The 72,089-nt window shown below is 37.3% G+C and overlaps 1 protein-coding gene across 3 annotated transcripts; it reads left to right on the top strand.

Annotated features, from left to right (window-relative positions):
• Nucleotides 1-30,268: 30,268 nt before the first annotated feature.
• On the top strand, nt 30,269-61,639 carry LOC131061573 (tryptophan synthase beta chain 1). 3 transcript variants are annotated; one of them, XM_057995325.2, is made up of 6 exons: nt 30,270-30,420; nt 30,511-30,910; nt 54,677-55,030; nt 55,378-55,820; nt 55,933-56,027; nt 61,336-61,639. In XM_057995325.2, the coding sequence occupies exons 2-6, from the start codon at nt 30,542-30,544 to the stop codon at nt 61,509-61,511; spliced, it is 1,437 nt and encodes a 478-aa protein (XP_057851308.2). In that variant the 5' UTR covers nt 30,270-30,420; nt 30,511-30,541; the 3' UTR covers nt 61,512-61,639. The 3 variants fall into 3 exon arrangements, with proteins under 3 accessions (XP_057851307.2, XP_057851308.2, XP_057851309.2); XM_057995326.2 differs by having other exon boundaries at nt 30,270-30,425; XM_057995324.2 differs by having other exon boundaries at nt 30,269-30,910.
• The last annotated feature ends 10,450 nt before the right edge of the window (nt 61,640-72,089 follow it).

The raw sequence follows: 72,089 nt of genomic DNA, 5'->3' as shown, positions 1-72,089 counted from the left end.
GTGAAAAGGCAGTTTTGTCATCCGGTTCAGAAGTGACTTTGGGAGTCAAAGAGTATTTTAGTGAGGGCTTTTCTACATTCTTGACAACTATGGGACCTTGGATCTTGGGCCCCATTGTGGATTTCAGATAAAAACTAGCAAAGAGTCCTTAGGGTTTCAGGATTTCAAACAATGGATGCTTTATACTTAGCAGATAATGGCAACTAGATAAGATCGGTAAACAAGCTTAACGATGTGTTGACATTGATGTAAATACCTTGAATTTGCTTTGTAGGAGGTTTGATCGCCTTAGATTCGCTTGCTCTGCTTTCTCGAAAACTTGGTAAGTGAAAATGACCACGAAAATGCTTTTAAGTACACAAAATACCTTATCGGGCTCCGTGTGGGTTAGGTCAAAAACATTAAATGCACTCGATTCCTCTTTAACCGACTTACTCTCCTTTTTCCATTTTGACCGAGTAACCAAACTTCCTTCATTCACCGACTAGACAGGTTTCCTGTATTCACCAACTTGACAGACTTCCTGTAAAGTGCTTCAAAAGACTTTGATAGAATTTCAAACTTACTAATACATCTTAATTATGCAGATTTTGAATTAAGTACATAATAGAATAGGAACTGTTAAGATTTTAACCTTCAAAGAATGCAGTCCCTTCATACCTTTACCGATTAATTTGGAATAGGTGCACCTAACTTGGTAGGTAAGGTGCTTTCTTTATTTGACACAATTTCCTTCTTTTTCCAAATCATCTTTAATTTTTCTTTTATTTCTTCAGTGTCTTTTCTAGGTTGATCTCTGCAATCTCCAACTAAGTGTCCTACTTTGTGACAACGAAAACATGCCATACCAGGATTTCTCCATGATCTTCGGTTGTTCATTCCAAACCTTATAAAACAGTTGGCACTTATATGTCCATATCTTCCACAACATTCACACCATATCCTTGTATTGTAATCCCATGGCACAGCAAAATACTGTCGGTAAGGATCTATGTGAGTTCAGTAACCTCTAGCATTTGCTCAATGTGCATACCACATATAGTTCTTTTGCTTAAACCAACACTTCTCAGTACTATGTCCATATCTATTGCAGTTTTTACAAAACCCTTTGAATTTTGCCTTCTGATAATTGTTAACAGACTTTGTCCTACTTTGATTAGATGTGTGACCATATTTATGGCAATTGTAACAATAACCATTGGACTTAGTGACATTCGGTTGCTTACCTTTTCTGATTTGGCATATGTTGGCAGTGTGACCTTGATTTCTACAGTAGTTGCAAATACGCTTCTTTCTTTTGATGTTATTCTTGTTTCCAGCTTGCTTTGATGATTCTCCTCTCTCGGTAGTATGAATTCCTTTCTCGCTAGAGACTTTTCCTTTGTAACTGAGTCCTGCATCTTTGTTGGGTTGTCTTGTATTCAGTTGCTCATCCAACATCTTTGATGCTTCATAACTCTTCTTCAGTGTTTCTTTGGATTTCTTCAATGTTTCAAGTTCAACGGTTAACTTTGATACTTCAAGTTTCAATGCTTGATTCTCATCATCTTTCATATTTGCTTCATGATGTGCATAACCTAGTTGATCTGATAGGTTTTGTTGAATTCCAGTTAACCTTGTGATTTCATCATTCTTATCAGATACTAAGACTTCAAGTTGTTGTTTCTCTCTATATAGATCTCTTTCTTTATCCTCAGTTGTCCTCAATGCATCAAGATTTTTAGTCATCTGTGTGTTGAAATGTTCATGTTCTCTTTTCATTGCTTTCAGTTGATCAGTCAGTACCTTGTTCTTTTCTTTCAATACTCCAATCATTTCTTCAGTTTCTTCAGATATACTATTCTCAGATGATGTCTCAATTTGTTCCACTAACTCTTGAGAATCCTGCAAATCATCAGATAATCTTCTTCTCACTTTCAGAGATTTTTGCATTTGCCTTTGCATGTCTGCAATCACTTGATTAGCATGATCTAGCTCTTCTTGCAGATACACAATCCTCTGAGATTGTTTATAGCCTTCCATTGATAAGATTTTTCTCTTTAGGTAGTTAAACCCTTTTCCAAGATTCAAGCTCTGATACCAATTGTTAGGCCCAATATGGAAAGCTAATGTATTGTGAGGGGAGGGGTGAATCAGTACTTCAAAACATTTCTTCAACAATAACTTTACTATTATGCATAAACCGAATAGTGCAGTAACATAATATAAAGCTAAATCAAATAGATAACAATCATACATGATTCACTCCATAACAAATATATTTTGTTTACGCAGAAACTCTTGGTTAGAGAGAAAAATTGCGGTGGGGATGGCACCCACAACTTCACTACTACAATAATAAAGAGTGCTCGGTTAGAGCTACATGTTTAGCTATTTCTGATAGCATACCCTGATAGGAGTAACAAGATCTGTTAGATCTACCTTGCTAAAGGATTTTACAACACTTCATCTAAATGCTGCACCTGGTTAGAGGATTTACAATTTATAGACTTGATTAGAGTCTTTTACCCTGTTAAAGGTTTCTCTTACAACTTCAAAATATTACAATAAAATTATTACAAATATCTGCAACATTACATCTGGAATGTTATAGCAGATTCTATGTGCTCAGAATAAGATTACCTTGATTATAGCATACCTCAGTAACCCATATAGTAACTCGGTAAACCCTTTTGTTTACTCTGTTCTTTGACTGTTCTCTGAAAACCTTCTCGGTGACCTCTATGTTTCTATAACAGTCTTCTTACACTCATGCACACACCTCTTTAACTCTTAACTCATGCTGTATAAATAGATCTCTTATGATGGTGATCCAATTCATTGCTTCGATCTTGTAAACACGATTTATTGAATGAATAACCGTGCAAATTATTTCATTGGTTAGATGACATCAAAATCATACACAATCTTTAAGTGCAATTTCCAATATGATAACGGTTAGATGTGCCTTGATCTTGTAACACGTTTTCATATGCATTTCCAAGTTCAATGAATTTGGTAACACGTTCCACTCAGTGCATATCAACTCGGTGTGTCATCTTTGTTGCTCGGTAGACATGAAATGATACTCGGTAGACAGCTCGGTGTATACTGTGTTCTGTGACTGCTTTCTTCTATAACCAACTAGACTGTGCATACCGACTGAATATCTCGGTAATAGATAACCGACTAGAGTATATAGTATAACTTTGACATAAAACTAATGGCAATCTGATAAGTAGTAACATCCATCTCTTCCACGATGCCTTCATCTCCTAAAACTTCTCAACAACAATCCATACCATCTCCTTCAAACAATGAACCTAATGGTGAAACTTCTCATGTTGACCCTCAAGGTCTATCCGCAGTACAAATTCAAGCTAATCCTTTTTTTCATACAAATCCTTTATACGATTTAGATATCTTAGATCCTATGCCATCATACACTCCAATTCCAATCATATCCACTCTAGAAGGCCCCATCCAAAATGCTTCCCCATCATGCAAAAACATGAACACCTTCCAAGAATCCCCCATGCATATCGCAAACACTACCCCTTCCGTAGAAGTGGCTCCATGTCAAGAGGATAATCTGATTAATGAAGAAACAAGTCCTATCATAAATCAAGATCAAGACATCAAAACTCTCCAATCCCATCCAATGGTTAAAAAAGATCCTACCTCCCTAGAATCCCATGATGATCCCCTTATACCTTTCCATTTCTTCCAAGATGACCCCCTTCCATCTCAAGAGCAAAGCATCCTTCCAAATCCTATTCCTAATCTACTTCCTAAGCAAGATCATGATGCCTTGTCTACCTTTTCAAATGTTCCTATTCAAAATGAAGTGTCAAACACCCTTCCTACTCTATCAAATGGTCATCTTCCATGTCAAGATCAAAGTATCCCTTTATTCCCTTGTCATAATTCTTCATGTTTTCCTCAAAATTCCATCATGCCCATAAATCACTCTCATGATCCTATCATTCCTTGCAAGCCACCTCCACCTCAAAATGGACTTGCCCTTGGCATCAAAAGTAAGAAGAAACCCTTTGTTAAAAAGATCTTCCAAAGCATGCATTATCGAAGAAAAGGGTTAGACATTCATGAACCTGGTATATTAGAACCCCCTGATATAAAAGAAAATCTTGATTATCCTGGCTACATTGCTCACTCTCAAGATGTTGGTATCCCTCATAAATCCCACATTTCTCCAATTAAATCCAAATACACGCCTTCCCCTTCACCCCTTCCATCTATTTTAGGTCCCTCTATCCCTCCATCCCTTATGTGAGATCAAAAAAGGCACACATCTTTGAGCACCTTCCATCCATCCAAAATACCTTCATATCTTTCCTATCCATCTACACATTCTTTTGCTTCTCCGACCAATTTGGATGCCAAGCATAAAAGTCACGAGTCAAACAATCCGCATACATTTAAGGATCAACATGTCCCATCTAATCGACATGTAAAAACAAAGCAAAATGTGATCCAAAAAGAAAAAGAGATATACAAAAGGTCACAAAGGCCCATTGAGCAAAAGAAACAAATTTCAAAAACCTTATGGGTTCCTAAGGTGCTTGTAGAAGCAATGCATTCCAAGGGACTACAAAAGAAAGAAATTTCCAAAAGGTCACAAAGGCCCACAAATAAAGAAGAAAAGTCAAAATTTGTATGGCTTCCTAAGTCTTACATTGAAGCAATTTGTTCTAAAGTATCACAAAAAAATGAAAAATCAAGAACCATGTGGATTCCCAAGTTGCTCGTACAGGACTTGCACACTAAAGAAAAATCAAAATTGGTATTCAAGTTTTCTACTCCAACTTCTCCCACATCCACTATTCTAAAACCTCTGTCACCTCCTTCATCTATTTTGGCTCCTTGTGTCCTAAAATCCACATCAACCTTTCCATCAAAATCACAAACTCCAAACTCCACTATTCATCCCTCATTCCATCACCCTTCAAGGTGTGTGCCAATGTTGACCTTGCCAATATTTCCATCTACTCCTACACAAATCTTACAACATCCCATCCATTATCCAACACCTATTTTCTATCCTCTCATCCCTCTTATCCAATCCTTTGCATAGATCGTTCTAACCTTTTTGTCTTATCATCCATTTCATCTCCCTTTACCATCACCCTATCAACATCTTTAAACATACCATCAATAGCCATGGATCATTATAGAAGATCTTTCAGGGGTATTATCTAGAGAACAACTTGATTCCTGATTCATATCTCCTATCAAGTATCCATCATCTTCCAAAAGTTCAAAAAAGTCAAAAAAATGAAAGAAACAAGTCAAAATGAGAAAAAAAGAAATCATAAAAATCATAAAATGTCCTGAAAAAATCATAAAAATTGTACAAATGTCCGAAAAAAACCCTAAAAATCATAAAAAATCTTGCAAAAATCTTAAAAATCATAAAATGTCCTGAAAAAATCATAAAAAAACCTAAAATGTCTTGAAAAAATCAGAAAAATCATAAAATATCTTGAAAAGAGCCTAAAAATAAAACATTCATAAAAAGCCTAAAAATCATAAACATCCAAAAATATGTAATAAACATTGCGAAGACACAAACACTTAAGACAAGCATGCAACTTTGCACTTCAATGAATTCATGACGTGATGATATTATGATTGAGCAAACATAAAAACATCTTATCGACTTATTAAAACCAAACACATTAACTGTGAACAAAAAAATCATTCGACATGAAACATATTGTTTGCTTGTTTGCTTATTTTCTCTTGATTGTTTCTCGTTTTCTTTTTTGGTGACATGTCTTTTAGCTTTTCCAGGATGTCTCTGACTAGAGATTTTATCTCCAAGATGTCATTGACTAGAAAGGTGAGGATGGGGCATGTTCACTTGTTTGTTGCTTGCAGAATGTTCCTTAGGAATATGATGACACGTCCTAGGACATGATCACTTAACATCATTGAGGACATATTGGTCTGATACACACTGAGGTATTCCTTTACTGTCTGATATATTTTCTTTCTCGCAATTGGTATGACTGATTCATTTAGATCTAATTCATATCGAAATGATTTTTAGTCTTTTTGCTATAATAAGCTCGATGATGATACAAGCACTTAAAAAGCACAAGAATTCTCATTACTTTCATATCCTCTTTCTCATCATTCTTCATAATCATCACTTTTCTCTTCTCATCCTCCTTCTCATCTACATTTTTCATCATTTCTTTCACCATCTTCTTCATTCTTCTTATTCCAATGCGATCAATCAAACACTTTATCTAACTGATGCAATGTCTTTGAATCTTTAATCCCTTTATCAACCACCTTGTTTCTTGCAATCTCAATTCCCTCAATCAATCAATCAATCGTTGGATCACCTTATCTTGCGCTAGCATCAATCCCTATCAGCTTAATCAGCTCAATCAACTTAATCAGCTTATCAATTCGTCTATACTGTTCATTTCCATCAATTGTTCAGTTACGCCTCATCAACTATGCATTTCTATCAAATGTACATCTCAATCTAATCACTTGCGCAATATCAATCATCCAATCTTCTCTCGCGATCTATCGAGAGATCAATCTCCATCATTATGTTCGATCAATCTCTCGAGGGGGCATAACCAATCAATCATTGTCCCTACTAGGACACCTTTGGGGCATATATCGGTTGATCATTTTCTTTGAAACAATGCGACAAGTTGCATTGTCTCAAAGAGGGGGAAAATTTAGACACATAAAAATTTCCATTAATTTGTCCTCATTTAATTTCAAATTTCTCTTAACATCGGGCGAGTCCTTATTATTACATTATTATTTATCCATAATTCATTATTCATAATTTCCATCTTTCATTATGCTATTATTAATATATCGTCATTTATCTTTTAAATGTATTAAATAAAACATTATATCATATTCATGCATACACCTTCATGCATTCACGTTATACACATTTCACTATTTATTTAATAAAACCCTTAAATATTCCCTCCTACCACTTACCATTTCCCATTTACCACTCATCTTGCATTATCCCATATTCATCCCACAACACGAACTCGCCCAGAGAAAATATATTTAAACAAGCCCCTCTCTCTTATTTGAGCATCTCATCTTTATGCGCCAAACTTATGTCAGTTTGCATCCCATTATCTTGACATCTTATCCGCTATCTTTGCATTCTCAAATCTCCATTTCCTCATAGCTTTTTGCATAAGTGCTTCCTAAGAGAAAATATATCAAATGTGAAATCTTGAGGAATAGGAGTGCAATGGAGTGAATTTTTGTTGCATGGATGTGTGTTTTAGCTTAGATATTTGCATTTGCATGTGTGTGTTTTGCAGGTACTTCATTGTTGGATGTTGGAAGATTGAATCTTGTATTCAATCCGTTTCCTCCATCTATAGTTAGGAATAGATGCATCGGTTTGAAGCTTGTTCGCATCCCTTCAGTTATGTATATAACGGGATACCAAAACCAATGACAAAAGGGGACAAGAACAACATAATGTTGTAAGGATTGAATATCATTTTGTATCAGATAAGTCTATAGGAATAAGAAGTATCATTTTGTGCAAGCAATCTGTAATGAAGTATTTACAAGTGCAACTTATGTATGCAATTATTTCCTAAAGATTAATATACAAGGTTCACTATCTCTTTTTCAAAATATTGTGTACACTTTTGTGTTGATGAGTTACCTTTGTCCTCTTGATAAATCTATTTATAGATTTTCTATGATGTGAATCACATTAAGTGAAAGAGTAAGCTCTTATTGTTTGTGTAATGCATATTGAACCTTCATAGTTGATGAGGAATTGTCTCTTGAGTTGATAAGATATTTTGTCCACAAAGTGTCATATATATCCCTGGATAGAGGCACTGGTCTGTTATTGATCTTTTAAGGTTTTGATATGTATGCATTCAAGGTCCTTGATAGAGAAACATTCTTCCCAAATCCTATATGAACTGATCTATGCAGATTTTATTTAAGTCCTAAAAGCAATTTCATTTTCAACATACATTCACAATCATTTATTTTCAAAGCATTCGATTAAAACACATAATAAAGCATAGTTGTAGAACAATAATTTGCTAGTTGTGTAAACTTGCTAAAAGGTTTAAGTCCACTATAAACAACCTCTTTTGTGCTTGAGAGGAAGAGGCACACCCACCTAGGTTCAGTGGAGCCTAAAGTGCAGAGGGATTTGGTCTTCGACCATCCCTGTTCGTTGGCCAAAGTTGATTGGACTACTTGAGGATTTGGCAAGTCTTTTGGTTTTCCAATATGTGGTTTTGGGAACCAACAAACCCCAAGCATGGGGATAAGCCTCCCTACCTCCTCCACTAGGGTCTTATTTATAGGTTGTATAAATTCCATGAGGTTCTCTGCCCCCCTCGGAATCTTTCGCTCTCTCAGCCCCCCATGCCGACTCCCCAGCAGCTCACAACCCTTTTTATGGCTTTCCCTAGATTCTTCCAATATCCCCCTGAGGGCTTTTCTATGACCACCATGTCCCTGCCTACTTATGCCTCGGTTGTTTCCTTATCGACGATCTCCCGTAGTTTAACTCTTCCTGCCTCTCCCAGTGCTTCTCGCTCCCTGTCCAAGGGCAAAAGCAAAACCCCCGCTAAACACAAACGCATTGTCTATGATGAAAGTTCTTCCTCTGAGGATACTGAGAATGACAACCCTTCCCCGTATTCGGAGGTTAAAAGGAGATCCTCCATTCTTGCTTCCAAAGGCCATAGAAAGAAGACCCCGGTGATCAAAAATTTGGACTGTGAGGAGGAACCCATTGGGGACAAGAAGGAGGAGGGCCCTAAAACTATGGGGGGCCCTAATGGGGATGTTGTTAAAGTTAATGTGACTAGGAACCCCATGGTCCCAACTACTATTGGCACTACTGACATGAGTATCTTTGAAATGAAAACCTAGGACCTCATTGATGATAAAGATACGACCCCTATGAACACGGACACTGAGGGTCTTATGGGCGTGGAAATCCCTGACAGCAAAGCTCTGGAATTTGGTAATTTGGATATGGATTTAAAAATGGCTGAACAAGTGATTCATTCTATCCCTCTGATGGGTCTGATTAAGGATAATGATAACTCCCTTGTTGGTGGTGTGCCCAAAGAGACTGGAGAAAGTATGGATGACTTGGTTGCTGAGAACCCCCAGGAGGTACCTACTTTCCAACAAATAGAAAAGCTGAGCACGGATGTGTTGGACATCACGCAGAGAATTGAAAACCTTGGCCCTGTTCTTGATCTGTAGACTATCAAGGAGGATGTTAACCAACTCAAGAACAAGATGGAGGCTTGGGAAGCCCAAATGGTGGGCCCAAACAAATTCCATGTGCAGGTCTTACACAGTTCCGCGCTCACCCTCTCTCTGTTGAGGGAACACTATGCAGACACTAAGGAGGACAAAAAGGAGGCTAGGGACCTCTACAAATTCTTTTCTAATGAATGGAACAGTGTTATGGATGCCACAAGGGTGCGCAAGGCACCCCTATAGTTTGTTTTTGTTTTATGTTGTTGTTTCTGATTTCTAAACACTTGGTTCCTTTTTTATGATAGTTGTTGTTAATTGTTGTTATAGTGTTGTTTTTGCGCTATGATTTTTAATAGTTTTGCTATGTAAAGGGTCGGTGCCCTTGTTCTCACTGCTTTATTAATCAAAAACATTTGTTTCATCCGCAATACTTGAGTGCAATTAGTTGCTGCTACAACATACTCATCTTCTGCAATAGATAAAGAAATGCATGACTATTTTTTGTTGATCCATGAAACTAGTTTCTTTCTAAGAAAGAGAGCTCCACCAGAAGTGCTCTTCCTGTCATCAGTATCTCCTGCCCAATCTGAGTCAGTATATGTACATAAATTGAAATCATCATTTTTAGAATACCATAAACCATATTCTGTTGTTCCTTGCAAATACCAGAATATTTTTTTTACTGCACATTCATGATTTTTCTTAGGATTTCTTTGATATCTTGGAACAATACTTACTGCATTCATAATATCTGGTCTAGTCTGAGTTAGATATAACATACCATCAATCATAGACTTATACGTTATTGGATTTACCAGTGTAGAAGTATCCTTGAGAGATAACTTGTCACTTGTCACCATAGGAGTACTTACCGGTTTGGAATTATCCATACCAAACTTCTTCAACAATTCCCTCAGATACTTAATTTGACAAATAAAAATGCCTTTGTCAGTTTGAGTAATCTACAAACCTAAGAAAAATTTCATCTCACCAATCGTGGACATTTCAAATTCATTCTTCATATTGTTAGCAAATTCATGCACAATTTATCTTCTCCTCCAAAAATGATATCATCAACAAATACTTCAATAATCAGAATATCATTATCAGTGATCTTATAATATAAATTACTATCAACACTGCCTTCAGTAAAACCAACCTTCAAAAGATATTTATCCAACCTTGCATACCAAGCTCTAAGAGCTTGTTTCAATCCATATAAAACTTTCTTCAACCTGCAAACCATATCTTTATCATCTGTCAGTGAAAATCCATCAGGTTGATCAATGTATACTTCTTCCTCAAGTTCACCATTCAAAAATGCACATTTAACATCCATTTGATAAACCTTATAGTTCTTATAAGCTGCATAGGCAAGAAATAGTCTAACAGCTTCAATTCTAGCTACAGATGCAAATGTCTCACCATAATCAATTCCTTCCATTTGAGAATATCCTTTACAAACCAATCTAGCCTTATTTCTTACAACTTGACCATCCTCATTCAGTTTATTCCTAAAAACCCATTTAGTTCTAATAACATTCTTATTTTTAGGCCGGGGAATCAAAGTCCAAGTTTCATTCTTCTCTATATGATCTAATTCATCTTCCATTGCCTTTAACCAATGTTTATCCTTATAAGCTTCAATAAAAGTTGTGAACTCACCACCATGATCTGATCTTAGACATTTGATTTTCAATCCAGTTTTTGTTTCAACCTTTGCTTTAAAGATCTTGAATTTCTCAAAGGCTTCAAACTTCTCCTTAAGAAAATTCACCACATCATCCTAGAATAGTCATCAATAATTAGCATGAAATACCTATCACCTTGAAAGCTTATGGTCCTTGCTAGACCACATAAGTCAGTGTGAATCAAATCAAGTACATCATTAGATTTATCATGTATACTCTTAAAAGAAGTTCTAACTTGCTTTCCCAATTAACATTCCTTACATACAGGATTATGAGGTTTCATAATCTTGGGTGTATCTCTAACTGCCTTAGTTGAACCGATCTTAATAATACAATCAAAATTAACATGACACAACCTCTTATGCCATAACCATCTCTCATCAATATGAGAAATCAAACATGTCTTATTACTAGTGTTGAAGTGAAAGATATTACCTCAAGTCTGAATATCTGTTGCAATCTCCAAACCAGTCTTGTTAAATATTTTGCGTTTTCTATCTTTAAACTGAAGTTGGAAACCCTTGTCCACAAATTGACCAACACTCAAAAGATTGTGCTTTAAACCTTATACATAATAGGCATTATCAATGTTATGCTTACCATCCAGAGAAATAATACCTCTACCTTTGATCATACATGCTTTGTCATCTCCAAATCTGACTTGATCACCATTGTATTCTTGCAGGGATAGGAATTTCCCTTTATCTCTAGTCATATGATGTGCACATCCACTATCAATTACCCATTCATCCTTATCTTCAACTTTTTCTACCAAGGCATTTTCTTCATTTTTGATAGCCGGTTCTGGTTCATCTTCCTTTAAAGCATAGAACACATATTCCTTACCATTGTCGGATCCACTAGCAGAGTCTTCTGTCGGTTCATCTCCAGAGTCATCAGTTACTCCTTCCTCATCCACTATGTAGCATTGTTTACTTTTCTTGAATCTATATTTGTTCTGGTTAGGCTTAAATGATTTCTTAACTCTTTCCTCAAACCTTGCATTCCATTCAGGATATCTAGATGCAAAATGACCAATCTTATTACATGCAAAACATTTAAAAGGTGCTTTTCCTTCATACTTACTTCTTGTCAGACCTTTAGGTACTCTTATAGAAAATAAGGCTTCAAGTTACTCAAATTCTTCATCTTCTTTCCTCATGTCTTCCAATTCTTTTGCATATAAGACTTTCCAATCACTTTTGCCGGTAGATGATGATGATGATGCATGAAAAGCTGGTTCAGACTTTACAGCTCTAGAAGATCCAAATTCTTCAAGCTCAAAAGAAGATAATTTCCCAATCAGAATGTCTTTGTTTAACTGAAGAGTTTGTCATTGTTCTCAACTCATTAATTGTAGTTACCTTCATCTTGTAAGCCGGTGGAAGGGCTCTCAAGACTTTGGAAACTATTTCATCTTCACTCAGAAATCCTCCACAACATTTAATTCCCATAACATTCTCGTTTACTCTTTCCATAAACACAATTCTTTCATTATCTTACATCTTAAAGTTTTCATATCTTACCTGGTAACCATCAAGTTTAGTAATTTTGACAGTAGGATCACCTTTATTTAGAGTTTGCAATTTATCCCACATAACCTTTCCTGATGATTTTTCAGTCAATCCCATGATCTGCTGATCAATAAGTGCACACAAGAGGGCTTCTCTAGCTCTGCAATCATTTTCAATATTCTTGTCCAAGTCTGCAGGAGCAGGATTGAAAGATGTCAGATCATAAGGTGTGTATCCTTTCTCAGTGATCTCCTAAATATCCTTGCCAAGACATCTGAGATGAGTCTCCATTCTAATTTTCCATATCCCATAATTTGTTCCATCAAGCTTAGAAATTTCTCTTTTGAAAATAGTTCTCAGCGGATTAGAAGTGTTAGCTGCCATAGGATCTACCTCAAGAGGTTAAGCTTCTGCAAAAGAGGACCAAAGCTTTGATACCAATTGTTAAGATAATCAGTGAAAAACTGAGAGGGGGGGGGGGGGGGGTGAATCAGTTGTTAACAAATTATATCATTTAATCCACTAAATAACCTTTAACCAGATTAAGTACCGGTAAAGTAGAAACAGATACCGATAAACAATACTACTTAACAATTAAATAGATAATCAAATCAAAGCAACCATACCACATAACACCATGATTTGTATGTGGAAAACCCAGAAAGGAAAAAACCATGGTGGGAAGCCTACCCACAGTCAGATGATAATTCTGCAAAAAGTATGTGTTAAAATAAGGGGTTTGCACATGAAGGAAGGCACACTCCCTAGAGCGTACTGCTCATTACAAAAGAGTCTCACTGACTACAGAGAGGCTACAACCATCTCAAGATAAATGGACAACAATCCAATAGAGTGAACTGCTAGAGATAACATCTACTATGCTTGATAACAGTCCTGGTTAAGCTCAATACCAGAGGCCTTTGACATCTTCCTTAATCCCAATTTGATCACCTATGATCGACCAAATCTCCTTCGCATATGATATTGCATTCCAAGACCATGACACTTATTCCATTCCCATACCACAATCTACAATGAGATCTTACATCATTTTATACCAACCCTAAGGCCTAAACCAATTAGGTCGACCACCTAAAAGATATTACAATAAGATCATTACATAAATCCATATTACAATGATATGCCATGTCGGCTTAAGACCAAAACAACAATAACCAATCCATAAAACATCCCGGTAACATGTAGAGAACACATTATCATGATACCGGTCCATAAACTGGATAGGTACCAAACCTATTCTGGGTCCACCATGCCAAAGCAATGTCTTCAAGCAATTGAATCACGATCAAAGAACATCTTCAGCATCCTGAAATCCATCTAGAAGTTGCACCAACACCAATTATGCATCCTGTCAAGATTTCTCAATGAAAGCTCTGTCTGTAAAACCTTAAACCAGTGCCAGTAAGGGTTTACCAGAGTGTATGATAGCATCTGATTACCAAGTCAATACCATATGACCAAGACATGCTCCAGAAGCACATACCACATGTAACCAATCACATTTCATAGATCCAAACATGTCGGAAGTATCCAACAGATAGTCTCTTCTGCCGGTAACACTAGATCGTCTACTGGTAACCAAAACCTGTGTGTTGGTAACCAACCATAACAGCTAGTGTTGACATCAATGACAAAACATCAATGCAACACATAATCAATTCATCCATAATGCCAATAGGTGGAGGGGCTCCAAATCTAGTTGTAATCCACTCAAGGAATTAAACCACTAAATTCTCGGTTGCATCCTTCAAAGCAACAACCTTTGTCCACATTGTGAAATAGTCTGTGGCAGCCAAAATCCACCTGTGGCCTGCACTTAACATTGGATTGATAGGGCCAATGAAATCAATCTCCCATTGTGAAAAGGGTTGATCAGTTGAAATGGGATGAAGAGGAAGGGTAACTAACCCTTGCTTACCTACAAAAAGTGCACATACTGTTTAACCCATTTGTGAGCATCATTGAATATAGAAGGCCAATAATAGCTTGCTCTCATAATTTTCATAGCTATAGTTTTTGCTGAGAAATGGCCACCAGAGGGCTCATTATGGAATTCCTCTAACAACCTACCGGTCTGATCTCCATGGATGCACCTCAGCAAGACACCATCCAGGCTTCTTTTGAATAATATACCATCCACTAAGGCATAGGGTATGGACTGTAATCTAAGATGCCTTCTCTTGGTTCTATCAAAGTGGGGAGGATAGCTACCATCCTTTAAGAAGGCATGCATAACTTCCAACCAACTGGTTTGTGCATCTCCCTGGTTATCAACTTGTTCTTCTTCCTGCAACAAGAGGGAGGTCTCTGACTCTTTCCCAAAAGATGAATTGAACTACTCACAGAGTCCTCTTCCCCTCACTAACCTGGTAATTTTGAGGTCAAGGTCATACTCCATGACCTTAGTGATCCATCCATCTCTCTTCTCACCCATATCCTTGTTGAGAAGGAAATCCTTAATGCTGGCATGTGGGACTAGGAGCTAAACCCTGTTGTTTGAGAGCATGTGTCTGAACTTTTTTAATGCTCTCACAACTGTGATGACTTGTTTTTCCACATAGTTATACCTAAGTTTGTAGTCTTTTAGGCCTTCACTAAAAAAAACTATGGGCTGCTCCAAATCATCCTAGTTTAACTATGTTGGGATAGAAGATATACTTGATTCTCCTCCCAAGGTGTAAAGGATGAAATGCTTCTCATAGTTTGGATTTACTAGGGAAAAAGCCTGAGCAATGGCCTGTTTGATCTGATCAAAGCCCTCATTTCCCTCCTTAGTCCATTTGAAGGGAAAATCCTTCTTTAGCATGGCTATGAGAGGCTTGACCAAGGTTGCAAGTTTTGAGATAAACATTCTAACAAAGCTGATTCTACCTAGAAAGCTCTGAATTCCCTTCTTATGATGTGGAAGTGGAAGAGACACAATGGCTTCCACTCTCTCTAGGTCTATGGCCAGACCATCTTTGGATACAATGTGTCCAAGTAATTTTCCCTGATCAGTGACAAATACACATGTGTTGGGGTTCAAGGACACACCATATTCCCTGCACCTTGTGAAAACTTGCTCAAGATGAGCAAAGTGGTCTATCGCATGCTTGAATTATACATTAATATCATCAAGATATACTAGTATAAAATCTGCTAATACTCCCTTAAAAGCCATATCCATGGCTCTTTAAAAAGCTGCACTTGCATTTGTTAGTCTAAAAGGCATCTTGCAATAGGCATAAGTGCCCCATTTAGTAGTGAATACAGTCTTGTATTGGTCAGGTTCTTGGACTAAGATTTGGTTATACCCCAAGTATCCATCCAAAAATGTAAATCTTTTAGAGCCACTAACCTTGGCTAAAATTTGTTCCATGGAATGAAGGGGATAATGGTCTTCAAGGGAGGCTTTGTTGAGGTCCCTAAAGTCTACACACGGTTTGATTTCCCCATTTTTCTTCCTAACTGGAACAAGATTGGCTACCCAAGAAGAATGCTTAATTGGAAAAATAATGCTAAATTCTATAAGCTTGGATAGTTCTCTCCTCACCAAAGGCTCAATTTTGGGATTCATAGGCCTTTTCTTTTGTCTTACTGGTTTAGCATTAGGATCTAACTCTATGGTATGTTGAGCTAGACTAGGATAAACCCTTTTAGATCCTCATAAGTAAAAGCAAAAATATATTATACTCTTGACAGAGGTTGACAAAAGTATTTTGATCTGATTGGGAACATACCTTCCCCAAATTGAGAGCCTTTCCTTACGCCATGGCTATTGATTTGTAGTCTCCTTTCTTGGTAGCTAGGTTCATTTCTCTCCCTTTCATTTGATCATCACGGTTGAAGATCCCCTCCAAGGTGATCAACCCCTTAGGCAACTTATTAGAACCAAGTTCCTACAGCATGCTCTGCTTCCTATGGGAGAACTCTGCTTCATCTTGCAAGAAGTTTACAATTTGCTGATCAAAATCAAAGACCTACCAATTCACTTAGTTATCAGGCGCTGCATGTCTCACCACAAGTCTGATGTGTTGTTCTTTCTCCTCTGCAATATGAGATGGAACATCATGTTGGCCACCTACTACTGCTAGTCTATCAACATGTTTATTTTGATTTTTAGGGACAATAGAAATATTGAAGGCCTCAAATCCCTCAATTAGGGCCTATTCTCTATGTGTTGCAGGACTTGAGAAGGTTGATCTTGGTGGTATTCTGAGCTCTGACCTGATTTACAACCAACTCACTATCTCCATGCACCTTCAAAGATTTGATCCCTCTCATCTGTGTTGTTTGGAGACCCAAAATTAAAGCTTCGTACTTAGCTACATTGTTAGTGCAAGTAAACTGAAGTTTGAAAGAAAAAAAAATTCTCCCCCTTGGGAAAGATCAACAATACACTGGCCCCCACACCATTTTTGTTCCTTGAACCATCAAAGAACATGTCCCATATCCCCTGCATATCATTATCTTCCTTTGAAAGATTGGGAATGGGGATATCCTCTTCATGTATACAATATGTGCCCAGGTCGGTATCATTGACCTCATCAATGGGGTCAAACTAAAATGCATTTTCCCACTCATCAAGTAGGCAACCAAGAACCTCATCCAACTGAGTTGTAGGCTCTCTTACTAAAATTTCTTCTTTCTCCTCATGGAGAGTGCAATTCATGTTGATAGGGCTTGGGGTATAGGGTTTTGTATGATCATTGGTAATAGGTTCATACCTAATGGTTACTTTGGTACCATATCTTGTCCTAAACAACATGTGAGACCCATCAGAAGATAGGTAGCCACCTATTTTGGCAGTGAATTCCCTAGATAAACAAATGGTAAAATAAGCAGGGAGGTCAATCACTGAGATGTCTTGCAACACACTACAACCCGGGCAGGCATGCAAGGTTAGATTTAAATCTTTAATGACTCCCACTATTGGCATTATACACTTAGATGAGAATAGTTGATGTTGTCATTGATGACAACCAACTGGTAGACATGGTTCACAGGTTATACTGGCAGGAGACTTCACCTACTAGCACCGACAGTTACTACACAGGTTATTCACACTGGCATCCAGTTACACCGGCAACAGATTATACTGGCATCCGAAGCCGACATGGAATTAAGATTGGTTATGTGAAATGTTTTGTAATGTAATATTATATTTGTATAGCCGACATGATGCATTGTAAAGACTCATATATGTATGAGATCTTGTAGGTCATTTCAGAATGTAAGTAATTGGGTAATGAATGTAAGCGGTATATGAGAGCGAATAACTGTATATGCATTTTGATGTAATTATGTTATGAGAGAACAAGCAGCAGAGCAGAGCGAAGCAAGGTTTATGGAAAAGTTATCTAACAGAGCTTAAACGGGTACTGAATCCAACATTGCAGATGCTATTTCGAGCAATACATTGTTATTGGATTTAACCATCCAATTGTGTAGTCAATGGGACTCCATTTTTGTGTTGAGCAGTGAGCTCTAGGGTGTTGGCCTTCCTGCATGTGCAGGCCTCTATTGTACAAGTAATATTTATTCTTGTTGGCCAGTGAGTAAATATTGTGGGTCATAAATCCCACCGAGGTTTTTCCCCTACCGGGTTTCCTTGTTAAAATATCTGTGTTATGGTGTGTATTGATGCTTATTTTTTTGTTTCTCTTTACTGCATTATTATTTGCTTACTGGTATATTAATTTGGGTTATAAAATTGCAAACAAGTTTAAATCTTTCATCTATTGGTTAGACACTGATTCACCCTCCCTCTCAGTGTCTTTGGGAGTGTCCTAGCATCTAACAAAGCTTGAGCTACAAATGGAGCCTGAGCTGCTGCTGCAGAATTAGCACTAGGATCTATGGCTCTCCTTTTTGATCTTGTGTTGTTGGCCACAATATCCCCACTTGTTTGATTCATGCCACAAAAATCATCTTGTTGCCAATTCATGAAAGTTGTATCCCCCGTGGATGATTAGAATAGTCTGCAAATTGTTGCTGCACTCATGTTGTTGGCTCCTCTTGTCCTACTAGGGCATGAGAAAACTCATCATTCTGGCATGAGACCTAATTGTGTGGTTGATTGCATGGGACACACCAATCTTGCTCCTGAGCAAGATTTTTTTGAACTAGCATTATAGCCTTTGAGAAGCTTGCAACTATGGAATTTAAACTATTCAAAGGCCTAGCATTGCTCCATTGGTTCTGCCCTTGAAAATTAGGCCTCTGCTACTGATAATTCTGGTTTTGGGGATGATAAGACCTATTGCTAGCTAGTGGTAACTGTCTCTTGACTGAGACCAAATCATTCCCAAACCCCTGTAGCAGTTGTTGTAATGGATTGATCATTTTCTGCATCGATGTCTCAATGGAGGCCTGCAGTTCCTTAGTTTCATAAGATATGGGAGATGGCATAGGTGTGAGAAGATGGCTTGTGGAAGCCACTGGAATAGGAGCCAAAACAAGTTGTTGGGTAGGAGCCTCTGGAAATAATGGCATTGAAGGCTGAGGAGACAACTTTCCCGCCTGCATTAAGCAATTTTATGCCCTTATGGCAATCTCATAAGCTAATGGGAGATTATTTCCTCCCATAGATTGAATCATAGTTGCAATATCATTGTTAAAGCCTAAAGAAAATATAGAATAGCATAATTTGATGAAGGCTTTACCAATGATGGGATCTTATCCCATGTCTTTTGGAATCTATAATTAAAATCACCCATGAACTCATGGGGTGCTCTTTTATTGTAGTTAGCTGCTCCATAAGTGACAGGTGGTCACTTTTGTCCTCAAAATGTTTGCATAGCTTTTCTCTTAACTCATCTCAATTATGAATGGAGTTAGGAGCTAGCCCTCTATACCATTGGAGGGATTTTCCCTTGAATGAGGAGGCAAGAAGCCTTACTGCAACATTGTCTTCAGTGACATCAAACATAATGCAGATGCTCGACATATCTTATATGTGTTCCTCTAGGGAGGTAGATGTTTCTTTAGTGAAAAATGGTATATAATTCAAGGCTACTACTAGAATGTCATTCTTTTGAGTTAGGAATAAGGGACTCCCACCATTGAAGGTGACAAAGGTATGTTCTCTTGGCACTACCATAGAAAATGGGGGTTTGTTGATATGGATGACAGGGCCTCTAGATTGAGAAGGTCTGATAAAAGGAGGGGTAGATTGAGACCTTAAGGGTGTAGGTGATTCTCCTTGAGTTCCCCTTGTAGGTGACAAAGAAAGCCTACCTCTGGTTCTTCTAGAATTTGAATATGAAAGTTCAAAGTATTGGAAATTACCTCTAGAAGATTCTCTGGTGTGTCTTCTTGGCATGTAAGCGACAACTAGTATCATTGAGAGTTTGAATTTGTTTCCTAGAGTTGCCAAGTGCTTGATTGATTGTCTCCAAAGGCTGAATTACTCAGGAAAATCATTGAATCCTTAGCAAATATGTTGAAATTTCTCCCATCGGGCATGCCAAAAACTATTGTCACAAAAGTTTGCACCCTTAGTGATCAGGCTTGATCACCAGCCTTGTAAAACATGGAAACAACCTCTCAAGTGTGGGACTTGTAGAAGTGAGGTTGAGTCTCTGGAGAAGGTCGTATTCCTTTCCAATTTGATGCAGGTGTTGGACCAACCCAACACAAATAATCTAACTCTATTGATTTTAGAGGGAAAAAGGGGATAAGGATTGCTTGAAAAGGGAAAAGGTTTGCACCTAGATTAAAAGTTTGATCTTCTTGCCTATATTTGCACAGAACATCAATAGAATTGCTCTAATCATGCACAAATTCCTATTCTAGTTTATCCACCTATGTGCGAGTGAAGGTTGGAATCTTATGAAAAGAAGAGAGGAATTGAGTTTAGTTCACAGTCAACATATATAGAGGGATCAACTCAGACACTTACAACTAAGGAAAACAAAGCAGAATACATTTATACAAAGAGGTAAAATATTACATAGGTTGTAAGAATTGAAAGAGGCAAATTAAGAATAATTTATTAATGTAAAGGCAAGGCAACTTTTACAAATCATGAAAATAGGTACTCAACTGAAAAATTAAAAGGAAGAAGATCCATCAGAAAGATACAAAAATTGCCTTTGTAGTTCAGGCACAACTCAAAATTGAACCACTAATGGAAACCCTAACCCTACCTAGGTTAGGTTACAAAAATCTGAGAGGGGAGAAGAAGATCAGATCGAGGATGATCAAATGGCGTGTTGAAATCGGCCTTTGAAGGCATCCTTTGTCTTTGGAAGAGCAAAAATCCCCGCAAATCAAGGAAAACCCTGCATCTGAATGCGTCTCTGTGTACCTGCAGAGCCCAAAAGTCTTTGAACTGCATTGAAGAGGCATGAGTGGCGTCTAAAATCGGCCATAGGCGTCATGTCTGGAGTTATAAAGAGCAAATCCAGTGGCTGGAGTGAGATCAAGTCCAAAATCGGGTGTCGACTGAGAAAAGAACGACCTCGACCATCAGGTCGACAATCACCCTCCTACATAGAGCATTCAAAACTCAATGACCACCACAAAATAAAAAGATTATCATTGATCTGAGAGATTCACATGAAGATGGACACACAAGATCTCTCCATGTAGACACCCAACAAGCCCAATAGAAGATTAAAACATGGTCGTTGGATCGGGCCTTTATGAAGATCCGAGGGCCGCAGATATCTGATGTGGCACCCCAGGTCCATGCTTCCCTAGCTGTGTTTGATCGTTGAGCTGCTTTGAGTTCTTATCCTGCAACATATCTATGGGTCTTGTATGACAAAAATGTGGTATCAACCTGCAAGAGGAGAAAACAATTCAAACACACACATGAAACATTGCATTAGAGGTTAGAAATCCAAACAAAGCAAGTTAAAAAGAATCTAAACTCTTTAATATCGTTCCATGCTCCTCTATCTCCAAGGATCTTCAAGATTCAAGGTGGCTCTCAGCTTGGAAGAGCACTTGATTCTTTAAGATGACAACCTAAAGAACGAGATTAAAATGATTCTAAGATCTAAATGGAATGCAACCAAGATCCTAGTGATGATTTAGATATGAAACTAGATGATGATAGGATGTAAGATATTGATATGAAGCTTGAACTAGTATGAAAATGATACTAAGATGAAGCTAACATGATATATCTAAGATTGGAATGCTATCAAAATGATCTAACATGCTATTCTATCAAAGAGAGATAATATGCTTAATATTATGAGACTATAAGTTTGATGCACAAAGACTTTTTTTTTTTGAAGAAGGAATGGGCTCTATTTATAGGGAAAACAGGGCAATGGATGGTAAAGATTGGATAATCTTAACAAGGGCCAAGATTGAAAGTTGGGAATCCATGTTTGCATTTGGCACCAATGAAATGGTGACAAATGTCAACATAAGATTGGTTGAGAAAAGGGGTTGGAGACATTAAATGCCCGAGAAGACCTCATGGTTATCTAGAGGGTAAGGGTCAAGCTTAAGTTAAGATTACCCATTGGATTAAGAGTTAATCCAAGGATAAACTCTTGTGCAAATGATTAAGAGATAATCATGGTCAAAGCATTAAAGGCTTGATGAGACCCTTGGGTTGGATGAAGGTTAAGTTAGGCAAAAAGTCTCTAACCATGTAAGAGGGTTGAATTAACCATTAATGGTTTGGGAGACTTTGGGGATATTAAGTGGTTGAAGATTTGAAGCCTTTAATGGTTATCAAAGACTTTAAGGGTTTGAGAAGTGACTTCCCTTTGTTTAGGGATGTGACAAAGTTTAGAAGATGGGTTAGGCTAATTAGAAGCGATTAGAAGGGTCTAGAAGAAATTAGGAATAGGATTTAGGATGCAAGTGGGAGATGTAGGAAAGTGCAAGTGGGTGAGAGAAAATAGAATTAATTAAAATAAATTGCTTTATTTTAATTTGGTTGCAACTTGCATTTGTAGGATTTTGCAAGTGGGGGGATTTATAAATAAATTTAGATTTATTTAAATGCAAATGAGATTTTAATTAAATGTAGATTTAATTAAAATGGGAAAGGGGATAAATTGATATCTTTAATTAAATGTAAATTTAATTAAAATGGCTAGAGGGAGGGTATTTAGTTAAATGGCTTAGATAGAAAAAGGGTATATTAATTAAATCTTAATTTAATTAATAGGAAGAATTGAGAATAATTAAATGAATAAAATTCACTTAATTCATTGTGCAACTTTTAGGTGTCTACAGGTCTATTTTTACCCTGCAGGATAAGCCTTTGCTTGTTTCGCCTTTTATTTCTTTTTTATCTCGTGAGAATACCTTTGTCTTCTTTTTACCTTGTGGAATAAAGGTTCTTTGTTTCTTCCTCGCTTTCTTATCCCGCCTTTTTCACTCTCTGCTCAACCTCACGGGATAAGCCTCCTTGAGTTTTCCCCGTTTGCTTATCCCGTGACATCTCCCTTGTCTTTGTTTTCCTCTGTGGGATAAGGGTCTCTTTGATAGTCTGAAAGTTGTCGCTACGTGGGATAAGCCTTTTGGCTTATTTCTCCTATTCTCTTTATCCCACGACCCTTTCTTGTTGACCTTTTCACCTTGCGGGATAAGGGGAAACTGTTAGAACATAATGTTATTAGGGATCAAATCCTTATAATATTTATATATAATGTTCTAATATAAGGTTATAAAATCTTATATATTATATGCTTTATAAGCATATCCCATTTGAAATAATTATAATCTAATAACTATTAGATTATTAATTATTTATGAGTGGGGGCTATTAAAAAGGCGTGACTAGTGAAGCCACCCTTCCCCCTATATTTAAGGAGGTTCTCTCTCATTTGGGAGTGGTGAGAATTTGGAGCTTTATAGTGAGTTGTATCACTATGCATATGAGGTATTATTGGCCATGTGGAAGTATTGGAGGAGTGTCCCCAGGTTTGAGCCTATTTTATGATAGACTATATCTGTAACTGTTTTAATAAAATGATGCTTTTTGGGGTTTTTACCCGAAAGGGTTTTCCCCATGTATATCTTGTGTAATGTGTACATTTATGCATGTATGATTCTCATTACATTTATTTTATGATCTTGTTTATAATGATTAGTATCCTAAGATCCTAATTTCTAACATGGTATCAGAGCAGGTTAGGCTAGTACTAATCATTTTTACAGGTTATACTAGAAGACATATAAAACTTGATGGAAAAATTATTTACGCTAAATCAACACAAGTGCAAGGCCATTTGTGCTATATATTTAGTGTGCCTTCTCTATTGATTTAAAATCAATTTATCAAGGTCAAGTAAGGAAATTCTAGCTATTCCTTTTTATAAGTGTGATATTTTCAATAATATTTCATTTTTTTTAGCATTGGATTGTGAGGGTCAAATATTTGATTATTAAGTGAAGTATAACATATATATTTTTAATAACATCAAATTTCATAATCTTATTAACTCAAAATTAGTCCATTATAAGAGAAGTAAATAGTCACAAAACCCTTTTTAGTGCGAATTGTATAGAAAGTTATGCTTTAGTTACTAGATCAAGTCCTTTAGAAAGTTGGATGTTGTTTCTCTTTAGAGAGATATGCGATATTAGCAATTATATAAAAAAAAAGAAGCTTGATATAAGGCTTAGAAACTTGAGGTGTTTAACCTTAAAATTGAATTCATAAAGTCTTTTATTAAATTTGATGTCTTTATAAAAGTCAAAAACTTGTTTTTCAACTTATCAAAGAAAAATAAAATTCATATCTCTTGAATATAACATTTCAATAAAACACCATTTTACTTGTAATTTGATCATAATTGATAAAAGATAATGACATTTTCTTTTATGAAATAATATGAAAAATATATTACAACATTCAATCAACATTTTAATTTATCCATATATTTAAGTTTGTTAAGTATAAACTTAATCAAACCATTATTTAAATAAGAGTTGTTAAATGAAATCTTCAAAGAAATTGAATCACTTATTGAAGCCTTCATCTATGTTGAATTTCTTATCTTCATGTAATTATTCATACAAGTTTGTGTCCTTATATTACTCAAGGAAATAACACTTATCCTTATAAAATTAAAAAAGGGCTTTCTTTGCAACCAATTGAAGGTAAATGAGTCGCAATCTTTACTAATTCATTTTTGTCAGGTGGCTATCTTCCCAACCGACATCTCCTTTCTCACACTCCCTATATAGGGAAATCAAATTCATTTATTTTGTACCTATCCAGCTATCATCGCAGTCCATGAGATATAATCTACTCGAGGAATTCTTTCAAATAGTTCGCTTACCTTCTGCATGACGTTGAAAAATGTGGATTTAACATTTGCGCTAATGAAGCATTTCCATAAAGATATTTTGTTCAAACCATGTGATTAGATCTCATTGAAGAATTATGTTAAACACTTCAATTGCCCTGCAAATTCAAACCTCTATTTATATCAGCCGACTTCCACTAATTAATGCTCGCCTCTGTCGAAGTCTTATGTCCAAGAAACACCCCGACCATGCTCTCTATGTCCTCCTTCATGCTACCATTTTCCCGAAGGCTATTATTATTTATGGTAAATGATTATCTTTTATAGTTTTATGATAATCCTAGAAGCACCAAGTAACACACACATATACTGGGTAGGAAACTTCATTTATTTGTCAATCTACATGAGTATGGATTTGCACTTTTTTGATAGTACAATGTGTAGTGTTAAAAAATTTTATTGCAGAGATATTCTTATCCATGTACACTTATTTCAAATTTTGTGCTCATCCATGCTCTATCACTCGAGAATCTTATCGAGCCACCAGTAACTAATATAAAAAAGTTCTACATTTTGGGTGCTAATAACCTTTATTAAGCCTTTGTTCATCTTGTTTCAAGACAAACACATTCCTTTCAAATCGGATGGTAACACTGTCTATATAAAAAAAATCAGAGTTATGGAAAAATTGTTGCCTATGGAACTACAAACAAAGTCAAAATCATTCAATGATTTATGCCTCGACCATGTTGTAATAAATAATAATTCATGTTAAGATGGCAGGGTATGTCTCATTTTGAATCCTTCCCCAATCGTATGCCTCTCTAACGTGATCATATTGCTATTTTAATATTTTGAATACATCACCACTGTTGAAACAATATAAATGATTCCTAAGACTACGAAGCTAAAGACAACCAACCCATTCATAAACAACAAAAATTTTGATCATTACCTTCCTAAAATATTAGATGAGATCAATTTATTGATCGAGTAATATCTAGTTTAAAATGTGTATTAAACCTTTGGCGGGCAAGGGATCATTTTTTCTATAATAGTTTTTTGAAGAAGCTCGAGGACAAGGGTGACAATAATGACCACAGTGGTCATGTGGAAATGGATACAATGGATGGGTAATATACTGAGATCATTCTTTCACTCTCACCATGTCAAAATAATTTCTCATCTTTGATAGCTGGTCATGTACCTCCTTAATGAGAAGTGACAATATTTTTCATTTCAAAATTTTATAATTTTTTTTTATAGTTTTTAACTTCATGTTCAATAAAATATTGGTCTACACTCCTAATCATGATATATGAACATGTGAGGTTACTTGGTAATTTAAATTGGAGCATGATCTTAGATAGCACCTACAAGAGAATGTTTACAATATGGATTATATAAACATAGTTGGTAATAAACTTAAGTTCCAACTTCATGCTATTAAATCTAGTTGTAAATTATTTTCAAGGAACTAGTATTCTTGTGTGTGCAAGCCTTAAGAAGCATCTATTTCTATATAGTAATATGAAATTCTTGCAATATGTGGGTAAAAAGGCACTTTAATCACATTGATTTTGCCCCATGAATCTAGAGAAAATTGCACTATTGGTGACTATCACATACCTAATAAGGCAAGGCTTATGGTCAATATATGAGAAATAAGAAGAGGCCCAATTGCATGAGAAAGTCTCTTAATCTTACAACTTAAAAATCCATGAAATATTCTTCAAAAGGAAAAAGTTAAGACTTAAGCTTGCCCCCATTTTACTATTGGAGTGCGAAAGTTTCTCAAAATTTGTAACCACATTAAATAAAAAGATAACATGATATCTCATTAATTGTTAATTGACTATAAGATTAAATATGATAAGGGGTAAAATATTTACCTATATTTCGCATTTTTTTAATAATATCATGTATTGAAAAAACCCTCTAATACTTCTTGAGTTTAATGGAACTTATTATAATGGGTGGCCATTGCCCTTATAAACTGTTTGGGGAGCAAACTTGGAAAGGATAGCTCACCCATTGCCTACTTTTTTTTATGGATCATTACTATGTGCAGTAGTATGTCTATTTTTTAAACAAGACAACTAATTATTCATGCTTATTCTATGAAAATATATGTTGATCTCCTTGCTATGAATTATTGGACTATATTTTACAATTATGAGGAATATTATATGATCTTTGGCAAATGACAAAAAAATAATATTATGTTCTTTCTTTGCTCCAAAAATGAAGTTGATTACTATGTTACTAACTATATTGTTTCTTCTATGGCGAGGTTATGCCTTCAAAACATATGGTGCGAGTGCTATTACATGGATGGTGCAATATTTTAATAAGAAGACCATCTTCTATGTGTCTTTGAATCAAATGGGAAAAATATGATTGTAGCTCTTGAAGAATCAATATGGTCTTGAAGATTTATGGAAGAGTTCCATTTGGATACATATGAAAGTACCATATTACTCGAAGTTACTTTACTCTTTCTAGAGAATATCATTTCTGAAGATCAAAATGAACATTGAAGATCATGGGCACCTCACTCAAGTGAAAGCATTCTATAATAAAGGCACCTTCAAGATCATGGACACCTCACTCAAGTGAAATCATTCTATAATAAAGAAACTTTGAAGATTATGGGCACATGCTATATATTGAAAATTTAGCCATCACTTTGAAATCCTTTGTGCAATGATTGGCTTTAGGTGATGCCATTAAGGGGGAGTGTACATGACACCACCTAGTGGCTAAATCCTAGATGTAAGACCTAATAGGCATAAGACCTTTAGGAATTATATGATCCAAATTCAAATAATGCTTGGCCTTAGGTTATGCCATTGAGGGGGAGTGTGCATGTCAATGACACCACCTAGTGGCTAAATCCTAGTTTTAAATCCTATGGGTAGGCATATGTCCTAATAGGTATGAAATAAGACCTATATAGGCATTAGTAAGCCCTTTAAGCCTGCAAATAGGCATATGTAAGTCCTTTTTTATTTTAAATACTTTAGGTAGGCATTAGTAAGTCCTATAGGCACATTTGTGCTTAAGTCCTACGGGCATATTGTAAATTCTTCTCCTTGTAAATCTCCCACTTGTGAAAGCATTGTATTAAGTCCTATGGGCACTATGTAATGAACTTTGGGAGAGGCTAATTTGAGGAGACCGCGGCTCCAATATAATTTTTTAAGACCTCATAGCATCATTTTTAAAACACTGGGATTATAAATTATGACAAGATGACTTTCATGTAGTCCGGAATGCATGATCTTCATGTTGGCATATATTTGTGTCCCTAATTATCACTGTCAAAGAAGACCTACATTACCGCGGTACTTCATTTTTTCTTTTATAGAAATTGACATGTGATCCCCTATTAACATTAAGGGGGAGTGTTAGAATGTGATGTTATTAGGGATCACATCCTTATAATATTTATATATGATATTCTAATATAATGTTATAAAATCTTATATATTATGTGCTTTATAAGCATATCCCATTTGAAATAATTATAATCTAACAACTATTAGATTATTATTTATTTATGAGTGGGGGCTATTGAAAATGTGTGACCAGTGAAGCCACCATTCCTCCTATACTTAAGGAGGTTCTCTCTCATTTGGGAGTGGTGAGAATTTGGAGCTTTATGGTGAGTTGTATCGCTATGCATATGAGGTATTATTGGTCATATGGAAGTATTGGAGGAGTGTCCCCAGGTTCGAGTCTATTTTATGATAGACTATATTTGTAAGTGTTTTAATAAAATGATGCTTTATGGGGTTTTTTACCCGAAAGGGTTTCCTCATGTATATCTTGCGTAATGTGTACATTTATGCATGTATGATTCTCATTTCATTTATTTTATGATCTTGTTTATAATGATTAGTATCCTAAGATCCTAATTTCTAACAGAAACACACATCTACCTTTATGTTTCTTATCCCGCGACATCATTCTTCTCTCGGCTTCACCTCACAGGATAAGGTTTTCTTCTTTGCTTTGGACAATTACTTATCCTGCGCACTGTCATTGTTGCCTTTCACTTTCTTAGCCCGCAACCTTCAGACACCCTACTTGCCCTCGTGGGATGAGCCTTTCGTTGGTATCCTTCGACCATCCTTATCCCGTGCCTGTCCTTCTTCTTCATTGTGTTGCCTTGCGGGCCTTATCCCACGAGCCTTGGCGATGCTTCTCTTTGTAATGTGGGGCAACATTTCTTCTGTAAATAGACCTTAGTCTTATCCTGTGCTGCAAGGAGACTGCAAGATGGTGCTCGTGGGATAACACCTCTTTCTGCATGATGCTTTCAACTTATCCCTCGCGAGCAGGACTCACTGTGAATATACTCGCGGGATAACACCTGCTCACACATCCATATGATTTGCTTATCCCGCACATCTAGGATATTGGGGCCAACACTTAAGTGAAGAATTCAAGCACATGGGACTCATAATGGATAAAGTGATCATGTGACTGGGCCATCCTTAATAAATTTCTTATCCCGTGGGCCGCCACTGATGTCTTTCTAACTCCACGAGATAAGCTTAATGCTTATCGTTATTCTTATCCCGCAAGATCTCTATTTTACCTTTATTTTCTTATCCCGTTGGAATGCACGAGATAAGAAAGTATTTGTTTTCTCTTGTTATCTTATCCCGTGAGAACATTTTTTTCTTGCTCCTTGTTAAAGTTGGCACAAAAATTGCCAACGGTAACAACTCAGTTGCAAAAATTATTAGTAAGGGCACCTTGAGTGTAGATGGTGGAAAAACTAAAAATTGTGATGTCCCATACGTAGAAGGTCCAAAACATCATTTTCCAAGTGTGAGTCAGATGTGTGATCATTATTAGAATCTTTCTTTCAATGCAAATGGATGCGAGATCAAGAAAACTAGCACTGGTGAATTGATCGTGGAAGGAAGCAAGACAAACAATGATGTGTATGATCTCAGTGAAGTTAATGGATAGAAGGTTGGAACATATCAAACAATTTTAATGATAATGCGAGGATTAGTTCAAAAGGAACAATATGATAATATAATAATAATTTAATAATAATTATTAAAAGATCATTTTAAAAAATATCTTAAATTTTTCTCTTTATTTTTTTGAGACGATATTCTATATTGTACTCACATATGGATCCAAAAACATTCGTCCATAAAAATTAAAAGCATTTAATTTGATGTGTTTAAAATCAATTTATTATTATATTTTAATTTTAATTTTATTTTATCTTCATTCCAGCTCTCAACCCACACTCACTTTGATCAATCAATTTTGTCTATCTTCACTTTGTAATTATCTCAATTAATTCATCTAAAGATGATAACAATAATAATCATAATAGATTTTTTTACTTTAGTCAATAATTTAATATAAATATAATAATATAATAATTTTTTAAATAAAATAATAAACAAATATGACTATCCTCTAAATATATTTGTATTATTTGTCTTATTAGATTAAAATTTAAAGTTTATGAATGTCCGTGCTGTATGGATTCCCACCTCATTTCTTTATCATCATGATCTTTTATAGGTCATTCAAGTACCCCATAGACCGTTTAACTATTATTATTTTTTTCAAACCTTCCACAATTTTTTTTCCTGAACCTCAAACCAACATAAATTGCAACCCTTAAAACTACATCTCTGATCTTAAGTGTCCTGCGCGGATTCTCCGTCAAGAAAATTCCATTGGAATGTGATGTATTTTTGGATTTTGTTTTATCCCTGAATCTTTCAAAACTTGGAATTTTTTTTAGTACAAAGATTCATTTTGAATTTTTGACAGAGACCTTCGCGCACTTTGCATTAAGGAAGGGATGGCAATCACAGTTACATCTTCAGCACAGTCTTCACTGGTGCCTGTCAATGCCAACAAAAGAGATGGTGGACATGGAGGGTTTTATCACAGATTCAAATGGGGCTCTTCTTCTTCTTGTTCAGTGTTGTTGGGGAGGAAGGCCTGTTTTTCGCTGAGCAAGGCACGGATAAAGACATGCAGTCCAGTATGCACAATGGCAGCCCCGCAGCAAAGTGGTGATATGAATATGAATTTGAAAGTTAAGAGACCCGATGAGTTTGGTAGATTTGGGAAATATGGGGGCAAATATGTACCAGAGACACTCATGTATGCTTTGTCTGAATTCGAAGCGGCCTTCAATTTATTCAAAGAAGATCAAGCTTTTCAGGTACACTTTACATTTCTCGTTTCTTATTCCTTTGGTTGTCGGAGCCAAGGAATAAATTTGACTTTTGACTCTACCTTTCAAGTAAAATTTCTGTGACGGTTCCCTTCAAATGTTGGAATGTTTCATGATGAGAGTAAGAAGCCTTAAAAGATAAATACATATTTCTATTATAGTCCATTAAAATTTTTGATAGTTCACTCAAAGTTTGACCGTTCATCTGATACAATCTTCTAAAATTTCTGATTATATTTTAGGGTCAAAAAGTATAAATACTGTAATACATTTATAATTTAAACCCCATGGTGGATACTAGCCGGTTCCACTTAGGCAGGCTTTATTATGTCAATAATAAGTATAACTACATAAATCCATTGATAAAATCTCGATAGTAACTGCATAATCCTGGGAACCATCTCAGACGAGTAACTATTGTTGGTTCTGGCCGTTCCTTAGGTGCCTGAATCTTGTATTCGTGTGCTTTGACTCCGTCTCTAGAGATAATGTATCTCAAATGTACGAGTTAGATGCAGAAAATCTTGCTTTCTTTTGCAAATAAACCATCAGTCTTTGTGGTATTCAGAACAATATAAAGGTGGACTAAGTTGTAAGAATTGTTAATCAACTCCAGAGTAGTCCAAAGATCGCCTGCAATCAAAACGACTTTCCACATAATAGAGAAGCAATGGAAATGCTATGGAGCCTGATAATTCATTAGATGCAAAATAAAACTAGTACAATATGCAATGAAGAAACTCTTGTTATAAAAACAAGAATGAAACCTTGAGACAAGCTAAGATCATGACAGGTGTCTTAATCCTATGATATGAGACATAGAAATAGATGATCTAAATAAACTTAACTATGCAAGTGTAAATACGACCTAATATGAAAATAGTTAGATAATAGACTATGTTCACAATGACATAAGTGCTCCTATGAATTTTGGTTATAAATCAAAATATCATAAAAATTACAGAAAAACATTCTTAAGATTAGAATAAATATTTTATCTACGATGTTATGGAAAGTTGGCGGTGCATTTGTAGACTGAAAGGCATGACCAAGAATTCATGGTGACTGTCGTGTGCTCTAAATACCATTTTTATGCTCAGGTTTTATATCAATCCAGCAGGAGCCAATTTAGTCACTTTATGCAATTCATCAATCAACTTATCCACTTTAGGAATAGGAATTGGGTTCTTTATATCCTTTCATTTAGGGTATGCCATATAGGAACTCAATCTAGATGCAAAAAGAACCTTTCTTCTTTATAGTCAATATCACTAGTGTAACAAATGGGATCTTTCTTGCAACAATATGCTCCATGTCAATGCAAGAACCTTGGTGGTTCTAACTCTCCTGAAATACTATTGCTGATTTGTTTCTGGATTTTCAAGGGTTTTTGAACAATTTTGAATAAAAATAACAAGTGCACCAAGCAAGAATTGCTCATATAACTGAATAGATACCAAATATGGAACAATTGAATCTATATTATGCATTAAGTAATTGTTGCAAATGAAACTAATACATAAAACATACCCGTAGGTCCTCAACTTATTTTAAATAAAGAATTCTGGAGTTTGCCAGCCAAAACTGGGAAACTGGCCAAAATTGAAGTACAAGTGTAGAATACAATTTCTCCAGGCCAAAAATGAGATGAATCCACCTAATTATGCTGGGCGTTGGGAATGGTGCAACTAGATTGCAAATTAGAAAGGTGTTTCAGCCTCCCAGTCAAAACGTCCCTTTCCTGGACCCATGTGCCAAGCCTGAATTGTACGGCTGCTTATTGAAATGAAATATGTTGCTAAAAGGGGCGTCTAACCTGATTTGCCCTTTCCTTATTGAAAAATCTGCAATATCTGAAATAAAGAATCTTTGTTGAAGCACAATAAGACTCTTGAATGAAGCTTTATTGCAATAATTCAGCTGATCTTCCACAGCCTCACAATCACAGATCCACGAAGAATTTCCGTTCTCCAATGGCCAAACCTCTGAAACCCTTGTCAAGGAATTCCACAGAGCAAAATAGAAGCAATGTCAAATAATCAATAATGAGTTTTAATTGCCTTTTTCTCCTTATAACCCCAAAAGCACAAATTCCAAGAAAGTACGCCCAAATGCAATTTTAAATACATTAAATCTATTTAAATCACTTTTCAATAGTTTAAATTCATCTTGGACGCACTTTTACATTTAAATGATTTAAAATCACTTTTAATATTTTAAGTGACCTTTTAATTTTTAATAAAGTCACTTTATAATATTTAAGTGGCTTATAATTTTAATTTTAATAAAGTCACTTTATGACTTTATAATATCCATATAAGTTAATTAAATAACTTTAATTTCCATAGTTTAAAAACTCGTGGACTCGCCACAGACTCGTGGGAGCCACGAGTGGACTCGCCAAGGACTTGTGAGGCGAGTCCATTTGAAAGACTCGCGCGAGTCTTTTGCATAGACTCGCGAGTCTTTCAGATGGACTCGCGCGACCCAGAAAAACCATCAGGCAAGCTTTAAAAATGAGTTTTTTTTCGTTCTTTTTGCCTTCATTTGGCGTAACTCCCCCCGTTTTTGACTTTTTTGGGGGTTAAGGGGTAACCCTAATTGGATGTGGGCCAATAGAAAAATAACACTTGACGCCTTTATAAAATAATAAAAGTATTTTTGGCCTCGTGGGGCGCTGCCCTTTGACCCCAACTTGGGGGTGCCGCCCCCAAACCCCCGTCAAAAAACATAGGGGGAAACTGCGCTGATGGAAGTAGGGAAAATTTAACCTCCGAGCCTGATTAGGCTCCATATAACAACATAATTAGCATTGAAGAAATCTTGGTATTATACATTTTAGAGTTGAAATTTTGAAACTATGAGTATGAATGATGAAATTTCAAATGTTGTGCGTTTGTTGATCATATGACATGTGTAATGTTTCAATTATGGCTCTTATGTTCTCTAAATGCATTAATTTCTTTATGTTTTTTTGTAAAACTACGGTTTTGTTTTTTGCCGAGTCCTTGCCGAGTCTTTCGCGAGTCTTTCACGAGTCCGAGTCTGAGTCCAAATTTTTGGTTTGCCGAGTCCGTGGCGAGTTCGAGTTTTTGAACTTTGACGTTAACCACTAAAATATTAATCTCCCTCAATATTCAGTCCTTTGACGTGCCGTCAAAAGTTGGGGTCAACACTGAATAACCCCCATGTGTCCAGGTGCACTGAATAACCCCCATGTGTCCAGGTGCCCTGACTAAAAATATCACAACTGCCAGATTGACTTCCCTCAACCAAGCCCATACATTGACTACAAAGGCCTTGGAACTGAAACCAAGATTGAATTGAAGAAGTGGAACTGCCACTGAGACTCTCTATCCCGAATGTTAGCCTATGAGAGTCCAAATAATAGGCTAATCCTTCGAACTCTGATGCTCACGAAAACGGGGACATTACAAGTCAAGCAGTTCCTTGTAATGTCCCTTCTTATGATTGCCTAGAATATATCATTCCTATCTAAGGAAAAATTGATTTTAACATTACAAAAATTATGTAAAGCTGTAACACTAATTATCATTTAGAAGGGTAGGCTAGCATAATAACACTTGGAGATCCGGAGTGGAGTTCTGCAAACAGGTTAGGAAAGATGCAATATATATACAGTGTTGCATACATGATTATGACAGATTCTAATAGCTGTGCTAAGTAAGACATAAGTTCGTTCTGAAGATTCATTCATGTAATGAACATAGGCTAGATTGGACAAGTGTGGTGCCCAAGAGACTCCCCCATCTAAGCTCCAGGGCGGACTAAGCCCCCTCGATCCCATGTGTCCCATGCCATCAATGAGGTGGCCTACCTGGTGGAGTGTCCTATCACCGTTCTCCTCCACTTGTCACACCTATCCTATGTTCCACATTTACATCTTCATTCAGTATGACAGAGGGAGGACGACTGTCACAGTAAGGTGCCCAGGAAGTCTATACTTTACAGGCCCAAGGGCAGCAGCCTTGTACCCCCTTGGCCTCATGGGACTCCCCGGTCTTAAACCATGTGGTGACGTGCCTATGAGATAACCCCATCACCGTTATCCTAACTGTAACTCCTCTCCCTACTTAGAATATGTGATTCAGGCCCAGTGGATTGATAATGGCATAGTGTATTTTCAGAATATTAATCAGTATAAATATGCAGAATGTCTATATGATGATCAGAAATATATATATGCTGTATGCAGAAACTTTATCATAAATATTGCCACAGGATTCTACTTGTATGTACACAGGGATGCATACCGTTCGTTTTTACTCACTGGATTTTGGAAGAGCTTAGTATCCTATTTGTTTATTCTGATCTGGAAGTGTTTATCTTTGCTTTTTATTGATGGACAGAGGGATTCATCAAACCCTCGATCTATTTGAAATTTTGAAGTGCCTGTGTGTTTCTTCCCTTTCTGATGTCTTTTTTCTTCTATTCTTTCTGCCAAAGTTCCAAGTATTTTGTTACCTTTCTCAAGCCACCAAGAACAAAGATGTTAATGCCTGTAACTTAATAACAGTTCTGAACTGAACTGATCGATGGTGATGTTAATGGATGCTTTGATTCCTTTCCTTTATATTTCTCAATGTGAGGGAGAGGTCACACCTCTTCATCATGTATGCCCTTTGGCAATAGACGCACCCTTTCACCATCAGCACTCTTTGAAAGAGTGCAACTCTTCATTGTTTCTGCCCTTTGAAAGGGACACAACTTTTCACAATCACATCTGCACTTCTTATTTAAGTCAGTTCTGCACTTCTGATTCCCCAAAATTATCCCCTCTCAAATGAGACCCTCTTCTCCCTTTTATACCTCATATTTGAGAGATTCACAACTTATCATTTCATGCCTTCCGCCCATTCATTAACTTAATTAAATTTTTAATTATATTTAATTATATTCTTTTATATTTTCATTTTCATTTTATTTTTATTCTTTTAAATTTTAATTTTATTATTAATATTTACCATTAAATTCTATTTTAAAGTGGGGACATTACATTCCTGTATCATCTATTCAATTTCATCCTTAAACAATTTGGGTTGCCTATAACGGGTAATCATTTTAGGTTTTGTACACTTTTTTAGCTCAATGACATTTTTATATGCCTATCAAGTGGAAGACTCTTATGGAGGTCTCTACAAATCACTTAGTACTGTTGTGATACTGGTTTAACTGGCTAGATATATGTTTTTTCGAAACTAGCTGAAGTATGTAAGCTCCTCAAGGCTCAAACTGTCCGAATTGATTAATAAGCTGGATCTTTTGGATATCTGCTTGTGGATTTTATGAGCTGATATATTGGAGCATTTAGGTGGTTGAAACTTTCTAATTACATGTTATTTATCTTCATTCATGAATTTCAAGTACAATTTATTGAGTTCCGTTAAGATTTCATGAAGCCCTTGAACCCATTGTATGGTCAATATGTAATATTCCCTTTTTAGAATTTTTGTTATTTTCTGTTTTTTTTGGTATTTTTATAATTTTTCTGACTTTTCTGGAACACACACCACTGGAACAACAACTAAAACTTGTAATTCAGATGCTGATTGCAACTACCAAGTAGGAAACTTCACAAAAAACTTTAAATAACTTTTAATCACACTTAGATCTGATTAGAAATCAATATGACAGCAGCAACATGTCATGACCCCGATCCGATTTAGCAAGATATGATAGGAAATTGTCTCACAGTAGTGAGACTTAACAATTTCCTTATCGCTGGATTGTCTACAGCAGAGCCCTATCACCACCTTGAACAATCATAACCATAGCAAGGAATCTGCCTTAAGGATCGCCTTCTCTCTTGTTTGTGAACAGCGATCTGAATGATTAAATACTAATTGATAGATAACCTAACATTAACCAATGGAACGATTTAAGGATTAACAAACACGAGTTAGAGAAGATGATTAAATGCTGAAAGGGTGCAATGAGCAACAGATGGGATATGATCTCTCCCATGGGATGCATCACTAAAGGAAGGACACCACTCCACAAGCTGATGGAAGGATATAATAGGGTTTCACCCACATTGAATGAGGAAGGCATTGATCATCAGAAGAAGACAAAAGTGGAAGAGATCAGACGGATAATAAACTGAATGCACAAACAGTTCGATCATACTAGGGATTTGGTATGATTTTCTCTATGCTTGGCATAATAAATGTTATTCACTTCTGCTAACCAATGGTCAATGTTTAGTAATATGATGTTCATGATTGTGCAATAGCATCTATACCATTGTGGTATGGAGGCAAAGATAGGTTATTCATACAGGTGTAAACGCATATATGTTTATATCTGACTGTATGCATAATTCATTTATTAATATATTTATGTGCTTAAAATATATAATTAAATCTATACACAATATTCGATACTATTGGGAAAATAGAGGAAGTGCAAGGGGGGGGGGGATGGTGAAAGGTTCCTCACTAGGTATGGTGCCTCAAAAAGATAGTTAAGGACCATTGGTTAAGGATCACAGGGCCACCTCATGATGATGTTTAAGGACCATTGGTTAAGGACTGCATGAGGTCAAGGAGGATAAGGTTCTAACCTTGAGCCTAGGGTTGAGGGTCAAAGGCACCCTAGTGCAGCTCCCCTACTATCTCCATATTGATCAATTGTTGAAGGGACCCTCAATCATAAGAGGAATTGAAGGACAGAGTGATGGAGGGGAATGGTTTATAGGCTCCGCTAGGTATGCCACCTCATGAGCATGGTTAAGGACCACATAAGGCTAAGGGAGACCGTGTTTCTGCTCTTGGGTTTAGGGCTGGAGATAATTAGGGCACCTTGTCATGTTTCTCCTATCCCCATCCTTGTTATGGTTCCACGTCATCATTTAGATCTATGTGCTATAAGTGTATTTCTCCTTTAACCCTAGAAATGGATGTATTACATGTATTGTGTCTACATTATTATCTAACTTGGTTGCAGGTTTCCAAGACAGACTTATCTCATTGCATTCTTAGGTAAGAATTATCTCTCTATGTTCTTTGTTTCATTTGGATTTTGTGAATTTAGGGCAAATTACAAGGTAATCCAGAAAAAAAGGGGCATTACAAGTGGTATCAGAGCATGTTCCTGCCAGCCTGAGGGATAGTAGTTGATGCAACTTAGTCAATGATCTTTAAGAGATCTAGAGAGGGAAAAGAAGAAAGCTACAATAAGCCAAGCCAACAAAAGAAAGGAACAAATGGAACAAGAATTCAGAACCTTTATGGAACAAACAGCTCTTGCCCTTCAAAACATAAACGCCACCATAAGCACTCTAAGGTCCAACCCTAGGCATGAAAGGGAAGTCACCCCCAGCCAATCTGGAAATGACACCACATCAAGATCTACCCCAAGAATAACTCGGCTTCCCTTCTTAACCAGGGAAGGGCTGACAAGGGAAGAGGAGGAATTAGATGCACAAAATCCTGATTGGGATCATCTTGGTGAAGCATATTCTAGATTTGATCCAGAATTTAAGAGAAGTATCCCCTTTACAGCTTATTGTGAGGCTCGAACTAGGAGTACACAAAGAAGAGGGAGAAAGCAAATCAATAAGGACTTGCGGCACAAGGTAGGCAAATTGACCCTTTTAAACTTTGATGGATCAAGTAAGATCACAGCCCATACATGGATCCAAAAGCTTGATACATACCTATCTTTTAACCCAATGCTAGAAGAGGATGCCATCAAGTTTGCCATATTACACCTAGAGGGAGTAGCCAATGAATGGTGGTACCATGGATTTGTCACCCAAAACCACCAAAACATCTCCTTAATATCAAGATTGAGAGTCTTATACTCATCATAACAAGTGGTGATGTCCTCTATTGATTGGCTCCGTATTTTAATCATGAGTGGTTCTTTCAATAAGAATCTTGGCTAGAAAGCATTGTGTGGGATTGATCATTGGTTGATTATTTGTTGATCGGAGCAGCACCTTGTATGACTGATGTAACCTTCCAGAATGTTGGAACAGCACCTTATATGACTGGTACAACACCTTATATGACTGATATAATCTTCCAAAATGATAAAACAACACCATATATGATTGATATTACCTTCTGATGATTGGAACAGCACCTTATATGGCCGATATAACACTGAGGATGGTTGTTGGTGGCTGAGAATGGTGTAAACTAAACCAACAACTGTATAATTGATCTCAAGGCTGGGATTTACTGATTTTACTCCTCCAAAGGTAGTGCTCAGCTAGTGTTGACTGGAAATATCATAAACAATTCAGATCCAACACTTTCTGATGCATAATAACTCTCCAAAGTCCTGAAAACTAATATAAAAACTCTGGAATATGATGGGCAACACTACGACACTGTAGCAGCAACATATAACCCTCCAAAGGGTAAAATCTTTAACAAATCACTGTAGCGACACTGTAGCAGCACCATGCAAACATTAAAAAATGTTATAAAATCCGCAAGAAATCAGCACTTTGTGATCTCTGAATGGAGTCACCTAATATGGGAAACAAGGGTTTTCCTCTTTGATCCCAAATGTGGAATCCAAGAGGGTTTTTATCCTTGGATGCCAAAACTCAAATGCCAAAGGTTCCAATGAAAAATACCAAAATGAAATCAAGACACCAAATGTGGCTAGGTGCCCACTTTTATACTTTTTCGATCTGAGTCCTTATTAAATTTCCTTCCAATTATAATTAAAAAGTGAGTTCCACCACATAAAAAAATTAAAATATGACCCTCAAAATGAGTTTTAAAACATTAACTTGGCTCATTTTACACAAGCAACATGACTACAATCAAGGGGAAACAAAGATGTGGGATATGGAGCCAAAATATACTGATTTGGATGATTTCACTTCTCAGCTTGTTGCATTTGATGACTCAGATAGCGAGCAAACTTATAGAGAAAGTGCAAGTGTAAGTGGCATTGGCATTGGCATTGATTCATCTAATGTCAATGTCAAGGATGAGGAGGAGGAGAATGAGGATGATGAATTAGAGAATCCATTTGATGATCAAACTTTAAATTGTTGAAAGTTGAAACAATGATACTTGAATATTTTATCATTTTGATATTAAACTTGATGTATATGATGCTGTTATGGTATGATCATGATGCTATGATTACAAGTTTATGTTGGTTTTGTTGTTTATATGATGCTATGTGACATGCTAATCTTAATTCATGCTTATAGGCTGCACACACACACACACACACACACACACACACACACACATATATATATAATTTACATGTTTTTGTACTAACGAACCCAAACGAACCCAAACCCCTTTCCAAAATTTTGCCGTACTGGCGTACCGGTTCTTCAAACCCGAACCGGCAACCTAGAATTAAAATGTTGAGTCCAACTTAAAATAATATCAAAATTTATTTCCCTTGCTTTGCCTTTTAGCCCAATAAATGGAAATACGCTAGAGGTTTTTGTGGCACAATTTTCCAAAAAGTGGATATGATAGTCCACCCTTCCTGGAATTGTTTTCCCTCAAGCAATTGTGGCTTGGAATGATTAAACAACACCTTATTGAATCTATGGATCATGATGTAGCACCTATATAGTTTGGATCCCCTGCCAGTCATGTGAAGCAACTTGGGCCAACAAGTACAACATTCCCCAACTCCATAATCCACAATGAAAGTATGTAACAACTTGTTGTGACGTTTTCACACATCGCCCCATTGCAAATGGGGACCCCCTTCTTTTTAGGCCCTCCTAGTTTTTTGGCTTGCGTTTTTGTGGTCTTTTTGCAGCAGTCTCGTCAGTCTCTCTGCTTTGCAAGTGTTAGGGGGTCATATTGATTAAATTTGCTTTTTGTTTGAGCGAATTCGGCTAAGTCTAGGACTAGTTTTGTGAATTTTAGGGTTTTTGCCTTCTGTCCTAGATTTTAGGAGTTTCTCTTAGGGTTTTGGAAAAACTGAACATACAATTGGAATTAGGACCCTTCAAGGAACCTCCCAGTAAAATTTGAGCCAAAATGGAGCAACTTTCTATTTTTAGAAAGTTCCTATTTTTTAGGGATTTTACTGAGTCCCGAATTGGTCTAATTTTGCCAAAAATTAAACTTACTATTTTTAGTAAGTTCTATTTTTAGTAAGTTTCTATTTTTAGTAAGAGCTTTTCTGACTTGTTTTGCCCAAACCTTGACATTTTGAAACACTTACTATTTGGCAAAATCTATTTTTGGCAGGTTCTTCACAGGAAAACACTAAAAGCTGAATATCTCTGAAGACTGAACGTTTCTGAAGACCATTTCTAAATCCGGAAGAGTCAGAAGGCAGACAATTTGGGTCAAAAAATGGTTAAGTTTGGAACTCCTATTCCAGAAGAGGAAAGCATGCAAAATCATCCAAGTCCAGAAATTCACATCAATCTACCAATGTCATCCTGATCCGAAAATGGCCTGAAATTTGACTAAGTCTGGAAATTTGGAAGATCTTCCAAAATCCAGAATTTGCAAAATGATTCCTATGGACCTGAAACCACTCTCAAACATCCTGACAATATATATGAAATATAACTTAAAGTATAAGAAAGGAAAAAGACATATTGAAGATACCACTTATATTTAAATGTTATATTTCATATCTATATCCCGACGAAGAGCCTGGAACTTGTGAAAAAAAATCCATGTATCCATGGACAAAGCCAAAATGCGCCCAAGGCTGGGCTGGGGCGCCAAAACCAAGAAGGCATTCACAAGTGGGAAAATCCGCCAGTCCATGGACAAAGTGAAAATGCGCCCAAGGCTGGATTGGGGCGCCAAAACCAAGAAGGCATTCACAGGTGGAAAAATCTGTCAGTCCATGGACAAAGTGAAAATGCGCCCAAGGCTGGGCTGGGGCGCCAAAACCAAGATGTCATTCACAAGTGGGAAAATCTGCCAGTCCATGGACAAAGTGAAAATGCGCCCAAGGTTGGACCGGGGCGCCAAAACCAAGAAGGCATTCACAGGTGGAAAAATCCGTCAGTCCATGGACAAAGTGAAAATGCGCCCAAGGCTGGACTGGGGCGCCAAAACCAAGATGCCATTCACAAGTGGAAAAATCCGTCAGTCCGTGGACAAAGCCAAAATGCGCCCAAGGCTGGGCTGGGGCACTGAATTCAAGAAGGCATTCACAAGTGGAAAAATCCATGAATCCATGGAGATGATGAAAATTCCGCCCAAGCTAAAAAATTGAAATTTTGCCTAAGGCATGGAATCCAAGGAGTCAAGGAGGAATTAAAAAAAAAAAATTCCCCTCGGGCAAATTTTTGAATTTGCTATTTTTTAGACACCGAATCTCGACAGAGTGGAAAATTTTATAGATTCGGAATCGTGGCAGAATTCTCCATCCAATGAACTGACTCCTAAATTTTAGGAGGATCCCTAAAAATAGGGATGTTGAAAAGGAGACATGGACAATTCACAAAGTAATGGAAATTCCTTCCTTCAGGACACAATTCCAGGAAAGGTGAAAAATTGACCAAGTGTTGGAAATTCCTTCCTTCATGACAGAGTTCCTGAAAAAGGTGAAAATTTGGCTAAGTCATGGAAATTCCTTCCTTCACGACGGAATTCTTGGAAATGTGAAAATTTGGCTAAGTGTTGGAAATTCCTTCCTTCATGACAGAGTTCCTGAAAAGGGTGAAAATTTGGCTAAGTGTTGGAGATTCCTTCCTTCACGACGGAATTCCAGGAAAGATTAAAATTTGGCTAAGTATTGGAAATTCCTTCCTTCGGGACAAAATTCCAAGCAAGGAAGAAATACACCCAAGGATGAATTGAACATAAAATTTCTAAGGCAAGGAAGGAATCAAGGATGAACTGAACAAGAAATTTCCCCTCTAGGGAAAAATTTTGAAAAATCCATTCTCGGGCATCAAATCACATCCAAATTTCAAAAGTTTTATAGATTTGGATTCGTAGGAGAATTTTCTCTCTCCTGGACCGTGGAACCCTAATTTGGAAATTTTCCTAAAAAATAGGAAATGTGCAGAATTGATAAAAAACCTTCTTCAAGCAAAGAAAGTTGAGGAGACTTCAAGAAAATTTTTCCTGAATCGAATTTTCCCTCTCCAACAATTCCAGATGTGCAGGGGCGGATATATGACGACAGAGTCCATTTGCATGGCGAGGATCTATTGAATGCATGGCAGTATGGTGGCGCATTCATTGCCAGAATATTTGACCAAATGGCAACCTAGTCATTGCATGTTGAATTTATGGCAGATTCCTTTTGCATGCAGCCGCCGCATGTGGAAATGATGGAGCATTTATGACATAATGGGGTGATTTTTGCATGGATGAATATTCAACGCATGTTGGGCGAATTTGAAGGAGGTGGTGCAATAAATGCGCAGTGGATGCTATTTTGGGTACTTTTGAATTAATTGTATATTGGCATGATGGGTTATTAATTGGAGATTCCCACCTTGTTGCATCATGTGTGGAGAATCTTTTAGGGAAAACCCTAATTAGGGTTTGCATGTAATCATGGCCCGAGGCCTATATAAAGGGGTGACCCCCTCATTTGTAAAGAGGAGGGAGCTTTGTATGAAATTGTTGCGATAAGTTTTTGAGAAAATAATAGTGAAACATTGTTTTCTGATGGTGTCCACTTCAATTATTTTTTCAAAGCTTGCATGGTTTCACCTTCCTCGCTTAGAGTAGAAGTAGTATAATGCTTTGATTTCAATGGAAAATGTAATGGTGTTTGATGAATTTCCCTGGTTCATACTTTTTGCATCTTGCTGATTGTAAGTTGCAGTGTAAAGTTAGTCTGAGCCCCCTAAATTTGTGTTGAGTTCGATTGTGGATAGTCGTTTGGATTGTGCTGTTTTTGGGTATTCAAATGTACTTTCTCGATTTGAAAATCCTCTTCCATCCCTAGAAGATTGCACCGGTTCTTGTGGAGTTGTAGTTGATCTTGGCGAAGCAAAGCTTGGTTTATTTGGAATTTGTCCACCAGAGCACTATTCATTGTTATCACTGCCCTTAGGAGTAGATTTAGATCCTTCTGAACCCTTTCCCTTATCTTTCAGTTCATTTTAGTCCATTCGAAGCAATAGCATCGCAAAATTGCCATATTCGATGATGGAGTTCCAGCCACAGCAAAGAAGTGAAAGAACGATGCACACGTAAGGCCCCTTGGATTACCAGCAATTACATCAGCCAACTGAGTCACATCCATGCATCGGAGGAACCTTGGAGTTGATTGTTTGAACTTCTTGCAATCTTAGCATGCAATCGTACTTTGATCAAGAGAGAGTGAAGTGACCGTTAGGCAACTTTATTCTGTGTTTGACGCTGTCATAAAAAACACGTCAACACAACTTAGGAGACAATTTGACCAATAAGTGTGCATGATCCACAACCCAAACCTCTGAAAATGTTGCGAAAGAGTCCCACATAGTTCTAGTGAAATAAATTTGGTGTGAAACATATTAACAACTTTTGTATAATGGCAAGCAAATACATGGACAAGAAGGATAAGTCTTATAAGTTAACGGATTTTGGAGGTGATAAGGACCTTTTGCACAAGTTTCAAGAGCAAGTTAAGATAGCAAACTTTGGCGTGAGTGGTTAGCACATCTCAGGTTTTACAGTATGCATCTAATGTGATGGACAAAAAGGATAGAAAGGCTACCATTAGTAAAGGCATTTCAAGGAGTATGTGAAGGATGTGTGTTGGGGAAATAACATAGAGAAAGATTTCCCAAAGGAAAGGCTTGGATAGCTCCCAAGCTACTTGATCTCATTCATTTTGATCTATGCTTCAAGAATTAGCGTTCACTATCTATGGCTAGGTACATTCTTACATATATTGATGATCATATTAGGATGTGTTGGATCCTGTTGGCATTGTGTTGTCATTGATGTCAACCGGTATGGGATGTTTACCGGTATGAGTGATGTATGTGCAACACTGTCAAGGAGGAGTACAGGGAAGGATGAGATATCCTTGATATCTCGGTGTGTTGCTGAACACTGGTAAGGTAAGACAAAGGTTACCGGAACACAAGTTAGTGTCTAACTTGTGTAAATGAGGTGAGAAGGTTACCGGTGTATTGTATCACTGGTAAGGAAATGATGTCAACTGGTAAATGGTGAGTTGACATGGAGAAGTCAGACCAACCAAGTGAATGGTTGTTAGCCGGCCAAGGTGTTTGGATGCTGTTTGTGATGAAGAGGCAAAATGTTACTTGAATCACATCAACACCGGAAGAGAAGAATGAATAAGTCATCAGTATGCTGTGAGCTTGCAGAACAACAAGACTCTCACCAGATGAAGATGCAGTCATCATGAGATGTCACATGAGTGCACTGTAGGATGTAGATTACAAGAACTCACTCTCACTGGTAAGTGGAACTTATCTCCTATTATGCACAATGTGCATCATAGTCATGTGAGATAAGGTAGATGAGGCAAAGGCAGGTGTCTGAAGGCTCACACCGGATCCACCGGTGATTCAAAGAAATGCCTTGAGTGCATGCAATCAGGGATATGCACTGGATTGTTTGAGAAGGCATGTTGAGATGTTGGTACAGATGATGGGTGATGAGTTTGTCATTTTGACAAACCGGTTGAGACATGGTCAGAGCTGATCAGGGAGAAGGCAAGGCTGAATTGCTACAGTCAAAAGAGAATGGGCTGACTGAAGATGGAGTTAGTTGAAGGTTGATGACATGATGTCATCAAGAGGGTTCTACCGGTATGGATGTTCACCGGTAATATGGACATGGTGCAGAGTGCAAAATGGATAACATACCAGCTTGAGGGTTTAACTGGCAGGGTTAGTAAACCGACAGAGAAGAGGAACTGATAAAGTGTTTGGTCAGGGAACCTATTTGAATCGACATGATGATCCAAGCTGGCAGTTGGTCGACATGGATGCCACATGGAGTCAAGGTGGTGAACCTGCATGTAGCGATAGGAGGAATGTACACCGATAGGGTAGTTGCTGAGTTGGTCGACATTAATGACAGATCCCAAAAGTCACGGGACATGTTGCAGAGCTATTGCAGGGGTTTGTGGCTCGAGGTCTGGAGGACAACTACGGGCCAACTAAGAGTGATTGAGGAGATCGAGGCGGATGAAGAAAACAACAAGACCAATATTGGTGTTTGACCAAGAGACCAGCCGATAGGGTAAAAAGCAGATCGCTAGAGATGGAAGGCGTGATAAAAAAGACGCGTTAATGGCGGAGTTGTACAGTTGGCAGTCTGGAAGATCAGATCGGACAGGATCTGATTGGATTTGGTTTGCCTCAAGGATGGTGAGGAAACCCTAACCGCCTGGAATTTGAATTGTCTTTTGACGGGAAACCTAGGCTATAAATTTGCAAGCAAAAGACATTGTTTAGTGTTGATGCTGCTGCTGAAGAGAAGCATATTGTGCTGTTGCAAAGAGTATTACTTCTGCATGTGAGAGCAAATCAGCCAAGTGCTCAACGAGCATCTGAGAAGAGAGTGACAGTGAGGGTGAACCGGGTTGAAGTGTTTAACCAATAGCAGAGCAGAACCGGTAGTGGTTATACTGGCAGAGAAGAAGTGAAGAGAGTTGCAGAGAAGGCAGACAAAGAACCGACATAGTAGAGTACCGGTGAAGTGCAGATGAGTGAGGAGGAGATCCAACAGAGAAGAAGAAAAGGAGAGGTGAGGTGTACCGGTAGAGTTTACTGGCAGCGAGGCTGCAGTTGAGAGCAACAGAGGAGTGAGTCAGTGTAGCAGAGAAGGTATCTCATCGACAGAGTAAGGTATATGATATGGTTGCAAGATTCACTTGTAACAAGACAACTACTTCTGTAATTGATGTTATTCATTGTGAACACTGAGTTGTAGCTCGGTGCAAGGGTTGGTGCCCTAAACATTGTAATTGTTTTTCATTGTGAGGCTGGATTGGAGCAGTAGACTCCAGCAACATTGCTCACTGAGGTTTTTCCCATCTTGGGTTTTCCTCTTATATATTGGTGTTATGTGATGTCCCTTGTGTGATTGCTCTTGTGTAGGTCTCCCCACTAACCGGTAAGTCTTCATAGAGTTAGATCTATGAATCGATATGCTCACATAGGACAGCTAGAGAGAAAAGTTTGAGAACCACTGATTCACCCCCCTCTCAGTGGTGCATTGTGTCTAACAATTGGTATCAGAACCTAGGTTCCCAGTTAGAAGAGCGTTCTCTAGCTTGGGTAGATTTTGGCCTAAGGACACAATGGTTTGTCTAGTGTCAATCCTTGCTCCTATATTTGATGGTTCAAACTTTTCTATTTGGAGTAGCAGAATGGAAGTCTTTCTATCCTCTTTAGGGTTTGATGTATGGATGTCAGTAGTTGATGGTCTCCCTAGAAATATTAGTCTTCCTACTGGATTTGTAGAAGAAAGAAGAAACCAGTGCAATGAAGAAGCCATGAAGGCTATTTTCAGTGGACTCACCAGTGATGTCTCCTCACAGGTGAACAAATGTAAAACAACAAAGAGTTTATGGGAAAGATTGAAGAAGCTCTATGGAAATGAGCCCACCACTGCAGAACCAACAAGTGAAGGAAAAATGAGAAATACATCTCATATTTATAAGGATGATGAAGATAGATCTGCTAGCAGCAGCAACAATGATGAAGAAGGAACCCACCTCTTCATGGCTCAAGAATCTGAAGAAGAGGAGCACACATCTGAAAGTGCTAGGGCAAATAGTTCCCACTGACAAGATGTGTTGGCAGTGATGAGGAAGGGGAAGAAGAGGATGAAGCCAAAGTTGATCTCGAAGGAGAGCTTGTAAATGCACTTGAAGAACTCAACAGAGTTAGAAGGGAATACAAGCTATTCAAGAATGCTGCTATAGTAGAGCAGAATCGACTATCAAAATGCCTTGAAGAAACTGAGAAATGTTTCTCAAAGTTGAAGTCTCAGGCAGAGAACACCAAGGAGTGTCGGTGTGAAGATCTAGCCTCTCAGCTAGAAATAAAAGACAAAGAACATCAGAAGCTGCTTGGAGAAATGAATGTCCTCCAAAATGACCTTGAAAAATGTAAAGATGAGCTCAAGGTGAGAATCAGGGTTGATGGCAGCAGTGATGCCTTGGACAAAATGCTGAAGAAGCAAAAGCATGCCAAGGATACTGAAGGACCAGGAAGTGGTGCCAGTGAATGCTCCACTAGCAAGAATGTCCCCCACAATGACATTCTGTTTATCTCCTCAAATGGAGAAAACAAAGGCCAGACCTTCCCAGTTAGAAATGCTCCTCGAAAGAAGGTTGACCTGACCACAACTGGTAAGGACTTGCAGACAAGAGTGAAGACCAGTGCTGCAAAAAGGAAGAATCATGTAGATCCCAAAGGTAAGGGGAAGATGGGAGAAGACAGCTTCACCGGAAGTAGGAAGATGAGGAAGCAGCAAAGAAGACCCTCTACCGGCAGAGGACAAAGAAATGCTACCATCCACAGGGTGAAGCAAGTGTGGGAGAAGAAGAGATCAGATGGAAGAGCTGCACAGAATGGACAACCAAGGATCCATTCTCAAAGAAGAAGAAATGGAGATGCTATATCGGTAAGATCTCCTCATGCATGGCAAAATAAATTTGTAAGTCATATGCCATCATTTACCGGTTATTGCTTTGCATGTAATGGCTATGGCCATAGGGCAGAATAATATAGAAAGAGATTTAGAAGGAATGATCTAGGATCTCATAGACATCATGCAAATAAGCAACATGTATCCAGGAGCAGATACATGCATGTCCCCTCTCTTGGTTATGCAAAGATTATTTGTCATAACTGCAATGGATTGGGTCACAGAGAGTTTGAGTGTAGGAAAAGGAACTTGCAGTCACATGGAGGCCGGTACAATAGCTATGCTCTGCAGAAAGGTAAAAACAGAATATATGGAAGGCAGAGACTTGCATGGAACCAAAGGAGAAATCTCCCTGCAGGAGCAAGAGGTCCACCGGTTTCAGCTGCTAGACACAACAACATGACCAGAAGAAGATGGTCAAACTGGTATGTCAAGAGAATCCGCAAACATGAAGTTGGGATGGATGTTGTGTGCTACTATAGCACTACTTCTAGCTGTGATGGAGAATCAGGAAATGGAAGGGCTCATCTGCAGAAGAAGGAAAGACCTGCTCCCAAGTCTGAAAAGGGGAAGAAAAGTGAGACCAAGTAGGTATGGAGGAAGATGACCATGGACTGACACTGTGCATCTAATGCATAGGTGATATCTCCTAAGGCCTAAAGGAGATGCAGGATCTCAGGGGGAGTGGCACATTGAATTTATCATTCACCCCCTCAGCAAAGATGGCAACATGGAAGAACATGCTGTTCCCGGTGTAAAGAGAGAAGAGGAGAAGATAAGTGTGTGTAGAAGCCGCCTTGACTACACACCTACAGATCAGTGATGGATCACTGTTGCATGTGTCAATAAGTGGAGGTTAACAATTGGTATCAAATGTTAACTGGTATGTGCAAATTGTTACTGACATGTGTGCTAACAAGTACTTGCAGGTTATGTAAGACAATGAAGTTGGAAGTTCATTGCATTAGCCCCGGTAGCATGGAATGAGGTGTCTATGTCTCAGGTGGTATCGGAAAAGACTTGAATGACATATGATTGGCCCGGTTGTTGGTCATGCAGGCTTGCATGTTTTTGGGCTAACCAGTTTGATTCTTGGCATGATAATGACATTGTCTGGCATTGTGTAGATCCAAGATCATGTCATAAGCTGTGGTGGATACACTGGAGCTAAAAGACCATCAGATGATCACCTATGCACAACTTAACCGGTATATGGAGGAGATTGGACTCCCGGTATTGTATCTAATCGGATATAAGAACCTGAGATGTATGACTCAGGGGGAGTTCAAGTGGTTATGTTGCAGGCTGACATGCTTGAACTTGAAAGAGTAAGTACACTGACAACCCAAACTTCAAATGATGAAAGTTACAGTAGGAATACCCAGGAGAATTTCATGGTAAGGGGTATCTACTTGTCATGCGGCTGGTTGTATTGGTAGTACAATCACATTTGATTCCTAAAGAAATTTGGGATCAAACAGGAAGTGATGCAGTTTGACCGGTAAGAGAGCAGTGTTCATTGACACATCCTTCTGCAGTTGAGTATTTTAACAAACTGGTATAAATTTTGCTTGCTCAAGTAGTGTCAGTTGATGGTTAAATCCTCTATCTCAAAGAGCTCTGACTTGAGAAAATGTACAAATTTGTAACAATTGGTATCTAATGAGGAGATGCATTCAATGAAAAAAAAGGGGAGAAAGGTTCTGTCAGTGCCTGGAAAATACAAGGAGGAATGATACCTTGATAGTGCCCTTTGTCATTGTTGTCAAAGGGGGAGAAGGATTTAGTAGTAGACAACACGTGTTAAGAATCCATGGATTGGAGAAAGGGGGAGATGCCAGATACTACACGAGTTGACATCAATGCCAAAGGGGGAGATTGTTGGCATTGTGTTGTCATTGATGTCAACCGATATGGGATGTCTATCGGTATGAGTGATGTATGTGCAACATTGTCAAGGAGGAGTACAGGGCAGGATGAGATATCCTTGATATCTCGTTGTGTTGCTGAACACCGGTAAGGTAAGAGAAAGGTTACTGGAACACAAGTTAGTGTCTAACTTGTGTGAATGAGGTGAGAAGGTTACCGGTGCAGTGTATCACTGGTAAGGAAATGATGTCAACCGGTAATTGGTGAGTTGACATGGAGAAGTCAGACCAACCAAGTGAATGGTTGTTAGCCGGCCAAGGTGTTTGGATGCTGTTTGTGATGAAGAGGCAGAATGTTACTTGAATCACATCAACATCGGAAGAGAAGAATGAATAAGTCATCAGTGTGCTGTGAGGTTGCAGAACAACAAGACTCTCACCGGATGAAGATGCAGTCATCATGAGATGTCACATGAGTGCACTGCAGGATGTAGATTACAAGAACTCACTCTCACCGGTAAGTGGAACTTATCTCCTATTATGCACAATGTGCATCATAGTCATGTGAGATAAGGTAGATGAGGCAAAGGTAGGTGTCTAAAGGCTCACACCGGATCCACCGGTGAATCAAAGAAATGCCTTGAGTGCATGCAATCAGGGATATGCACTGGACTGTTTGAGAAGACATGTTGAGATGCTGGTACAGATGATGGGTGATGAGTTTGTCATTTTGACAAACCGGTTGAGACATGGTCAAAGCTGATTAGGGAGAAGGCAAGGCTGAACTGATACAGTCAGAAGAGAATGGGCTGACTAAAGATGAAGTTAGTTGAAGGTTGATGACATGATGTCATCAAGAGGGTTCTACCGGTATGGATGTTCACCGATAATATGGACATGGTGCAGAATGTAAATGGATAACATACCAGCTTGAGGGTTTAATCGGTAAGGTTAGTAAACCGACAGAGAGGAGGAACCGGTAAATTGTTTGGTCGGGGAACCTATCTGAACTGACATGATTATCCAAGCTGGCAGTTGGTCGACATGGATGCCACATGGAGTCAAGGTGGTGAACCTGCAAGCAGTAATAGGAGGAATGTACACCGACAGGGTAGCTACTGAGTTGGTCGACATTAATGACAGATCCCAAAAGTCACGGGACATGTTGCAGAGCTATTGCAGGGGTTTGTGGCTTGAGGTCTGGAGGACAACTACAGGCCAGCTAAGAGTGATTGAGGAGATCGAGGTGGATGAAGGAAACAACAGGACCAATCTTGGTGTTTGACCAAGAGACCAGCCGATAGGGTAAAAAGGAGATCGCTAGAGATGGAAGGCGTGATCAAGAAGGCGCGTTAATGGCGGAGTTGTACAGTTGGCGGTCTGGAAGATCAGATCGGACAGGATCTGATTGGATTTGGTTTGCCTCGAGGATAGTGAGGAAACCCTAACTGCCTGGAATTTGAATTGTCTTTTGGCGGGAAACCTAGGCTATAAATATGCAAGCAAAAGACATTGTTTAGTGTTGATGCTGCTGCTGAAGAGAAGCATATTGTGCTGCTGCAAAAAGTATTACTTCTGCATGTGAGAGCAAATCAGCCAAGTGCTCAACGAGCATCTAAGAAGAGGGTGACAGTGAGGGTGAACCGGGTTGAAGTGTTCAACCGGTAGCAGAGCAGAACCGGTAGTGGTTATACCAGAAGAGAAGTGAAGAGAGTTGCAAAGATGGCAGACAGAGAACCGACAGAGTATAGTACTGGTGAAGTGCAGAACAGTGAGGAGGAGATCCAACAGAGAAGAAGAAAAGGAGAGGTGAGGTGTACCGGTGGAGTTTACCGGTAGCAAGGCTGCAGTTTAGAGCAACAGAGGAGTGAGTCGGTGTAGCAGAGAAGGTATCTCACCGGCAGAGTAAGGTATATGATATGGTTGCAAGATTCACTTGTAACAAGACAACTACTTTTGTAATTGATGTTATTCATTGTGAACACTGAGTTGTAGCTCGGTGCAGGGGTTGGTGCCCTAAACATTGTAATTGTTTTTCATTGTGAGGCTGGATTGGAGCAGTAGACTCGAGCAACATTGCTCACCGAGGTTTTTCCCATATTGGGTTTTCCTCGTATATATTGGTGTTATGTGATGTCTCTTGTGTGATTGCTCTCGTGTAGGTCTCCCCATTAATCGGCAAGTCTGCATAGAGTTAGATCTATTAACCGGTATGCTCACATAGGACAGCTAGAGAGAAAAGTTTGAGAACCACTGATTCACCCCCCTCTCAGTGGTGTATTGTGTCTAACAGATCCATCTTTTGAAAGAATTTTTTTTCCAGTTTTATAAAAGTTCAAGTGATTCAAAGCAATAACCGAAAAAGAATAGGACACTTTACTAGAAGAATCAGATTTGATAGAGTGGAAGAATATATAAGTACTGAGTTTAAGACTTTTATTATTAGCATGGAAGTGTTGGCAAAAGAATTGTCACTTGCACCTCAATAGAATGGGGTAGCTGAAAGAAAGAATGACATTGACTAAAATGGCTATAGGTTTGCTTATATCCAAGTTCTTACTGGATAAATTTATGGGGGAAGCTGTACACTGTGCAAACCATGTGTAGAATTGTGTGCCTTCATAAGCTTTGAGAGATCCTATGCCATATGAGAAATGCCATTGAATAAAATCCTCTCTCATTTCTGAATTTTAGATGCATTGCTTGGGCTCGTATTCTAGATGAGGAAAGGAAGATTTTAGATCCAAAAAGTAAAAAATGTATGATGATGGGGTATTTAGAGGCCTCCAAGGTTCGGAGATGAGGGGATCCTTCCATTTCTGATATTATTAGAAGGATGTTACTTTCCTTGGCAGCTTCGTATGGATGAGAAATACATCAAATGGATATAAATTGTGCTTTCCTTCATGGGTATCTCCTTGAGGAGATATACAGGGAACAACCTCTAGGTTTGTAAAGAAGGGAGAAGTATTATTTTCTTGTAGGCTCAAGAAATCCTTGCATGGACTAAAGCAAGCTCCTCTAGCTTGGTATGAGAAGCTTGACAAGTTAGTCTTTAACAAAGGATTTTGTCAATTTCAATTTGACCATAATGTGTTCATCAAAACTAAGGAAGATCACATCTTGATCATTGTGTTATATGTTGATTTCTGAATTCTTACAAGATATTCATCAAGAATGATTAGTGACATGAAGAAGGAGCTTGAGGAATGTTTGAAATGACAAATCTTGGTTTACTACATTATTTCCTTGGGATGCAGGGGACCCAAGAAGAGGATGGGATCTTTATATCCCAACTTAATTATTCAGGTAGCTCATAATCTAGTGGCCCATGCTAGCACCAACATATTGAGATTCATCAACATTTGATTAGACAATGCATCTAGGAGAGGATGTTTGATCTCCAATATTGCTAGGCAGAGGATTAGATGGCATACATCTTCACCAAGCCTCTCATTAAGTGCAGGCTTGTTCAATTGTGAATGATACTCAGGAGTTCAGGAAACTGCCATCGAGTGAGGATATTAGGTGATGACATCTTCCAAATGCTGTGTGTGCTCTCCAAGTCAGGATGTAGGGGTGATGCTATAAAACAAAATTTCGCTTGTTGGGCTCAATTTGAATAACAGGTCATAGCTGGCTCATTGGGTAAGTTCTATTTTTTAAATTTGAAATTCATCTGGACGCATTGGCCCTAGAGGTGGGTGTTTTTCCCTTTCATGCCTATTTAAGCAAGGTATCTTTGACTCTTACTCATGCATGCAACTGAGGTCTTCAATTTGGTGTTCTCTTTGGTGTCTTTAGACACCACCAATATCTCTATTTGTTGATCTTCAGATGGTCTTTCTCTTTCTTGCTTTGAGAAGTTGCTTTTAGATCTAATTGTGAATGTTTGGTGATTGTAATATAGTTTAGTTGGATTTCTTTTTTATTTTTGGAAAAATGCCATCAATTTTGTGAATGTAAATAGGAGTTCCAGGTTGATTATTACAAATTTTTTTTAGAAGGTCTACATTAAAATTATCTGTAATGGTATTGGTGACATACAGGAAAGTCTTCTCTGACTCGCTGATCCAGGAAACTATATATTTCAGTTTCAAGTTTATAAAAACTATTCAATGAATGTGACTGATGAATTTATAGGATTTGTCAAGGTTTGATCTAAAAAAATTCAGTGCAGACCCTTCTGATCTAGGATTGATTTGGAAGTTTTCTGATAATCAGCCTCCATGGAATCTTTATCTAGAAAGAGTTATTGATTGTTTTAATTCTGAACATGTTATAACTTTATGATTTCATTGATGCATTTTCAGCAAGAGTTGGATGGGATTTTGAAAGATTATGTTGGCCGAGAATCACCATTGTACTTTGCAGAGAGGCTTACCAAACATTACCGACGTTCAGATGGAGGACCTGACATCTACCTAAAAAGGGAGGATCTCAACCATACTGGTGCCCACAAGATCAACAATGCTGTTGCACAAGCACTTCTTGCCAAACGCATAGGAAAGAAAAGGATAATAGCTGAGACAGGTGCAGGGCAGCATGGTGTTGCAACAGCCACTGTATGTGCACGGTTTGGTTTGCAGTGTGTAGTCTACATGGGTGCTCAAGATATGGAACGGCAAGCCTTGAATGTCTTTCGAATGCGTCTTCTTGGTGCTGAGGTGGGTCATGTTTCTTTGTTACATTCATTCATGGGTCTTTAATAAATTGAATGCTAATTATCTATAAAACAAAATGAAGAGACTGGCAAAGAGATGTTGGGATTTTTGTCCCAGCTAATCTTCAATTATTGAGATTGAAATGACAAAAAAATTAGCATTAGATCCCAGGAATTCATAGTTATTATGGAAGAATTAAAATTATATTATTTCGAAAAATCCAATGTTAGTATTAAATTTTTCTTTTATAATTACATCTCAGTTATGATTTTACATTCGGTAGATGCAATTAATTTGAAGGCATTTTCATGTATCACATGTATTTTAGCTTGAAGCATTATTTCTTCCAGGTGCGGCCAGTTCATTCTGGTACCGCTACATTGAAGGATGCCACATCAGAGGCGATTCGAGACTGGGTCACAAATGTAGAAAGTACACACTACATTCTGGGTTCAGTTGCTGGTCCACATCCATACCCTATGATTGTAAGAGAGTTTCATGCAGTGATTGGCAAAGAAACACGAAGACAAGCCATGGAAAAGTGGGGTGGAAAGCCTGATATATTGGTTGCTTGTGTTGGAGGTGGTTCAAATGCAATGGGACTGTTTGATGAATTTGTTGATGATGAAAGTGTGAGGTTGATAGGTGTGGAAGCTGCAGGATTTGGCTTAGACAGTGGGAAACATGCTGCCACTTTAACAAAAGGAGAGGTGGGTGTTCTACATGGAGCTATGAGCTACCTCCTACAAGATGAAGATGGTCAAATTATTGAGCCTCATTCCATTAGTGCTGGGTAAAACTTACATAGTAACACAACTTACGTTATTTTGCAAAATGCATTGGTATAATTTGAGATTGCTTTCTTTATATCAAAAGTGGTCTAATCTGGTTGCAACTCATTTTAGCTTGGACTACCCTGGTGTTGGACCTGAGCACAGTTTCCTTAAGGATATTGGTCGTGCTGAGTACTACAGTGTTACTGATCAAGAAGCACTAGATGGTAAGTAAGATGAATTGAGTGATTGATCGAGAGATTGTTTATTAGCAGTGTTTTCTTCTTGGTGAAGACCTACTTTTATTTAGTTACTGTGTGAAGCAACTGTTAGCTGTGGTAAATTCTAATGTTTCATGATTAGTGAGATGAAGTATATGCTCTACTTGTACACTGGTCTTTGTCTGTAATCCTGAATGATGTTATGTGTTGTTTGTCAGCTGTGATTGTCCATTGTTAACCATTGGGTCCAACTAGCACAATAGATTTGTCGCTTTTCATATTTGGGGCATTAGAGGGCATAATTCCTGCACTAGAAACTTCTCATGCACTGGCTTATTTGGAAAAATTGTGCCCCACTCTGCCTGATGGAACTAAATTGGTGCTGAATTGCAGTGGTCGTGGGGACAAGGATGTACAAACTGCAATCAAACATCTGACCATCTGAAACTACAAATAGATTTTGATATCTAATTTTGACAATGTGGAATTATCTTTGATGTCAAAATGTGACAAGAAATTGATGCTAGTTTTTCTGTTGCACTTCCTCATAAAATAAATTAACTCTAGTTCATATGGATGTGTCCCAAGGTAACTACTGTATATGTGTTCATCTTTTTCTTATTCTAATCTTTCATTCTGTTTATAATGACACTTTAATTCCTCCATTTGTTGTTTCATTTGATAACACCAAGTAGCATAGTTGTTTTAGTTGTTTGATTCATGATTTCTGTTTGGAATTAGAGAAAATTACGGATCAATTGGTATTAGATCCACAAATTCGTTAAGGCAAAAGGTAATTTTTGGGTGAAATGATTGTGTATAACTATTTTACTAGATTCGTTTCAATGGCAGATTTGTCTTTCCCATTGGGATTAGAATGAATCTGGTAACTTATGAAATAGTGAAAAGAGCGTTTATAATGTTCAGGAATAACATAAATAAATAACAAAATCTCATAAAAGAAAAATAAATTTTTGAAAAAGACGCACAATTTAGGAGAAGTATGCTTAGTTGATTAGAATGAAATATTAGCAGTGAAAAGACAGCAGCATCAAATTTAATTTTGGGACATAGGCTCAGACAAATTCTCGACATCAACAGAACCAGTATTTTCAAATCATGCAAGACTCAATCTGACAAGAAATTGTAGGCAAATAGGTAAATGATTTTATTTCCATATATCCTCTGAACATTAGAATTGTGAATGCCATGCACAGAAGCTTAGTAGAAGGAAACCAAGCATGTTTGAGAACTGCAGAAAGAAATGAACATAAAAGCAACAGCAACGTAAGAGACATTTTCTGAGATCTTTTCTAAGGTTTCACCCATTTGACATTTTTAAATTCATTACCTTGTCTCTCATATGAGCAAAGCACTTCCGAATCTCTATAACCTTTTTCTTCTTACAGTCCTCCCCATGCACATTGACCTGGAGTAGGACTAACTTCGAGTAGATGAATGCATCTAATTAAAATGTGTAATCTGGTGGTTCCTTGTCTGCCTTGGAAGTTTTCCCTTACCTAGAATTCCATAATTGTAGTGTAATGCTAAGATTTTAATGTATATAGCCGTTGACGTGTCTTCTTTGTTTTCAGACCCCATCCACTACCAAAAATGTTTCAGAGATGTGGGGATGGGCTGAACACTCACCCAACTGTAAAATCTCCTTGGGACATTGTTTTTCCAGAAACATGAGGAAGTGACAGGGGAAGGCTAGCTGTACTTGATGGCGGAGGCCAAAAAGATGCATAAAAATGGAAAGAAAAAGAGGTGAGGAGGCCCACAAGGATCCCCACACTCCTTTACGACAACTTTACCTAAAACAACCATATTAACAACTAAAAACAAAAATCAAACTCATTTTGCCATTTTACGTTTTGTGAAGAAGAAGACAAAGAGAGAGGACGGCTGTGAGAAGAGAAGAGAATGGAAATGAGAAGAAGAAAAGAGAGCATCAAAACTGCATCATTTGAGTATTATCCATTGTTTGTTTGCACAAATTCTGTTTTTTTTTTTAATTTTCAAAGTTCCATACACTTTGGTAGGATTTTGTTTTATGTTTGCACTTGCAGCTGTGTTTTGAATTTGCAACAAAAATAATGAGCAATGATGAGGGTAGTGAAGGTGAAGAGGTTCAAATTAAACAAAAAGGCCATAGAGCTTAAACTGTACACTTATTTTAAACTGAATGAGAAGCTGTTGAGATTCTTCTTTAATGTGATTGATGTTTCGATTGCATTTTGTGGCATCTGGGAATTCTTGTAATGCTTGATGGTGACTAGCATATAATTTATGGTTTCACAAAGTTATACCTATAGCCATTTTGGAAGTTAAACAATCCTGGTTGCCTGTGTTGATTCTTTATTGATTCCATAACAAGAATTTTTTAACAAGCTAAGAGAGGCAGTATGTACATTGACTGAATTTTCAAAATCAGTCCAATAAAATGCCCCAGGCTGGTATCCCTCCTCTACTTCGAAAACAAACATTTCTAAGCTTCTCCCAGCTGCAAACTCATACTCAAATGATACCTCAATAGTCAATACACATTGCTCTTTCCAATATCAACAATACCTTCCATGGCATTTGGAATACATTGGCTTCCAAAAACATGGAGCAAATCAATTAGCACAGCTGCATCAATCTGTTGATTAACAATGTACAAAGCATTAAGAACAACCAAATGGCTATAATCAACTGCCTGGACAAATAAAAGGAAAACCTTGTGCTGCCAAAGTCATTTATACCAAAGTGTGCTCTACCGAGAAGAAGCAATTGAATGCATCTTGGTAACAATAAATTAAGAAGAGATCTTCAAGAAGCTGTCCAGCACAACCAATACCATTTGACAACTAAAATGACATACAAAGCAAAGAATTTTGCAATGGCTGAGTATGCTGGCCCTATGGATCAGTGGAATGCACTCACTCTGACGGTATGACAACAATAAAATGAGAAAAGATCTTCAAGGAGCTGTTCAGCACATCAGTATCAGCTGACAACTACAGGACACACCACAGATAATTTAGCAATAGTGGAGTATGCTGCCTGATTTAATCTCTGGAATGCAACCCTTGCTGGACACGCTGATGGCATGGCAACTGATTGGCAATAGAACACTGAAGGAAGGAATGGATCTTGTCTCAATGCTAACAAGTGTCGCTGTGCTCTATCTAAACCCAATTTCTGAAGACCACCTTAGGTTTGATAAATTGAATATGCTTTTGTAGTTGCTATCATCTTTGTAGTAACCATATTTATAGTTCTAATCATTGTTATGATATCTGGAGTCTCTTCTTAGTTCTGGTCTGTTCTATCATCTATGTATTTCTTTCAGAATTTTACCCAAGGTCTCCTTTCTGAGGATTTTGTAATATCCACTTCTTATCTAAGTTACCATTATGGGTATGGGCATGGGTACGGGGATTTGGGTATGCTAGTATGGTGAACAACTTGGGCTTGGGTACAAGGATTTGGGTAATGCTAGCATGGAAAATAATTTGGGCTTGGGTACGTCAAGCCACAACACACACAATGCAAACACACAAAACACACATAGATGCGACACACATGCACACATGCTCATTCTCACAGGCACATGCACACACACGTGCATGCATGCACATACACACACACATGCTCACACACTTTTTTAATATCGAACACACACCACTTTTTAAGGACCTAACTCTGCAATCTAACTCAAAATATGTTTTCCTTAAGTTGATGACAGATCGTCGAGTTTGATTCAAAAAACCTTAATAGAGTTTTTAGGAGTGTAATTGATGATTTAGGTTGTTTATTTAGTTCTTTCCTGGAAAGTTGTCTTCTGTTTGCAATATTATAGAACTTATAATTATGCTGGCAAGTTACTGATTTAGGTTTATCGCCCGATGTGTTATTGTACCTGAAATGAGTTACTGGTGAATATTGCACAGTTGTTTGTGGTTTCCATGTTTCTTATCAGCTGGTAACTATTTGCATCACTTAAACTGTACACTTATTTCAAACTGAATGAGAAGCTATTGAGATTCTTCTTTAATGTGATTGATGTTTCGATTGCATTTTGTGGCATCTGGGAATTCTTGTAATGCTTGATGGTGACTAGCATATAATTTATTGTTTCACAAAGTTATACCTATAGCCATTTTGGGAGTTAAACAATTCTGGTTGCCTGTGTTGATTCTTTATTGATTCCATAACAAGAATTTTTTAACAAGCTAAGAGAGGCAGTATGTACATTGACTGAATATACAAGAACTATCAAATTTAGAAAATGGAGTTCAGAAGGTTGAATTATTTTTTAACTATATTTCATGGCAGAAAAAGCTTTTCTAAATGTCTGTCTGATAGATTGACAACATATGAAGACAACTCTATGGCATTCTGCATTTTGTATAAATATAAGCATGCATGTTCATTGTTAAAACTTAAATCAAAATATATTCAACCTTCTTCTGTATGACATTTATGAGTAACCATCGAGAAGTCTATCACATTAAGAAATATGCTGTAATGCTAGGTTACCTGTCAAATTAAGGTTTGATTGATGCTTTCCTAGTATATTGTGTTAATCAGTATACCAAATTGCTTTACTATTTGCTAAAACAAACTCAATCTCCAATGAACTGGTAAATGCTAGTCAGTAACAAATGTTTATATTAAGGATAAGGACACAAATCTTCTGCTGCAAAATGAGTGTTGCAATCCACTAAACCTAGTTGTAGTAACATCAATGACAGACTAAAACAAATTAACCAATTTAAGGGAAATACCGTTGACAGTTGTACTAGATTTAAGGATATACAGCACTTGGAGACTATATTGCAAGACCCCTTCAAGCAAACATGGGGGTTTAAAAAGAAGAGAAGAATCTAACAAAGAATAAAGACACAGCTACAGGTAGCTGCCGCAATATATTATGTTTTTCTAAGATAAAATTTGGTAGGATATTCTACCACTATTCAATTTGCCTTTGCTTCTTGTCCAAGATGTGTTACAAGTCAAGGCTCAAACCTTAGATTCTTTGTTTATTGTAATGACAAAATTACTTATGTTGAACTTGTCTTTAGACTTTTAGTGACATAGCAAGCATGCTTTTTCCAATTCTGAGTTGAGTTTTTTTGTTTCTTTGGTTTTCTTAATGTTCACTTTGTATCTACAGCTGTCTTCATGCAACAAATTTTAAACTATATATCTAAAGGAGATTGCATTAACATTGCATAAGTTTATGAGTTCTGTTCATTTCTTAAAATCCAGTGTTTTGAAAGATACTCCACAAATCTGACTTGTCATTTGTTTCATGTAACTGCAGCTTTCCAACGGTTATCGAGATTAGAGGGCATAATTCCTGCACTAGAAACTTCTCATGCACTGGCTTATTTGGAAAAATTGTGCCCCACTCTGCCGGATGGAACTAAATTGGTGCTGAATTGCAGTGGTCGTGGGGACAAGGATGTACAAACTGCAATCAAACATCTGACCGTCTAAAACTACAAATAGATTTTGATATCTAATTTTGACAATGTGGAATTATCTTTGATGTCAAAATGTGACAAGAAATTGATGCTAGTTTTTCTGTTGCACTTCCTCATAAAATAAATTAACTCTAGTTCATATGGATGTGTCCCAAGGTAACTACTGTATATGTGTGCATCTTTTTCTTATTCTAATCTTTCATTCTGTTTATAATGACACTTTAATTCCTCCATTTGTTGTTTCATTTGATAACACCAAGTAGCATAGTTGTTTTAGTTGTTTGATTCATGATTTCTGTTTGGAATTAGAGAAAATTACGGATCAATTGGTATTAGATCCACAAATTCGTTAAGGCAAAAGGTAGTTTTTGGGTGAAATGATTGTGTATAACTATTTTACTAGATTCTTTTCAATGTGTTTTAGGTTGATGGTTGCAAATTACAACCATGACAAAATCTTAGAGAAGCAGCTTGAAGATCTCCATTTTAGCCATGAGCAATAATGGGTAGTCAACAAAGTTTGGGAGGAAATACACCATGGGAAAGAATTAAAGAGTTGCTACTTGAAAAGGAGGACCAAAACGAATTCTTTATTGGAATCCTTGAGCCAATGCAACAATAGTTGATGGGTAAGAATGAATTGGTGTCAAAACTCGAACATGTAAGAGTAAGAGGAGTCTACAAGAAAGAGTGTACCAAACCCTACTTGAACAAAACAAACCAAAAATGAGGTAAACAAGGAAAGTGCATGAGCATGTTTTCTTCAATGATTTTATATCTAGTAATTCTATTACCAAGTTTGAAGGGCATAACAAGGGTATCGGCTCTAAGTTGCTAGTAAGGATGGGCTATGATGGAAATCAAATTCTTTAGTGGAATCCTTGAGTCAATGCAACAATAGTTGATGGATAAGAATGAATTGGTGTCAAAACTCCAACATGTAAGAGTAAGAGGAGTCTACAAGAAAGAGTGTACCAGACCCTACTTGAACAAAACAAACCAAAAATGAGGTATACAAGGAAAGTGCACATGAGTATGTTTTCTTCAATGATTTTATATCTAGTAATTCCATTACCAAGTTTGAAGCGCATAACAAGGGTATTGGCTCTAAGTTGCTAGTAAGGATGGGCTATGATGGAAGAGGACTTGTAAGGATGGTCAATAAATACTTCAATCCATCATAATCAAGTAAATAACACCACATGGGGGCCTTGGTTATGGATTCATGGAAATTGGAGAATGCACAAAAAAGAGGTCTACACCATGCACAAACCAAGGATAGCCCAAGGGAGGTAAAAATTCCTCTAATATTATCATTATAAAGCCCCAAAAGGCTTGCATGTTGCATCCATGATATGAGCAACAATCCATGTAGAAAGAGGAGAGTAAGACTCTACCTTAAGAGGATCAAGGAGAGCCTTCAAAGATGAGGGCAGATTCAAGGAAGGGAGTAGAAAGAAAGACATTTCAAAATATGAAAAAAGAAATGAGGAGGTTCCGCTCCATCTACTTTTCCACTACCCAAGTCCGTCAAAGTGGTAAAATGGCATGTGGGCAAACAAAGGAAAGAGTTCGTTTTTGCTTCAATTGCAAGAAGAAAGGATAATATCCAAAGCAATCATCGCTGAGGAGAATAAGTACCATATCAAGGATAGAAAAGGAAAAAACAACTTTCCAAAACAAAAGGGAAAGAAAAGTCAAACCACACTTGAAGGAGGTAATAAGCAAGTCAATTTGAGTATGTGCAAAGGTAATAACCATTATTGTCATGGATAGCTTGAAGGGCATTGGGATGACAACTATTGGAGAGTTCATCTATTGTTTCACGTAAGGCATTGAAAAACAAGAATAAGTAGCCATTGAGGGAAGGAAAACACACCAAAACACCAAGTTCAAAGAGAAAGCAACTCCCGCATGATTCTACATTGGTATTGAGTGGGAATGAGTTGCCAATTGATTCTTGGATATAGCACTTGATTTGTGGAGGGAAGTTTGAGCTGTTTTTATTTTTATTCACATATGAGTAGCATTCGAAGTTTTTCCCATGAAATTGTTGTGCTCAAGTTGCTAACCCCACTTCTAAAGCAAGTGAACTTGTTTTTTAACTCACTATGGGTGAGCATAGTGAGCATGTCCACTTGAAGATCAAGGAAGATGAAGAATGTATGAGGTGACATGTTAGTTTTAACCTTAACATTTATTGCCTTAATGGTAGATTTGCACATCCACTTGTATAAAACATTAAGGGCAGGTGTGGTTGCCTATTAAAATCTGAAACATGGACAACCTTGTGAATACTATTATTCATTAAAGAGTTTGTTCCACTTATGTGGAACACCTAGACAAGGGAGCTAATACCAATTGTACAAGCAGGTAGGGGTAAGCATTGTTGATTGGTTGCGTAAGGATATTAAGCCTTCTAATAATTTTTTTTGGTAACATGGACAACATTTAAAGTTTTGGGTGTTATGCATGTATATCTTTTTTTTTCATGGCATTGTTGATATTGGAGCATATAGCTTGTTTCACTTGTATGTGTGGCAAGTAAAGGAAACAAATATTGCTTGCGGGGGATAGTTTAGGAGGCACTTGTGTAAGTTTTATATAGATGACTATGTAATCACCAAGATTTGATTAAAAGAACTAGTCACAATAACCAATTTGCACAAGACAATTGAAGATACAACACATGATGCTATTCCAATATATTGAGGATACAAACACAATGCTTAAGATATGATGTAATGCAAAAACATACCTCATATATATTCAAACGTGAATAAGAGGGTAGCAATTATAGAATATGTTACCAAGTGATGAGAAAATGCATTATCCATGTGGATGAGGGTGAAAACTCGCAAATATAGGGAAGTGTACTCAATCACTTTTATTAAATGCAAGATGTCACCTACTTAAGTAGACACCTAAATAGGTAAGTTTATCTTAAGGGTCTATATTAATATAAGGAAAATAAGCTAAATAAATATAAATAAAATTCAACAATACCCTTCATAAGTATATCTTAGGTGGTTAGCAATAGGTTTTAGCAAAAGTGAACCTAGGTTAGGTACCAATGTACAAAATGCTCTTTCCCAAAGAGGAGAACCACACCCCCCCCTCAATGCCCATATAAAAAGGAGAATAAATATCAAAGTGGATACTCTTGTAATGAGTAAGCAATGTAGGTCCTTTCATATCAAACAATGTATCTTCCTTTTGAAAGAATAAAACCCTATGTAAATTTGTTGTATTTTCACTCCAAAGGTGATATTGAGGAAATATGATGGAGATATTTAGAAGATGCTCACATTTCTCCATGTTTACATTAAACTCTGATTTGATTTGAGTGATGAACTTAAACACAATTAAAAATTGTGTCATCATGGATCCACTTAGAGGTGGAGATAGAACACAAGGGTCTGTATGTACCCTCGTTACATTTAGAGAAGGTGATGAAGTTTGAGAGCTATCATTAAAAGGGAAAGTAGTGCCCTCAATGATGTCATCAAGATCTAAAAAAATGAGACTCTAGAATCACAAATGATACATTTGATAAGTTATTATTGAAGTGCGTTAGACCTTGTAGACTACAAAGAATCATTAGAAGTATTTAGAAGAGTAGGAGAGTCCTTACACTCTAAATGGTGACTTAGAGGTGGAGGTGAAGCCTTTGAATTTGCATTATGAGTAAGTTAAGTGGGAGGACTAGTGTATAAGCAAACTTAATCCTTTGAATCAATATCAATATCATTGTTATCTGCCAAAATCTCATTAAGTATCTAAAGGTGCAAGGTTGTTGAAGGAAGCATCACCAAAAAAAGGAGAATCCTCTAGATCTTGAAATATTGACCGTATGGTGATTGGAGGAGTATGAGGGAACTCAATGTAACCAAGATGAGGCCATAACATTTGTACAATAGTAAGACCAATCATCATTCTTGTATTCCCTTTCACACTTCTACCAATTGTCACTTGGTTTAGGACCAAGGATTTGTTTTATTTATCAATATGACAGTAGAAGGTTGTATTTTGATGTAAAAAGCCATGATAAACAATGATGAATCCCCTCATATCAGCCAATCAAAAGGTCTCCTTGCAAAGCATAATCTTATGTTTCTAGGTTTAATGTGTATGCAATTGCTACTAGCTAGGAATCACACAATGGTTTTGATTTTGGTGTTTTACAAGGTACAAAGAAAGCTAAAATATTGAAAGCAAAATTTTGAAGCAAAATGAGAACAAACTAAGAGCGCCAAGCTCGAGTATGCAAATGATATTGTGCTTTAAAAAAGATACTCAAAATAGTCTATATAAGCAAGAAAATAGCTTTGAAAATTCCCCAAACAAGAATTGCTCTATGAAACTTTAAAAATTTGTAAATTTTAAAAACTTTGTAATACCAAAATTGAAAAATGTGATCGCCATTTTTAGTTGTTGAAAAAAAAAAATCTATAATGAAAATGAATTACACCAAAAATGATTTTTAATGAGTGAGAATGATATTTTGAGAGTTCACCTCTAAAATGAAAAGCTCAAGGTGAAGGGCAACATTTTTAATAATGAGTGATGATATCACCACATGACCATGCTAATGTTAGCAAGTTGACCTGGCATACAAACACTTCCATGGATTGTTGATTGTGCAAGAATATGGTTGACATGGTAAAATTTTGGCCTCTGGTAAGCTAGAATGCGCCATGTGGTATGTGTTGGGCCCAAAATTGTTGCTCCTAGAGGAATTGATTTGCTTCAAGGTCAACGAAATGTTGTTTTGAGGGGGGATTGATCAACTCATCAATAGAATGTGAGTGATTTAAGGCCAATTGTTGGGAGTGGTTAATCTCTCCTTCACTTTGGGCTTAACTAAACTCAAGTGGGTGTTGCTAGTAGAATATTGAATATGATTAATTACTACTAATGATAGAAAAATTGAAAGTATCAAAGTAGTATTTGATTCATGCCTGGTCCCAAGAGTTGTCACTAGATTACAAACACACTTATTGCACATAAAAACTCTTAAGTTGATGAAGACAACATTGCATTACTGCAAGATGTTGGTAATGCAAAATATAATTCCTAAATATAAGAAACTCTTATTCCCCTCTAAAATATTTCCTTAGATGAATCATTGAATCATGAGATATATACAAACTGCTAACCCACTTCTATGCTATTGGTGAAAAATATAATTCATTTTAGGTATATGGTGGATCATAAATTTTCAAGACCTATACCTTATTCATTAGGTTATAGAGTCAGAAATTGTCAAAATAAACAACACACTAAAATAACAACATAGATGATATCAAACAACTAAATATGCTTACTAATCTCTCTCCAAATTCTAGAAAATAATATGCAATAAAGAAAGAGGCCATTACAAACATCTACACTGACTTAAAATGTTTTTGATTAAAAAATTAGCGTTAACTAGGGTGCTAACCCTTTACAAAGTCAAAGGCTATCAAAATTAAAAAGACCAAGCAGGGGTGCAAACCCCAAAAGAACAAAGTCGGACAGGCCAAACCAACCTGTCAAACCATCAACAACCCAACCCAAATCAAGAGGGGGGAGAAGAACCCGAAACTTGACCAGGGGGCTTGGGAAAGGGGGTTAAATTTTCCTTTCTGCCTACGACAAACAACCGTCTAGGCAACACTATCATTGGGAACTTTCAAAGAAGAATCAAGCGGGGAAGACCTTGCAGAGTCACTGCCAGACTGCTATTGCAGAGCGGCAATAGGCTGTTGTAGTAGAGCAACAACAAGAGAACAAACGCTAGGAGTAGAGTGAAGGTGAGGAGCAGGAGCAACAGGTGCAAGAACCAAGGGGGAAGGGTTTGCCACAACCAACAATAAGGGGCACCTCATCTTGAGATGAATCAATCGAAACAAAATCTAAAGCATTAATCGTCAAGTGGTCTTCTGTAGCATCCTTCCACTAAGTAGCAACACCTTTGCAATGAGAGAGAGAACAGTTAGAAGCAAGGTGACCCGTTGAGAAGCACCTTCGACAGTGAAAAGGGAGGCCCTCATAATCCAACGGTTGAGTCCAAGGCCTATCTCCAACCATAAGAACCACATCCCTAGGGAGGGCTAGAGATATGCAAACATCAATTAAAAGGCGAGAAAAGGTAGAATGACCCATGGAGAATGTGGCATCATCAACCTTCAAGAAGCTGCCAATGGAGTTACCGATGGCCTCAAAACAAGAAGGTTCCCAGAAATGGAGGGGGAGATTGGGAAGGCAAACCCAAACTAGACGAACAGAGAGAGATTCTGTAAGGGGGTTGAAGGACGAAGTCTAGGGCTTAATAGAGAGGGAGTGATCCCCCCAAGTCCATAGCTTACCCAAAATCAAATCACACTCATGAGTAGAGGTAAAGGAGGCAAAAAAAACCCCTTAGCACAAGGGAAAAGCTCAATGCCATAAGAAACGAGCGGCTTCCAAGAATCACTCACCCAATGATGAAGGTTCGGGAGGGAAGGCCAAAACCCAGTAAATCTACAGACTAGAGCACTGCGTTGATAGAAGTCAACATTCTCCTTAACCTCACGGCCACATACCACAATAGGAGAGGTCTTGGCATAAGGAAGAGAACAGACTCCCTTAGAAGGCTGGGCAACAAATTTAGTCACATGGGCAAAGCTACGCTTTCTAGTAAAGGGCCTGGGTAGAGCATCTTCACCACGAGCATCACCAACAATAGTAGCAAGGGCCTCCAAATCCAAAACTGGGTCAGAGACACCAACCGTGGGGGACCCAACCTGAAACCCCCGCGCAGAGGGCGTGGGTGAAGACGGAAGAGAGCCTCCATCAGCAACCAAACGCTGCACAGGAGGAGGGAGACCAGAAAGTCGCACACCTTGCAGACCACCAACGACAGAGGCACAGGGGCGAGACGAAGCATCCACTTCACCCACCAGGGAGGAGGCACGCATAGAGGCAATGCCACCAATTTCCACCGTAGGAACGACGAAGGCTGAGGGAGAAGAGCCATCATCAGAATTTGAAATGGCCCCATGGGTGGGAAGAGCTGTTGCAGAGTGAAGCACCATGTGTTTATTAAAATGTTGCAGTATTTATTAAATCTATATTATAACTATATTAACAAAGGTGGCAAGAGGAATCCCTAAGCTTGAAAACTTGTTACAATTTTTTGTTTATAAATTCCCTTTAATATCTACAAATGACCCTAAAGATATTTAGTTACAAATTTGCTAACTCTATGATATACACAACATTTTTCTTTGTAGGTGATTGGACATGTAAGAGCTGAAACCCTAAGCAATCCTTAACACTCACAATCACGAGGAAATGTAGAAATGACTGAAATTTTGAATGACAAACGGAATGAAATATATAACACTCTTTTTGGTTGGCTAGCTGCTTGTAGGAATTTGACATAGATTTGGAGGTCACAATGTGGTATGTAAGGCAAATTGAAATCCCATGAAAGTTTTTAAATGTGTGGCATAGAGATTGTGCGAAGAACATCTACATATAGAACTTAACCATCATATAAATGGCAACATCCCTTATCATCCACATTTCATATTGTAATAAATTTTTTACCTTGGATTGACATGGGCTTTCAGGTGGGAAAATCCTGTTTGAGTAGTTCCAAGAGTAAAATTGGGTCTTTAATGACACATAGAAAGATCCAATTATTGGGTGAGGTAAACATGAAGAAATGTAGGATAGGAGGCGAGAATGAGAGATGCAGTATTTTACATCAAAATTAGATGTCAAGATGGGACATGAAGTTTAGAATCCCATCAAAAGTTTGCAAGAATAGTGGATTGAACAAAAGAAGCAACATGGAGAAATATAAGAGAGATTTGGAATTGAACATTAGGATAAGATGTCCAAAATTCAACATGAACTTCATACAAGAATAAACTAATGGAAAAGCATTAAGAACCTTTGCAAGAATTTGATGTGGAAGTAGAAGTTAGGACAAGGCATTGGAATGGAAGCTTGGGAGTCCATAAAAACTTTACAAGACAAGTTTGGTGAGAATGTGAGAAAATGTGGAAGGACAAGATGCATCAAATTTCATTATAGGACTAAAGGTGAGAACTAGATATGGGGATAATAATTTGCTAGTCCGTTGACACTTTACAATTGGATGAAAAGGAGCGAGTTGAGGATGTGAGGGAACATACAACGAAAAGATTAAGGAACTAGAGGTTTGGATTTTTAGAGTTGGAAATAAAATCTACAAGAGGGAGTGGAAATGAAGTAGGAAAAACATGGAAAAATAGCTAAGGGAAGTGTAGGAAATGTACAAAAAGGGAAACATTGGAAAGGGAGAAAAAGGTCGAGAGGGAGAAGAGAATGGAATAGGTCTAGATGAACTTTGTTAATCTACAAAGGAGAGAAAATGAAATACTATGGGGGTACGAAAAATAAAAGGAGGTCGAGATGTAGGGATAGGGAAGGGAAGTTTGGATGTCCATTAGAACTTTGCAAATTTAAGTGGCGAAAGCAAGGGAACATGAAAATGTGAGAATATGATGCAAAATAAGATAGGATGTTGATAGGGAATGTATAAGTTTGGATGCCCTTTAAATTCTTGAAAATAAATAGAATGAGGGAAAATGGAAGGAATTTTTTTATGCAAAAATGGTGGTCAAAATAGGACATGGAAGTTTAGAAGTCTAACAAAACCCCAAACTCTACAAAATATTAAATAATGACCAAAACACTCATAGACTTAAAAAATTTCCAAGATTTTGGTAACTTCTAACATATGATAAGAAAATTGGGGATGAAGAGGAACAACAAAAACAAATTTGAACAAGGTATATACATTTAAAGATTTCTCAAATTGATTATAAATGATGGACAAAATGAGGTTTGATGTGTAAGGGGGATATGACTCAAAAAATTTTGCATTGTCAAATTGAGTCCCAACATTGGATTTGGTTGGAGATGTTTGTCTCTTGTAGGCATAATAAGAATTTAAATATTTTTTAGAAAGACACAAAAAAAGGACAACAAAGAGGGTTCTAAGACAATTACACTTCGTCATGGCCAACAAGGATCACAATTTCACAAAGACAACATACACACAAAACCGATTATGTATAGGGTAGACCGTTATTACTTATGAGGAGTAATGTTTAAGATGTTAACCATGATCTTGTACTTCCATTAAATATCATTTTAAACTCTTGATGTGATATACATTTTGACCATACTCCTTTGCAACCTCATTTGGCATAAGTCACAAACGACCAACAAATGTTCAAAATTATTATATTTTCCTTTATACCTTTCTTTGTCATTACACATGAAGATCATATTACCAACATGCAAAAACTAATTGAAGTGCCTTCTTTTTAAATAGATATGTAGTTTTTTGCTTGTGTGGTATGAGCTTACTATGCACATTCCTTCTATCTTTCTCCGAATCTATTAGCTCTAGTATTATTTGAGAAATTGCATAATTTTCTCTCTTTCAATATCATGCAACAACTTTGTACACTAGCAGATCCAATTTGATTGGAATCTGCTAGTGTACAATCCCCATACTAATTCAAATGGGTTCTTACCAATAGTTGGTTTGTAGGGTACTCTATCTACCCATAATGCATATTTTAATTTATCATCTCAAATTTTTTTATTTACATATAATGTTCTAATAATTTCATGAGTCTTTTACTGTTAAATTTAGCTTATCCATTTACTTGTGGATAATAAGGGGATGAGTGAATTTAATCAATTCCATACTTCATGCACAAGTTCGAGATGTAATCGGGTTTGAAACGCATAGCATTATTAACAATGCTTCTCATAGGTACACCAAACCTAGTAACTATATTGTTCAATAAGAATTCAACTACCACTTTGGATGTAGCATCATTGGTTGGAACTACCTCAACCTATTTGGTGAGAATTTTATTGCTGCAATAATCTATTTATATTCATTGCTAGATCTCTCATAGCTTGCTCCTATGAAATCAATTCTTGATTGCTGAAATGGGGTTTCAACCATTACAAATATAAGAGGGAGAGTACCCACTTCAACTTGTTTGTGAACCTCAGATAGGTGTTACATTTTTCCATTGCCTCAACCATATTCTTGAATAATGTAGAACACCAATATCAAACTCTACGAATTTTGTGTCAATGGTCTTGGCTTTGATATCTCCTCCACAAATGCATTTATAGCATTCACTCATTACTCTACTTGATTATTCCTAGTTCAAGGATTTGAGAAGAATCCCATTGTGATCTCTCTAAATTAAATCATTATGTACTTGTACATATCTTTAGGACAATTACTAAAGTATGCTTTTCTAAATATCATTCATTTTGTGGGGCATTTCATGTTCTTCAAGTAAAATATATCTGGAGACAAGAAAATGGTTAGAAGGTTCACATGCATATAAGAATCATAAAAAACATAAATAGAACATAAAACACACAAATGAAACCTTATATCTTCTTTCCTCCTTCAGATCGATCCTTTGGTGAAGTGAAGAATGCACCCCTTCCTCGCTTGATTGGGTTGGCTCTTTGGATGGAATGTGGATTTCTCTCCACTACACAACAAAAGGATATGGATTGAATGGATTAGATG

This window comes from Cryptomeria japonica, chromosome 6, assembly GCF_030272615.1.
Source record: "Cryptomeria japonica chromosome 6, Sugi_1.0, whole genome shotgun sequence".
NCBI lineage: Eukaryota > Viridiplantae > Streptophyta > Pinopsida > Cupressales > Cupressaceae > Cryptomeria > Cryptomeria japonica.
The sequence above is the reverse complement of the archived record's forward strand: the minus strand, read 5'-3'. Positions and strand labels throughout refer to the sequence as shown.

What these genes read in the sequence shown, in the direction of transcription:
- LOC131061573 (XM_057995324.2), top strand. Translation starts at nt 30,542, where the DNA reads ATGGCAATCACAGTTACATCTTCAGCACAGTCTTCACTGGTGCCTGTC. An exon ending in CCTCATTCCATTAGTGCTGG is followed by an intron (nt 55,821 to 55,932) that starts GTAAAACTTACA and finishes AACTCATTTTAG; the next exon opens with CTTGGACTACCCTGGTGTTG. An exon ending in TGATCAAGAAGCACTAGATG is followed by an intron (nt 56,028 to 61,335) that starts GTAAGTAAGATG and finishes ATGTAACTGCAG; the next exon opens with CTTTCCAACGGTTATCGAGA.